The sequence below is a fragment of the Trachurus japonicus genome, chromosome 8 (assembly GCF_045865225.1).
Source record: "Trachurus japonicus isolate A0001 chromosome 8, Traja_1.0".
NCBI lineage: Eukaryota > Metazoa > Chordata > Actinopteri > Carangiformes > Carangidae > Trachurus > Trachurus japonicus.
This window is the reverse complement of record NC_140914.1, coordinates 18747760-18818587: the sequence shown is the minus strand read 5'-3', so window position 1 is coordinate 18818587 and position 70828 is coordinate 18747760. Positions and strand designations below refer to the sequence as shown.

General features: G+C 43.8%; 5 protein-coding genes across 5 annotated transcripts in view; 1 reads left to right on the top strand and 4 right to left on the bottom strand.

Annotated features, from left to right (window-relative positions):
* Positions 1-9320, bottom strand: part of LOC146983061 (sterile alpha motif domain-containing protein 9-like) — a 10606-nt gene extending 1286 nt beyond the window's left edge. Inside the window, exons 1-4 of the mRNA XM_085784412.1 lie at positions 9256-9320; positions 6954-7014; positions 6821-6859; positions 1-4686 (exon numbers count right to left, since the gene is read on the bottom strand). The exon at positions 1-4686 is cut by the window's left edge and continues 1286 nt beyond it. Of these exons, the coding sequence (XP_085640538.1) occupies positions 53-4686; positions 6821-6845 (4659 nt within the window). The 5' untranslated portion in view covers positions 6846-6859; positions 6954-7014; positions 9256-9320 and the 3' untranslated portion in view covers positions 1-52. The remainder of the gene's footprint in view (positions 4687-6820; positions 6860-6953; positions 7015-9255) is intronic.
* A 1188-nt stretch (positions 9321-10508) lies between these two features.
* On the bottom strand, positions 10509-12871 carry LOC146983060 (zona pellucida sperm-binding protein 3-like). The gene is made up of 8 exons (XM_085784411.1): positions 12347-12871; positions 12126-12241; positions 11900-12051; positions 11657-11834; positions 11388-11505; positions 11220-11302; positions 10871-10944; positions 10509-10766 (listed from the first exon to the last, which is right to left on the bottom strand). Exons 1-8 carry the CDS (start codon positions 12722-12724, stop codon positions 10708-10710), a joined length of 1158 nt encoding a protein of 385 aa, XP_085640537.1. The 5' UTR covers positions 12725-12871; the 3' UTR covers positions 10509-10707.
* A 934-nt stretch (positions 12872-13805) lies between these two features.
* Positions 13806-16665, bottom strand: LOC146983059 (zona pellucida sperm-binding protein 3-like). The gene is made up of 10 exons (XM_085784410.1): positions 16190-16665; positions 15986-16101; positions 15795-15898; positions 15545-15719; positions 15101-15218; positions 14939-15021; positions 14699-14868; positions 14366-14527; positions 14128-14181; positions 13806-14034 (listed from the first exon to the last, which is right to left on the bottom strand). The coding sequence occupies exons 1-10, from the start codon at positions 16586-16588 to the stop codon at positions 13826-13828; spliced, it is 1590 nt and encodes a 529-aa protein (XP_085640536.1). The 5' UTR covers positions 16589-16665; the 3' UTR covers positions 13806-13825.
* Positions 16666-17755: 1090 nt separating this feature from the next.
* Positions 17756-21114, top strand: LOC146983058 (uncharacterized). The gene is made up of 4 exons (XM_085784409.1): positions 17756-17886; positions 18977-19330; positions 19413-19519; positions 20876-21114. The coding sequence occupies exons 1-4, from the start codon at positions 17844-17846 to the stop codon at positions 21083-21085; spliced, it is 714 nt and encodes a 237-aa protein (XP_085640535.1). The 5' UTR covers positions 17756-17843; the 3' UTR covers positions 21086-21114.
* Positions 21115-23865: 2751 nt separating this feature from the next.
* LOC146983057 (trinucleotide repeat-containing gene 6C protein-like) lies at positions 23866-70050 on the bottom strand. The gene is given in 23 exon segments (XM_085785600.1): positions 23866-29124; positions 29580-29719; positions 29802-29875; positions 30985-31203; positions 31742-31852; positions 32215-32364; positions 32651-32827; positions 33043-33207; positions 33311-33551; positions 33673-33756; positions 34042-34161; positions 34416-34565; positions 35026-35244; positions 35382-35459; positions 35591-35775; positions 36383-36592; positions 38200-40764; positions 49057-49410; positions 62089-62110; positions 62940-63042; positions 69796-69868; positions 69871-69900; positions 69903-70050. Coding segments are annotated over 23 exon segments (6006 nt in total). The 3' UTR covers positions 23866-28736.
* Between the last annotated feature and the right edge of the window lie 778 nt (positions 70051-70828).

Here is a 70828-nt window from a genome sequence, read left to right as displayed (position 1 = left end):
GTTATTAAGCACTGATATTTACAGATGTTGAGAGGTTTGTGAGTGTTGAAAATTACTCAGTTCTTTGGATGTCAAAGGCAACAATTCCATCAAATGAAAATCCCAAGTAGAAGGTAACATTTTCATTTCCATTTGGCAGGGAGGCAGAATATCGGGGAAAGACCCTAATCTTGCTGTCTCTTGTTCCACCTTTGATGAATAAGTTTCCATTTTCTGTCCATCCTTCGACACGTTTGAGTAATTGCACAGCCTCCATTGTTTTCCATACCTCCCCTCCAAGCCATTTCAGTTTTCTCTCACTTAGGGTGCCTTTAACCTGTTTTTCAATAGCACTTCTGTGGACAATCTTATTAAGACCCTTCGCTTTTCCCAGGAAGAAGTGGGTTGCAATTCTGCTTTTCCTTGGAGACACATGTTGGATTTTTTGCTCATAGAGTCTCTGAAGTGCATCAATGGATGATAAAAGAATCTGACTGCCAGCAGAGCTGAGTTCATCACTTGTCTCAGGCCAAAACAGGAGGGAGAGAAGGAAGAGAGCACTTGCTGATGACATGTTTTTCCCTTTTGTAATGAATCTTTTGCTAAGATCTTGAAGCCTTTGGAGGGACAGGAGCATTGAGGATCCAGGTAGAATACAGTTAAGAGCTATCTGGCAAAAGATGAAGTTTGCAAGCTCTGTCTGGTCAAGGTCGTTCCATTTCAGGTTCTGTGGATACATGATAATTATTGTCTGAAGTTTTTTTCCTGCTCTCTGTGGGTCACTGTCATAAAGTAATGAAAGGATGGTCGTGAGAGTTCCTCCTCCAAGCTTGTACATTCTCATCTGTCTTTGGAATGGAGAAAGTTTTTCAGCTGTACCTGCCAAATCAGTACTGTTACTTTCAGCTGCTTGGTCACTCTCGTTCGGAATAACACAAAAAAACCCAGCATAAACAGCACTCTTTCTTGTCAGCCATTCTCTCGGCTTGTGTACCTGTTCTGGATCTCTTGCATCAAGCTCTTCATCCACTTCGCTTGTGTCAGTTTGAAAGTAGCTGAGGTCTTCAGAGATGCATTCAAGTGCTTGACTCAAACATTTTTGTAATCCTTTCAACTGCTGATGAAATTTCTGCCAGGATGTTTTGACCTCTGCTGGTATGTAGGCTGTTAACAAGTACTGCATCAACTCTGATTTACCAGTATAATTTGCAAAAACATCTACTCCTGACAGGAATTTTAGCAGTCTACAGCCAACATCTACTTCTCCGTAGAATGAGCTGTTAAGACTGACAGTCTCCTTCTTTGGTGTTTTCTCAGAGGCCCGGAAGGCAGTAATCCCTTTAAGCGCAGTGTTGATGATTTCAATTGCCTTTTCAGGGGATGGTTCTTTTTCTTCACAAGTGTCACACAAGTGGTAAAACCACTTTTTGTAAACTTGTCCCAGTGTGTCAAGGACAAATGTATCATGTGGAACAAGAGATTTTGCTTCCTCTGCCCATTCAACAGCCTCTTGAAATCTCAAATTTGTGTATAGCAGTCGGGCAAGCTGCTGTGCCACATATGCTTCTTTTCCCAATGCCAGGAAGGCTGCTTTCATGAGGTCAACAGCTTTCTGAACACCACCCTCCTTGATGACATGTTCAATAAGGGGAGAAAAAGCTGTGTCTTTAGGATCCCCTCTGCTCTTTTTATGTCGTCTGATGAAAAGCGCTTTGATGAATTTCAGGAACTCATCCCTGTCAAATTTATGCTTGATGAGTACCTTGTCATTGATGAGATTCATGGCAATATCACTCTGAGGCAGTTTTGCACACAGCTGACTCAGAACTTCCTTTGCCACTAGTGGATGAATAATCCGTATTGATGAGATGTATGTTGGATCTTCTTTGAGGTGGATGAAAATAAGCTTTGCTTCATCACTGAGATGATTCACAAATGCATGATACTGGACTTTATGTGCTATGCCATGTTCTTCAAGTAGCACATTGGTAGATATGCCAAGTAATGCTTCACAGTGGGAGACAGACATGTATGACTCTTTAACATAGCAATTCAAGAGAGCCACAAACCTGATGAGGCGAGTGATGAGTGATGAATGATCAATTTTATGTAGAATGTGTTTCACAAAGCCCTGAATGTAACTTTGTTCGAACCCTTCAGTCATCAGAACAAATGTTAGGATGAAGTTTGGTTGGAACTGCTGTTTAAGTTCCTCAAGCTTTTTTGAAAACAGAGGCTTCTCTGAGCTTGACAGCTTATGTGTGACTGCTGCTGTTTGAGATGGTGATTCTTTGCGCATTTTTTGTGGATCATTTGACCTGTTGCAGATGAGCAGGATAAAGCACAACACAGAGGTACTTATTTTTTTGGTTGTGATGACATTTACAAGCTCCCGTCTGAGATCATCTATGTAATCTGCCTTTTGGTCCTCCAAAAGCAGGAGCACCGGCAGACAGTTGTTTTTGTCTTTCTCATCATATTCCCTCAGTTTCACTACATGCTCACACACAGTTGTAATTTCCTTACACTGTCTAACTACTGCACATCTCACTTTTTTTCTCCAACTCCAGAGGATCTGTCGTGCCACTGTACTTCCACCACTACCAGGTTCATGGTATATGTTTAAACTCTCAATAGGACGTATAACATCAGTGTGATGGGGTATCTTGTCCAGGATTGTGCTTATTTCTTCGTAGGCATCCCTCTTTATGATAAACCCACACTTGTGTTTGTCAGCAAGCCACAAGTTCTTCCAGCCTAACTTTCCACCTCGATAGAAGTAACTATCAGTTTGTTGGATTTCATCCTCACTCATGAGCTCCAGGTCTGTGTCATCACACTGGTCAATCTTGATGATTTCTAAAGAATCAAGCTCAGACTCCTCAACTGACTTCAAATAGCACACTGTTCCCTTTGAGGCTGGTAATGTCCCCATGGGTTTATTCTTTGAGAGCTGAATACCTTGAACTATTGTGTCAACACGGCTTAGAGGTATTTCAGCAATGCTGATTTCCTTGAGTGTAGACATGTCGCATGACACCTGAGCAAGATTTGACCACTTTTTGTAGTTTTCTTTTGACTCTGATATGACAACCAAATAATCATGTCCATTCATCTCTGCAAAGAACTCATGGAACGTTTCAACAATTGGCTGCTCAACATCAGACATGAGCAGGAAGACAACCACAAATGATTTACTGGGAAGGATGTCATTGCAGATTAAGGACACTGCCATTTTCAGTTTCTTTTTTCTTGTTTTGATCCATTTTTTTTCATCACAGCTTTGTTTGTCACCATGGAAATCATTTCTTCCATTGCAAAAAATCCAGCTTATTCTCTCAAAAAGCTGCAATTTTTTTATATCACTTGAATAGTCATCAAGAAAGTGAAGGTTCACAGCTTTCTGTATTTTATATTTACCACATAAGCCAGATGTCTTTGAATCAGGGTCAAAATCAAACACACAGAATAGCTTCATGTTAACCAAGAACCCTATATTGTCAAGATGCTCTGGTTGAAATTTGTTTGTCACAATGATGTAATGCAAAGAGTCATCCATGAGTGTTTTTCCACATGTTAGCAGGATTGAGAGTTTCCTCTTTTGATCCTCTCTCGTGTCCATAGTTGTTTGATTGCTTGAAGCTTCTGCCTCTTCTCTCTCTTGGTCTTTCTCTCTCAGACCTTGAATGAAACGCACAAGTTCATCATCAAGTATACGTTTTGTGTTGGCTCCTACTCTGTGGTAGGGAACTTTCTCTTCACATCTGATTTTGTTTTCCTTCTCAAAGAATTTTGGGACACCTACAGAATACAGCTTATCTTTTACAATGCGTGCTTTTGGGACAATATCATACTCAATGACCCATGTTTTCTCAGTAGTTTCCTTGTCCACCACCTCATTGAATCGAGGGTTCTTTATGCAACTCCTAGCATCACATTGTTGATTTGAGTCTTTGAAGCATCTTTCAATGTAGTCTAGTGCATCAACAAAGTCTTCCCGATTTTTGAGAGGTATCCCAATGATTTCCCCATGCTTGTGAGTACCGCTGACTTTATCCATTATACCAAAATGAATTGTCCCATTGGCTCTCATATTCATGCATGCACATGCAAATCTTAAAACCTCAGCTGCTACTTTTGTTTTCAACCTCGCTGAGTCTAGTTTGTGTGCGTTCTCCAGGGACTTATATTCATGACATGGAACAATCATGTCTTCAATTCCTGTCTCTGGGGGGAGGACATGGTGCTTTACATAACTGCAGTCCTTTTCATGCTGATCAAATTTCCTAAATTCACCGAAAGATAATGGCGCTTCTGTAGAGGTTGTGTTTTCACTGCAGGTCATAGGAATATTCCTCATCTCCTCTCTGTCCAGAGGTTCTTGTGAAGAAAGTTTGGATTCTTGACCTAAAACTAACTCATTTTCTTTTTTGTCACCTCGACCTTCATCACACAAACCAGGTTTATTTTCTACTTTGTGCCCTTCTGGTTTTAGAACCTCGTCTCTTTTCCTCAAAAGAAGCTCAATCTGTCCACTTTTCATTCCAATAGTGTTGCTGAGGAATTCCTTCTGTAGAGTAGTGAGAACTGGTCCAGTCACCTCCTCCTCCTCTAGTTTTTTAATGTAAATTTCTTTAATTCCAATGTTTCTCAGCCAGGAACTCACGTGAGATTCCGTCCACCTGTCACAGGACAAGTCACGCCACTCTGTGGAATAAAATGATGAAATTAAATGGCATTAATGCATTGACATAATGCATCTTTTTATCCAAGATGTTGACTGTATGACTGCTGGTACAACTAATGGGGAGCACACACTACATGATTCTTCAAACCTTCACAGATTAGGAGACCCCACACTTGATGATAACAAAAGATAGATCGCATAAGATCTCTCTCTTCTGATCTGTAGTGCACTACGGAGCACACCACACACTAACTGATTCTTCAGCAGCGTTTCAGGTTCAGACTTCAATATAAACAAACAGGAAGATGCAATGGTGGTTGTTCTTGGCCTATTACTGGCTGAAAAAAACGACTATGGAAAAAGTAATGGAGACATCGGGAATGTGGGCTGTATGCGTTACAGCGTGAGTCACAAGTATTACAGATAGCTTGGAGAACAGCGCTGTGCGCTCTGGCCCTGATACCCAAGTCACCATGGCAACAGGTAAATAAAAGGCAGTCAGCTGACTCAGCTCGCGTCTTGATTGGCTGTTGGTCCGATACAAGTGACATTACACACTGTGCATGCTCTGCTCCCCTCGGAACACCCCACACACACTACAGGATTTCTACAGTAGTTGCAAATAATATGTTCATTAGGCTACTTATGATCTCTCCTTCCGGCGCCTTCCGAGCAGATTGGGCCGGACAAAATCACTCTTAACACACCCCACACCACAGGAAAATCGGACACGATGTTGTTTGCAAACATCAGATAATCAGGCCTTTGCTGGCTTTGATTGTAAGGGGACCATTGGGACAAAAATCGGCCCGATTATCCTGTAGTGTGTACCCCCCTTAAACCAACATATTTTCAGAGCACCACCACACTGTGTAGTTCTGTGTCATTGAGCATCTGTGGTCATGTGTATAGTCATAATGCAGCAAATTTTGGGATACCTAAATTAGTCACATAAATTTAAAGCAGAAGTAAGCGGAATGTTTGTGTTAATATAAGTCTTAAACCAACACTAGGGAACTTTTCAACCTTCATATAATATTTTCATAACTTTTGTGATGGTACATCGACTTACAACAGGTTGAATGACCCCTCTGTCATGGTCTGAGGGGGTCTGTATCGCCTTCACTGGCACTAAGCAGCTTTGAGTAGGATTGTGTACTGTATGTGTGTTTACTGTGAAATGATCCGCTGGTAACAGAAACTTAGTTTGGACGTCTTCTGTTAATTTCCATGCACCGGGAGATCAGGATGTTTACGGCGCTACGCCGTGGTGCTCATGGGAAATGGAGTCTTCCTTCAGGCAAAACACTACCGCTTTGGGCCACTGGCACCGCCAGACTCAACCAAAATTGAAAGTTCTTAACTACTGCTTTAAATAGTTATATCTTCCGACAACAATTACTTATATAGAGTGTTTGGTCCGAAACACGGGCCTGTCAGTCACTCTGCTCTGCTGTAAGCCAAGGAGAAAACTTTCCTTGTATCCTACAACCTTTATCCAATGAGGAGAGAGAACGGCATAAAGGGGCGGTCCTCTCTGTGTGTGCAGCCAAGGGATGCGCGTGCATCCGCTGACAGGCAGTTAGCCAAAACAACCGGATCGCTTACTTCTGTTTTAATTATGTCAAGTTTAAATAAAAACAAGTATACTGTTGAACAAGTTGTTTTGTTTTACAGTGTAGGTACAGTATTTGGAGTATCCACAAGTTTACGAACGTCATCTATGGTCAAAACCGGAAGCCGGTTTTGCCGGTTTGGTGGAATTGTACGTTTACGTTTCCATGGTTTTCAGTCGTTGTCATAGTTGCGGTAAACGCATGGATCTATTAACGCTGGCTTTTAACACGGATGTCAATTTGTGTGATATCCACTGTTAAAAGCTGGTGTGATGATCCATGCGTTTTACAGATTTTAATTGAGAAGAAAAAAAAAAGAAATCCATGCATTTACCGCGACTACCGAAACCATGGAAACGTAAACATAAAATTCCACCGGAAATGCAAAACCGGCAAAACAGGCTTACGTTTTTGACGTTCGGAAAAAGGTGGATAGACTGACTTGGAAGTAGAATTTTATTTTCTGTAACTCTGTAACTTTTACTACTCCTTCATTTTTACTACATTGTGGTGATGTAGTGCAACATCTCATACTTACCCATCTCTGAGGATGTGTTGTCCATCTGAATGGATATTCCTATGGGCAATAAAAAACAGAGCTTTAAGATTTCTAACATTACAACTTTGTTTTGTGTATAACTGCACATACGGACTGGTCAAACCACACTTACTGTGTGCAGCTCAAGATGAGAGCATTTCTATTGTTGATTGTGTATCAGCCTTTCTGTGTCTCTGTTGGTTACAAAGCAGCATTAGTAAATAAGTAGGCTACTACATTTTATTTATATTTTCAAAAGCAAAGTTACAATGTGTTGTACAGAAATAAGAGTAAAAGTAATAAAAGCACACTCAGTTAAAGAATAAAAACTACAGAGGAAAAACAAAAACAAAGATTAGAGACATTAGAATTTGACCTAGTTAAAATGCTTGCAACAAAACTACCAACAGACTCTGTATTTCTAATAACTTCTGGAAGGGTGCGGGAGCCACGACTGATCATTTTGGACCGGCTGGAGCTGAGGCATAGAGGAGCAATTTAAAGTTGTGACTAACAAATTACAATATTTCAGGCAAGGAAGTGCATATTATTATTATATACAGTAAATCTTGGAGGGCTAAAATATTTTCATTTTTAGCAAAGTTTCTTAATTGATAAAAACAAGACTGAACCACTTGATGTGGGCCTCAAAATCATGTGTTGGTCGACACCTAGGTTTTCAGTGGCTGGTTTCCAGCTAAAGGACCAAGACACTGATTGATTTTGTGGGATGGATGATATGCACTCGGGGTCTGTAATGAGGCCCTCAATTTTATCCTGGTTGAGTTGGGGTAAATTGCCAGACATCCAGACTTTGATAGCAAGCAAGCAGTCTTAAATGGTGGAAAGCTTACATAATTTGTTGGCAGGGGCAGAGTGGCCATCAGGACTACCAGGAGATTTGGCCGGCCAATAAGCTCAAGTGAACCGGCCCGCAAGCTGCCCTGCGTGGCCATGTGGCATTCAAACTACTGGAACTATTTCATGTTCCCATGAAAATCTCCAAGCTCTACTTCAACTATACATCACTTAAAGGCCCCATGCTGTGCACTTTTCTCTGGGTTTATTTACCTGCTGATATCCCTAACAAGATGTATCATTGGTTTTGAGTACCTGTGATCTGCTTAATATCGTCTATATTGCCCCTTTCTGTTGCCTCTTTCTGGAGCTCTAGCAGCCACAGGTCATTTGGCCAATCAGAAGAGAGAATGAGAACCTCTCCTCTGATTGGCTGACTGTTTTAGAGTGGCATGTGGTCGGGCCAATCACAGGCAAGTAACTGAAACCTAAGCTGCATTCATAGAAATTGAAAAATAACAACTGGTCACGGTGGGCGGAGTTACCTTGTGTGTGACATCACAGAAAGGAGGAAGTGCTATCTGCTCGTCTTAAAGAGACAGTTCCTACAAATGGGCGGTGTGTGTTTCTCCGTTTATGACCAGTTTGATGCATGGGACAGTATATACGTGGTCCAGAGACCTCCCCAAGCACGAAAAAATAACCAAAATCACATTTTTCATGCCATGGGGCCTTTAAAGGGATAGTTAAACATTTTGGCAAATTGGCCCATTGCCATAATCGCTATAGTCATGTTTATTTGTCTGTGCAAGCTATTTTTAGAACGGCCAAGTGCAGCCACGAGCTGCTCAGAGCTACGCTACAGAGGCTAATGGGATTTCTTGGTTTCCCTCATACTCATCGAATACACAATCCAAAAACTCCAAAACGCTCTTGTGGACAAGTTGTGACCTGCACATTCACCGCGCTATGAGATAATAATGGAACGTTACGAGACAGAGTTGTTAGGTAAATACAGTACTAGTACTGAGGGCAAGTGAGTGAGGGTGACTCAACCCGCTATTGGAATGTAGCCGTGGCGTACACCGTGTACTGGTTTGTAGCTGTTCCTTTCAGCCAAACAACTGGGTGTGTCTCTTCCTGAATAACCAGTTTCTTTGTGCTCATTTGCAGTTATTAGATTCTTGATAAATATCTACTGCTAAAATAAAAAACAAAGAACTGTGCAGTCGTCTCATACTTTTCACCTGGTTATATCTCTTCCTTATAGAAAGGGTTTGTCTGGTTTCACATGAAAGTCCCAGTGTGACAGAGGTTTGATACTGTCTTTAATAATACATTTAAACCAAAGGCTAAGTCATGTTTTCCAGTTCCACACAAACAATCTCCCTGTAAGTCCAGTTTAAAATGAAAAACTGTTTTGGAATTTTTGTCTGATTTATTACTTTTCCACTCAAACAGTTCCCTTCTAGTTCTTTTATGAAGGCTATTTCATGATTTTTCTGTCTGGGAACAGTTTGGTCTAGTAGTTTATACATCTACAGGAATGTAACACTGCACTTTGCTTAGGATTAGCAGTAAATTCACGAAAAATAGTTATTTAAGATTTCATTGCTTAGATAAATTAGTGCACTTACTCTAATCTTGTAGACAGACAACACCCAAATTCCTGGACTTGTCGACACTGCGAGTAGCTAAGTAGGCTACAACAGGCTACTCTTGCTCTGTATTGTTGGCCCCACCCACAGTATCTCTCTCTCTCTCTCGGCATGAAGTGTGTGTGCGCGCGCATGCATTTTTCTGTGTATGATTGGGGCCAGGCAATTTTTTATAGACAATATTAGGCAATTTTAAAGTGATAGTTGCAAAGCTGTAGCACATATGGTTGATCTGTTGTGAATTTATTTTCAAGTTTTGACATTTAGATGCGTACTGTAACACCACCATCGGGACTGTCTTGAACCAATTTCCTTTGACACTAAAAAAGTTTTTGAGATAAAATTCAGATATTTGCCAAACTTCATCAACCACGACTCCAAAATATTGTCTTTTTTTTCAGGAAGATTGAAAATGTATTTAGAAAGAATTGGATGGTATATGTTCACAGTACTGTTTACAGTCAAACATGTTCATGCTCTGTAGCAAGTTTGGTGTCAATTGAGCAAAAATTGTGGGAGGAAATAGGTTTAATAAGTTTTACAGTTTTTGAAAAAATGTGATGGACTTCATAATTTTTTATGAGTTTAATTGGACAAAAGTTTGAGCAGTAATGGGGCTGATACATTTTTGATGAGTTTGCCAGATTTTGTAACCACTGTTATGACTACTTCACAAAAGAGTTATACTGTGAAAGTAGTTCAAAATGATTCAAATTCAATATTATGTAAAACAATAACAGCAAAAAATAGGTTTCAAAGCTTGTGTTTTCATAATCTGGGCACTTTACATTCACCGCACAGTATTTTATTTGTCATGCAAATAAAAAGAGTCTACTGTATATGTAAATTTAGATTTGCCAGAACTTGAACCAGGAACTATGAATAAATACCCATGTGATTCCTTCCTTGTTAAGCGTATGTAACGGTGTCGTTCATCGTCATTCTCGCTGTGCTGGTGGTTGCCGATAACTGCTTGCAGGATTTCCTAATCAGAGACGATCCTTGTACAAGATTCTTTTTAATGATCCAATTTAATAACTGGAACGTCATTTTGTCTTCTCTCAAATAAACCAACACGCCTGACATCTCTCAGTGGAAATAAAAACTTAGCAAGAAGTCCCTTGTGTGCACAAAATGAAAAACGAACACAACAACAACAATAAAAACATCACTCTGCAGGATTTACTGTATGTGACTAGAAGCCAAAGACATAGAGAAGGGGGGAAATGTGATTAATTAAGTCAAAACAACCCTTTATTAAGTACACTTTGCAAGTAGAAATATTTTTGCTGCAGCTCATATCTTTAACCTTTTGACAATGAGTCAAATATTTCTTTTTGTGACAGATTCTCTTCTTTAACTCAGTGTCATAGTATCTTTTAGTCAAATCTGAATTATTCATCATCATGGTAAGTGAAAGAATGTGTTGTGTTACTTGCTGGGGAAAATCATCAAAGGGCCGAGAGTCACAGTGCCAGTGACCGTCATGTCTGAAACAGATAAAAACAAAAATCAACACATAAACCCAACAGGTCATCAAGGTAGGTTGTCATATTTCTAATGTAAGGCTTTGTTCTTAGAGAGCACAACTCACCTTGGACTGATCTTTGGTGACAGATGCTGTTGCAACACTGACACACCCCCACTCTCCCGTCCACACTTTCCCATCTGAAGAGAAAAACATTGGGTCTCACTGATAAAATGTGAGCAGAAGGACCAGAGATTTACATGCATTTCCGCATTCATCAATATCATATTAAATAATCAAATGGATTAAACCTATTCATCTATCTAGAAATCTGGCCTTGTGTTTTTTTTTAGAATGATTTGATGATGCATCTTTACATGGACTAAAATTCAGACAGAAAATTCTTACTACACATGTGAAATGCCAAGGTAAAGGAGCTGTTAGTGTTTCCTCCATTGCATTACAAAGAAATCACCTTGAATGTTTGTAATTGCAGGCCTTGTTGATGGGGCTGCTCTTCCATATTGAGGCAGCTTTCAGTTGGCAAGTGATAAATATCTAAAAAGAAAGAGATCATTGAAATGTCAAATCGATGAAGCATTTTCAAACCTAAACTGTGAAGGGTAAACAATAAATGCCTCACTGTGTTCCTTGGATCATGGTGAAACAGGATGGCATCAAGCTGCAGTCGGAGTGAATTGGCCCTCTTTCTGGGTTTGAACAGTGCATTTGATCCTTTCTCTTTGGCGTCAGTGACACACCTGGCAGAGCAGAGAAAGACAAAGGCCTGTGGTTCACTTCCAGGTATGTGTGCCAGAAATACAGGGCCACACATGTATTATATACACATGCATTATATAGATCGATATTTTATACTTTCACATCCATGAAAGTACACTGTGCTGCTGTTACCCATGGTTTTCAATGAAGTAGTATGTGGGGTCAGATGTTGGGTCAGGGGTCAGAGTGGCCACACAACTGTCGACGAAGAGTCGTCTTTGTCTCGCATCAGGACTGGTGTAAGAAGCCTCAATGTGCAGGAGGTCGCCAAAGTAGAAGACATGAGTGAGCTTCTCACTTGTCCAGTCATCTGCTTAGAGACAACATCATCATTATATGGATTCATCACAACAAACCACAAGGGTCTACACGTACCAGTCATCAGCTTTAAGGAGAAAGCAGACTGTTGGGTTGAATACTGAGCAGAGGTGGAGAGGGTTGGAGACTGCTGCTGCTGTTGCTGATGCTGCTGCTGCTTTGGCTTCTGTTGCTGCTGCTGGTGCTGGTGACTGCTCACAAGGTGGGCCCTGCTCCAAAAGATTAAGAAGTCACACATGATAAACAATAAAATATGTCCTCACCCCCCACAATTAAATATTACCTTTTATAATGACAGGAGACAGGGATTTCAGCATGGGCCGTCCTTGTGATGCCATAGTAACTGGCTGCCGGAGAGATAATCAGCTTGTTTGTGTAGATCACAGAGTCTTCAGACACCTATAGATGAATGTTTTTAAAGAAGTAAAGTGTATAGCATAAAATCTAAATTTCCACCAAAGCAGCCACAGACAAGTATGTTCCCAACAAGCATGAACAACTTACAGTTAATGTGGAGCCACAGTTTTGCAGTTTAGCTTCAATGACGTATTCAGTGTCAGTAAGTTCAACAGCTCGACACTCTCTGCTCCCTGAGTGCTCGGTCCCTCCCAGGAAAAGGTCTCCAGCAGAAACACGACGTCCCTTTCCATACAGGTCAGCATTTACCACAATGATCATGGACACCTCTGTGCATTGTATGTGAACAGTGGAGCCGCCACCGGACTGTGGTCTGTTGATGTTTTCTGCATCAGTTCTCACAGCAGCAGTTTTATATTCCCTCCCCTCAGCATCAACCATGGCTCCATCTTTTAAAACTCGAATGGCTTCTGTGAGACCAGCAGCGAATGACAACAGCAGCACCAAGTGACTTAAAATCACCATTGTGTTTTTTTTCTCATAACAGCAGGAGACTTTTTGGAAATTGTGTATAAACACGTTTCTGCTCCAAACCTCTCAGGAAGACAAGTAATAATAAAAAGATGCAGAAGATTAAAAAGCTCCACATGATCCTCCCAGTTCAGCCCAATCAGGTCACCTGGAGAGCTCAGCTGGAAGCAGTTACTCATTAGCTGGTGAGTGACTGACACACCAGCTAATGCTCATTTGTTACTGACTGCTCTGTCATTGTCTGCTATCAGAGTTTTACCTCAAAGATTTTTTTTTTTTTAATGGTTTGTGTACAGCAGCAAGGAACACTTTATATTATTTACTGTTACAGGTACAAGAATTAAGAATTAAATAAGTAAAAATATACTGTACCATACTTGCAGGATGCTATGATCTCTGAGCCAATATTTACCCAAACCTTGATGTCTTTTTAATTCAATTAATGTAATTCTGTAGCACCTTTTGGTGTATTTGTCAATATCATCTCTGTCCCATAAACATCAGTGTTCCTGATTCAAACCAACTACTCTGGACTGTATATGATACATGACATCAGAAAGTTTGATTTGCATCTTCAGTTCATGTTTTTTAAAGAACATATGGAAATGTCACAAAATGAGCACTGTGTGGCCATGGATTCAATCATTTAGTGCATGTAGATTTTGGTATAATACATCTAAAGCAACTGAAAGCTGTTGCTCCATCAGTGTTTTACTACCCTTTAAGTCTCTGATGATTTTCTGCCCATTTCCATTAAATAAATGATTATAAAAAAAAAAGTCTCACAAGTGAATGAGTAGTTAGGTTTGTTTTGGTTCCATTTTAGCAGTTAATAAACCAGGAAATGTTAAAGTACTGGTGATGTCAGGTGTTTAAGTGCAACTTTGATCAGCAATAAAAGTTATCGTTTGGAAAACTCCTTTTGAGTTTATTTGGACCTTTACCCACCATACAGGTTGTGTAAAGACTTTATCCAAGCACCCTGTCCTGACCATACAGATGGTCTAGTAACTTCACCTGCCAGAGAAGCAACAAGTTGATGCAACACTGCTGTTCAGTCAAGTCAAACACAAGTTTAGTTTTTAGATCATTTTATTATCTCTTTGGGCTATTTTCTTCCGAAAAGTCATATTCTGCAGCTGTTACATTTGACTGTAAAGTCTTGTCCAGCTCCACGTGAGCAGCGTAGCCAACATCATAGGGAGCTGTGGCGTTTCTGTCGTCCAGTTCTGCAGACTTTAATCTCAGTGTGGCTTCAAGAGAAACCTTTTCTAGAGGTGCAGCCACTGCCTCTGTATCTCCCTCTGTAAATAAGAAAACACATCAACATCAGATTTTTTTTTTTTTACCTCGGGATGTCTCAAGTCTTTATACACAACCTTCTAGATCCATCTTACCTTGATCCTCCTCCAGGTAAGGTGTAGATGGCTCATGAAGCAGACTCTTCTCATCTAGGAGATAAGAAAGTCATCTTGGTTAAAAACTGTAGGGTGGATAATGGCTCGAAAATAGTGGGTTGGTTTCCTGTCACACTCTCAACTGTCCTATCTAATAAAGGCATGAAAAGCCAAAAAATATACTTTAAAAAAAAAAAAGAAAATAGTGGGTTGGTTTTATAATTTTTAAGTTCTTTACCGAGTCTCGGGTTATTCACTCCACTTCTCCACTGGCTGCCGTACAGGGAAGGTCTGCTGATTTTGTTGAGGACAGCTGGGAGATCTTCCACAGGCAGAGGCCCACTCTTCTGTTTACCTGGCAGGACCAGCATTGGACCCACACTTGCCTCCTGTTCCCACACTAACAAGAGGACAGATACATCATTACAGTTACTGGGAGGCCAAAGCCTTAAAGTAAAGTCTGACATCTAGTGGTGAAAATCTGCACAGAGCTGCTCTTCTGAAACTGGCAGATGTGTTTCAAGATGCAGTCAGGACATCTGGGATTGATATGACAAATCACCAGTCTCACCTGTATCCCTGAGTCCACTCCTCCATAAGGCCTCAGGTTCACTTGGCTTTCCAAACCCACGAGGTGCAAACTTGGCAGGGCTGCTGGGCTGCTTGGTGTGGGTTGACCCAATTTCATTTTGGCTTTGACAGTATCCACACATGTAGTCGTTACCATCAGCTGACCGCCACCTGAAATGCATGGGCATCGTTCAGCATTTGTGCTGTAGTATAATTAGACACATCAGTGGAAAGCAATTACCTTCCACTTATGTGAGTGCAGGCTTTATTTGGCGCCTCGGCATCATTTAATGGTACAGCATTCAGGTGGCAGGTGATGTAGAGCTACAGTAAAAATAAAATAAGTTAAGCGAAAAGCCCAAAAGCTGCAGTTATGACTTAAGCCAATTTTAATCAATCTCACCTCTCCTCTGTCCTCATTATGAAACCTAAAGGCATCAATGACCAACTGGAGCTTGTCATCCTGTGTCCTGGGTAAGAAGTGGGATTTTGAATCAGGAAGTTGGGAGTCAACCAAGCACCTATGAAACACAGGAAAAGGGAACGAAAAAAAAACTTCACATAGAAGACAAGATGTGCAATGCATTTTACCCCAAAATACTGTCTACCATCACCCACAACTGCCAATATCTCAGGATTGAGATATGCTTTTTATGCAACAATTTTAACCAAATATGAAACCGATTTCATCAATGCCCCCATGCAATGAATATACATTTTAATGCTCCAATGTCCAAGTAACCCATTTAAAATGTAATTTTGACAAACACCAAATTAGTTCATGGGGAGGGCAGTAGATACGTGTTCCTTCATTTAACATGACGATGCAGCTGTAAGTAGTGCTTACCCATCTTCAACAAAGACATATCTGGGCACAGAGTATATGTCCGGCTCAAGCGTAGCCACACAGCTGCTCACAAACACCCGGAGCGGCATGTGGTGTCCAACCCTGACAGAGGCCTCGATGCTGATGGGCTCCCCAAGGTGATAGACGTTAGAGCTTCTTTCATACAGCCAGTCATCTGCACAAAACCAAGTAGAGATAAATAATAAGGGAGGGGGGGCAATACATGACATATCAAGTGACTGAAACTCACTCGTCATGATTCTCAGGTTAAACTGCAAGGTCTCCACTGCAGCCTGAGTGGACATGAAGGGGATCCAGGTTGGTGTGAGTGAAGAACTGGACAAACTGTACCTCCTGACAGAAAAAAAAAGTTGTTTTTTTTAAACAGCAAGTAATTTCCAGCTGATCTGTAAAGATTAGTTTAAAAAAAGGCGGACTGACCTTTCGTAATAACACTCAATGGGAACCACAGCTTCGTCCATTCGGATCAGTCCATCAGGAGAGGCCACAGGAGAGTATATGAGCAGGTTTGTGTAGACCAGGGAGTCTTCAGTAATCTGCGGAGAGGTGGTTGTTGTTTTTAGAAGGAGAAACTGATGCACAGTCACAGTATTATCTGAAATGTATCAAAGCCATCATCATTACCCAGTGTTTGGTGCCACAGTCCACGAGTCCAACAATGATCCTGTACTCGTCTCCTGAAGACGCTGTAGCTCTGCAGTAATCATCGTGGTCGACCCCAAGGCGCAACTCGTCACTGTCGACAGGAGCTCCAACTTCAAACATGTCAGCTTTTATCACGATCTCCATGGAGTCCGGGTGGCAGGTCACCGCCACCGTGTTCACCTGCTGCGGCTCCTCGGCGGGGGTCTTCGGCTGCTCGGGGGCGGCGTGTTTGGAGGCCTCTGTGTGCGGGAGCTGAGGCCTTTCAAACGAAGCATGCTGCGTGTAATGTGCTGGAGGAAACGCAGAGGACGATCTGAGGCAGATTCCTGACAGAAAGAGTCCGACGAGGAGGTTGACCTCCAGACTAAAGGTCGCCATCAGTGACACTGAAAGCAGCAAACAGACTCAGGCTGCAGAAGCTCTTCTCCGACCCACAAGGCAGCAACACGCACTGTGAGCAGAGTGTGTGAGAGACTTTATGCGAACAAGCAGCTTCATTAGTGCAACACAGCACACCTGTGTCCACTTACCTGCCAATCAGCCAATCAGCTCACACCTGCGCCCAGAGCCTCCGTCATCTAGTGAATGTAGACAAAGGAGATTTCAGAATATTATTGATACCTTTATTTAACTCGTTTAACTACAGTGGCAGTCATATTCCCTGTGTTGATTGGGACTATTATGACTTTTATAATTCACCTGTGTCATGTTTCTTCCCTCCTTCCTGTGAGTCTCTACTGTTTGGTAAAGCACTTGGTAAACTCTTCTATGTAGAGGTGCTATATCAGTGAGGTTTATAATTTGATTTATTTAATGGCGATACATATATATAATTTAAAACCTACATGTCATGCTGCATCAATATGTGTTCAAAATACACAAGAATCCACATACTTAATATAAAAGCATTAAAACAAAACAAACCATTTCACTATAGTAAATTAAGCAGCAAAACCCACAGTTTATCACCTAAATCAAAAATACACCTACAACACAATGACTTTATGTAATATTTTGCAGTTGAAAAAGTATGTGTCTCAATTTATCTTAATTAGAAAAGTCATAATTCTTTATCTTCTATTCTTTATTCTTCAGAATTATTCTACTGTATCAATTTGTGAATATAATTTCAGATTTTCAGTGCTCATCTTGTAAACGCTGCATGTAGCCTACCTAAGGTTCACTAAGAGACAATGACACAATACACAACAGTCTGCTGGTGTCCACCTGACTGTCTGTGAGACATCCGGTGACACACAATGAAAGTATTATGCTTCTATTCTTAGTCATAATAAAATCATAACCTGGCTGCTTGGCTTGGTCATGGCTGTGCAACAAAGCCCTCGATAGTCTATGATGAAGATGTAGCACCGTGTTTTCAGCGACTGAGGGATTTTCATTCTGAAGCTCCACATCCTGACTCCAAGAGAAGTTGAGTGTGTGCAGGATCGACCACAGTAGTTGTTGAACTGTAGCTTTGAGGTTGTCTTCCTGCTTTGAGGTGAAGAACAATAGGTTGAGCGAGGCTGCCCCCACAAAGTCTCACAAGAAGCTGAAGGAAACAGGAGGACGTTATGACTTCGCAGTGCTGCGTCTCACTGTAACTGACGGGAAAAAAAGAAAGAAATCTGAGATGAATTTAGCAAACATCTTCGTTTTCATTCAGATCTTGGGAGGTAAGAGAAATTTACATCTTATATATATATATATATTCACATCTTATATATAACACAATAGGTTTATCTACTGCAAGATGATCACCAGACCATGGTTGTGTAAGTTTGGTTACAGCCCAGTGATCAGTGTGAAGCTGCGTAGTTGTAAACCTTCCTGCACTGATACTAAGTTCAGATGCTGGGGTTTATCTTTAAGATACAAAGATAAATCAGAGTATTGAACAAAAATCCTGAGCTGATGATAGCGCTACAGTTAGGTCAACAACAGAAATATTATGATTCATCCTTTTGGGACCATGAAGGTTTTTACTTAAAGCAGAAGTAAGCGATATTTTTGTGTTAATCTAAGTCTTAAATAGTTGTATCTTCCGACAGCAATCACTTCTATAGAGTGTTTGGTCCGAAACACGGGTCTGTCAGTCACTCTGCTCTGCTCTGAGCCGAGGAGAAAACTTTCCTTGTATCCTACAACCTTTATCCAATGAGGAGAGAGAACGGCATAAAGGGGCAGTCCTCTCTGTGTGTGCAGCCAAGGGATGCGCCTGAATGTGGTGACGTAGGGACGAGGACCAATAGATCCATGACGAGGGCGGGGGCTGCTAACTCCATCGGCTGACAAGACGTTATGGTGCGTTCAAGGCAACTCGTAACTCGTGTTTTTCCGACCTGTGAAGTCGTACCAGTTCCATCTGGTACGAGTTCACGGGTCGGAAGTTACGAGTGGCCGTTATAGTGACTTTCACAGGTAAAACAGGTCGGAGAAACACGAGTGGGTTGCCTGGAACGCTACAAAGTCGTAAATTGTGACTTGAAGCTGTAATTTACGGTTTCAAAAGCCTGCCTGGAACGCAGAATTAGCCAAAACCACCGGATCGCTTACTTCTGCTTTAATTTTGTGTCAATCCATCAAGTTGCTGAGGAGGAGTGGAAAGTTTAACCTACGTACTGACCTCCATCTATCGATGGGCTATCTAACAACGCTTGTCTGACGGCCAACACTGTCAAACTGTCTCACTAGAGAGTTTAAAGTGGAGGCAGTGGATCAACAAAGGAGGATTTTTACTTCACACTATTTTTTCCTCTCCTGCAGCCCAGGCAGACTTGATATTCAGACATCTGATGAAGGACCAGTCACTGGAGCTCTCCTGCTCCCTCCAGCAGAGCCTCGGCTGCCTGACGGGCCTCCACCTGTACCACGGCAGCGCCCGCGGCCAGACCACCCTGCTGTCCATGGCAGAGGGCGGCGTGCTCAGGGTGGACCCCGAGCACAGGGGGCGTCTGCAGCTCAGTGGAGGACTGGACTCGCCGCAGGTCAACGTGACCTTGTCCCAGCTGGAGCTCAGTGACACGGGCCTGTACATGTGGGAGCTGAGCTACAGGGAGGAACGCAGCTCCGGCCTCGTCCTCGGTGCTCAAAAGGTTTTCCTGCTGGTCGACGGAGCAGGTGTGTAGTAGCTGAGAGTTAATGTGATGTAACGACGGCTGTGCAGTCTCTGAACCCGTATTGGTGTGTGTTTGTGGTGCAGGGAGGCCATGCCGGTGCTCCTCCAGTTACCCCCCTCTGCTCTTTAGCGTCTTTGCAGCAGCAGGACTTGCTGTGCTCACGCTCAGCTGGCTGGCTGCCAAGAAATGTGTGAGTATTTACGCTTCATTTCACTGAGTTTAGTGAGGCACACTTTTCCTGTGTTCAGCCATAAGACATCTGTTCAGTGTATAGTGTTGTTTATGTTCACATTTCATAGTTTATGCTCACAGAGGTGTTTCAATTTAGTTTCAACTTGCTGAAAATGTATTTTTTTCATTTTGATTTTACACTAGCATGATGATGTTTAGCAGGGCTGCTCATTTGAAGAATAAAAACAGTTTCTCTGTTGCACATTTAACATCCAGCAATTGTGCAACTCATACTGACATCAAAATGTTGATGTCAGGTCGACCTGCCTTAATATAAAAAAATAATTTATTTATTTTTTCATATTAAGGCAAAGGTTTCTTCTTCATTAGAAATAACATCTCAAGTAGCATCAATTAAAGCAGAAGTAAGTGATATATTTGTGTTATATAAGTCTTAAATAGTTATATCTTCCGACAGCAATCACTTACATAGAGTGTTTGGACTGAAACACGGGTCTGTCAGTCACTCTGCTCTGCTCTGAGCCGAAGAGAAAACATTTATCGTATCCTACAGTTTTTATCCAATGAGGAGAGAGAACGGCATGCAGGGCTGTGCGTGCAGCCAAGGGACGCCGTGAATGTGGCGACGTAGGGACGAGGACTGTTATGGTGCGTTCAAGGAAACTCGTATTTTTCCGACCGTGAAGTGGTACCAGTTTGATCTGGTACGAGTTCACGGGTCAGAAGTTACGAGTGGCCGTTATAGTGACTTTCACCGGTAAAACAGGTCGGAAAAACACGAGTGGGTTGCCTGAAACGCTACAAAGTCGTAAGTTGTGACTTGAAGCTGTAATTTACGATTTCAAAAGCCTGCCTGGAACGCAGCATTAGCGAAAACGACCGGACCACTTACTTCTGCTTTAAATGTAATAATTGTATTATTATATAATAATAATTTTGTAATAATTTGGATTATCAATTCAACAATTTTAAAAAGGAAAATCTTTGGTTCCAGTCACATAAATTGTAAATATGTGCTGATATTCTTACTTTGCAATAAAACTGAATACCTTGTGGTTGAAGAGAAATCAAGTAAGACAAATATGTGATATATGTGATGGCCATTTTTCACAATTTTCAGCACTATATAGACCAAAAAATGGCTGCGTAGATTAACTGATACTTGAAACTATTCTTAAAAGCAGCTATTATTTTTTTCTGATTAATTTCCAAATCAGCACATCAAAAATATATGTACACTAAAGCTCAGACAAGTTGAGTTTAAAGCTCAGACAAATATTAAATGCTGATGTAATAGTTCACACAGAACAGAAATAACTGAAGATGTCTGAAAAGATCACGTAATGTGTTGTAGGTGAGTGTGAGGCCTCTTCAAAGACCACAAACTTCTGCTCCTATCTACGAGGAAATGACCAGGAAGCAGCAGAGCGTCGGAATAACCCAAAATAACCATGAGGCCCCTTCACACCTGGAGGAAGACTTCCCTGTGTATGCTAACCCCAACATCCGACAACCACAGGACAACTACTACGCCTGTCCCAGGCAGCTCGCCCTCAGGGCCTGACGTGACTTTTGGCATCGAACTAATGGTGCGGGGAAACACACACAGGAAGTGACACGGGCTCTGCTGCAAAAAATACTGTATGATCAGAGAGCTGCAGAGAGCAGCGCACACGCTGCACTGACGGTGAACATTTGTCCAGGAAACAAAACAGATCTGAAGAGCGGTGGAGCGAGAGAGACGAGTAGCAAATGATCAAAGGGCACATTTTTAACAGCCAAGAAAAAAAATGCTATTTTATTAATATTTGAAAGAAGCTCCATAGTTCATGAAAACATTTGTTTCGGTGCATGTCATTTAACAATCACATTCTATGAGGAGAAAGAGATATACAGAGAGAAAAAAATAAAACATTACAAGCCACTGACTTCTCATTAAATCTCAGTACAGACATTTTTAATTAATATTTCAAAAACAAAAAAGGCAAAAAAAAAAAAAAAATCCCTAATCCCATTCCCCCACCCCACCCTCCAAAGATAAACATTAACAACTGAGAAAAAAAACCCTTGAGGGTGATAGGCTAGAATCCCACAGTGCTAAAGAGTGAGACGCTCATTGGTTTTAGGAATACACAGCATGGCGATGTAGCGCTAGGTCAATCTGAATCAGGGGAAGGAAGCTGGAGGCAGAGGGCTCGACGTCTCTCATCTCTCCACCCCCTCAAAAAAACAAAACAAAACAAAAAAAGAAACACATTGGATCCCAAAAACCCCTGCAATAGATCAGCCGCTTGAGAAGAAGTAGGCCATAAAAAAGTCCCCATCTTCCACCCCCCCCCCAAACCCACAACACTTGTGCATAGTTTCATGATCCTTTACAACCAGCTCATGTTTTACAAACATCCTCCAAAATGTGAAAAGTTCCACAAAAAGTCTGATTTATCTAATCTTAATAATAATAATAATAATAGTAATAATAATACCCGCTGTGGGAGAATGAAAGGGAGAGAGAGAGAGAGAGAGAGAGAGAGAGAGAGAGAGAGAGAGAGAGAGAGAGAAAGATAGAGAGAGAGAAAGAGGAAAGAAAGATTAATGCACAATGTTCCTGATTCAGTCAGGACGGGACCTCATTAAGAAAACACAATAAAGATTCAAACATACAGCATTTTGCATGTTATTCACCGTCTTTCTTTTTTTAACAATCAAAATCATTGACCTTTTTTTGTTTTTAAATGTAAAGCAATTTTTATATATAGATTTATATATAAAGCACTCCATTTTCATTTAAAGTCCATTATTTGGTTATTATGTAACTGCTACGGATTTAGAAACAAAAGGTATTTGCTCTTCTTCTGAAATCCATAACTCTCAGTGCTTAAAATTGTTTCTTTTAAATCATCCTTTTCTTTTTACTCGTCATAAAAATGTACATTAAAATGGCGTGGAGTTGGTACTCTGGAACCCTGGCCTTCCTGAGACAAGATCCACTTTTTCGTGTGTGCAAGATAGTGAGCAATTATGTCTTTTTTTCTTTTCTTTTCTTTTCTATAAAGGAAAAAAATATATATAATCAACATAAAACTTAACATACAGGCTTGAGATAGTCCATGAAATCAACATTAACACAGAACAAAGAAGGTTAAACAGAACAAGACAACACTGTTCAATCCCAGAGTTCTGAAAGTAGCACAATAAATCTTCATTCTGTGTTGCACTTTTTTTGTCTTTTACAAAAATGGAAGCATGTGTCCTTTTTTCTGTTTTTTCCAACATTCCCATGATTAAATTCCTTTTTGTTGCAGATATCTTTTTTTTTTTTTGAACTCCAGAAAGAAACAAAGTGTTTGTAAACTGTCAGTGGCCTTGCAGGAAAACAAAATGACAACATGAGTGAAATGAACATAAGTGAAAACAGAACGAAAGCTAACAAACCAAAAAGGTAGGCACCTCTGAAGTGAGCCCTAGAAGCCAAGGCTCAGTCTGATGTCTTGTCCTTCACTCTCTCCGTTGCTCAGATTCAGGAGAGCTGAAGTCCGTCTACCCCCAATCTATGGCCACAGGTCTGCAAAATACTTTTTTTGCTGCATTTTTTTTTATACATATGTGATTTTTTTTTCAGTTTTCTTTTTTTTTTTTTTTTTTTAGGTTTATAGTCCGAAAAAATGGTGCAATACTCAATTATGATCCATACTTTCTTGGATTATTCCACAATGAAAGCCACTAAGGTAGATAAACATTACATTTTAAAAACACACTTATTTTAGTCCTTGAGTAAACATTTACACATGAACTGTCCCCGTCTCCCCTCAGTACTTGTATCATGTTGTTCATTTAGCTGGATGAGGGGTGAGGCCGACACTCAGTGCAACGCTAGAGGCTAGTAACAATTAACATCAGAATATATTTTTGACAAGCAAAAAGAAAAAAAAACAAAACAAAACAAAATAAAATCAACAACATAAGTATACTGAATTGAAAAGAAACACGAGGCGGAAATTCCTCCGCTGTAATCACGAGCTCTCATTCATATTTTTCACCTCACGCACTAAAACATTCATACAACATACAGTACAAGCAGCCTTGTGCAAACACTCAAATACAACAGATGTAAAATTTTGCCTTTATATCGATCTTTGTTTTCAACAACACTCGTATTTCAAATTTAATTCACTCTGAACCGATGTTATCAAAAATCTCTGAAGTGTATGAATGAGACAAAAAAAGAAAAAAAAAAAAAAACCACTACAAAAAGTGTTCACATTACATTATTGGCGCTTCTTTTGATTCAAGTATTTGTTTTCATTATTTTGTATTACTCTGATATGTTTATGATCTTGTTTTCTGGGAAAATACAATGTTGAGGAGGATACACAGGGTGAGGGCTGAAGCCAGGGCAGGGGAGGGGGACGGGCTTGGGCTAAGTGGAAAACAGAGAAATCTAGCCATATCCACACATACACCCATTATATACTCTTGGTTGTATGTCGTATATGAACTAGCATGTGCATATTCAACCCAGGCCTTTGTTTTTTTGTCTTTTTTTGTTTTGTTTTTAAAGAGATTTTCTAATTCAAACCTTTTCGAGGCCCCTGCCCCAGAACCCCTTCGTCTGATCCAAGACTGAGAAGCAAAACTTTTGCTCGAGCTCCAGTTGCCTTTGAGTTTTTTCTTTTTTTTCAGATTTTCCTTTTTTTTTCTTTTAGTAAAAAGGGAGAGCATCCGATTTCCAACACTAGACAGGTAGATGAGGGTGCAGGCGGTGGGCGTGGGAGGGGGCGGGACTCTCAGTGCTGGTGCTGCGCCAAGAAATCCAGGGCACATCTGAGACTCGACCTCCATCCCAGTCACCCATCCCCCTCCCCCGTCCCAGTCGACTCCCCACTTCAAACGGCAGTTCCTTGATTCAAGTCCAGTGTGGAGTAAATGCAGGTTTTCAGGAACAAACAAACAAACAAACGAACAAACACACAAACAACACAGGCAATAGTGATTGTTTTGTTGAATGACATGAGTCTTAAGCAACTCTGGAAGAGGGCGAATCCCCTGCGTTTTTAAGACTTGGTACCGAACTTGAGGTGTGTCCCTGTTTTTCTGCTGATACGTTGGGTTCCTGCTTGGACCCCGACCCCCCTCCCCTCCCCCAAAAAAGCCAGATGTGCAGAAAAAAAAGACCTGTTTTTATATATTTCGGCTCGCGCAACCTTCGGGTTGGAGGTCCAACAGCGACCTCCTGGATACAGCTTCCCCACGTGCGGGCCCAGAGAACGAGGCCCGACGGGGTGAGAAGGCGGCAGCTCGCAGAGACACAGAACACAGACATGTCAGCCTCAAAGTGCACAGCTGAAACAGACCTTTTTTTTGTAGTTTCTAGTTTTTGCGAAAAACAAAAAACAAAAAAAAACAAACCTTGATGATAAAGAAAAAGATAATGTTTTTGGTTTTTAAAGAGATGTACCCGATGTGACCCATAAACAGTGCACAGACACTTACAGGGACCACCCCACCCCCCCTTCCTCCTCCTCCTCCTCCTCCTCCTGCAGCCTGGTTCTCCACTACATCTCCTGTCTCCTGTTTGAGAAAGACCAGCAGCACCGTTCATCCGTCCTGCCCTTCTACTCCTCAAGCCTCGTAACAGCTAGAGCTTGTGGTGTACGCCCCTGCAGCAATAAAAAAGGAGCTGAAGTCTCGTCACACTAAAGATTAATCAGGATATGGCAAAGCAGAAGTAGATATTGGAAAGATCAGTTGGCACAAGACTGAAGAAATGACTCTGTTTGCCAACGACTAGTGCCTCCAGCAGGTCATTTAGTGTCATCTAGTAGCTCTGTCCACACAGTGGGAGACCAAACCCTTGAAAGAAAAAAAAAAGACTTTTCTCTGTCCCCTTCATTTTATCAAAGGGGAGGGTTTCAAGGGAAGCTGCCTGGTAGTAAAGGTTGAGAGATAAGTGAAGATTGGCAGATGTGGGCGATGGCTGTGATTTTTTCTAGATGGCTGTGAACGAACACCTCCTTTGTCTTTGCATAGAAATGGAAGGCTGTCTGCAGTTGAGGTGGTTTCTAAGCGTTAACTGAGTGCTCCCAGAGTTAAACATAAAGCACCAGTGTGAGTGAGGCGCATCAACATCATTAGAAAGTGTGTGTTATTACGAGACAACAACGTAGAGCAAGAGGTTTTGGTGCCCCAGGATGGACGGAGAGAGAAAGTCGGCTCACCATCCTGGAGAGAACCTTTTTGACTGAACGCCCTTTTCCCACTTGATTGGACTCTTCGAACTTCCCTGTCTGACTTCCATTGTAAAAGACCGCACCATCCACCGACCTTCCTTTTTTTTTTTCCTTTTTTCTACTGAGTATTTTGTATGGCCTTGCTGCGCGGCTGAGGCGTACCTCTAAACTACACACTGGTCCTGCCTCTAAGGCAGCGGGAGGGGCAGGAGAGAAGCTGAACACTGCATAAAGACCAATGTTAAAAAGCCATGAAATCATCGTCATCGTCAGAAAACAATCATCAACTATATCATCAATGATAAACAGCAACAATATCAGCAAACTTCTTACAATAATAAAATAAAAATGCACACTGGCAATTCCATAAATGAAACCAAGAAAAAAACAAACAAACAAACACATTAAATGCCTCCATCTCTGGCTAAAGTGATCCTTGCAGGAGAGAGACAGAGAGAGACTGGAAGTGGAGGTTGCTGAGGACAGACTCTGGCGCAGCAGTAGTAGTAAATTTAATACATGTGGGCCAGTTCTGAAAGAGCTGCTCATGGCCTGGAGGCCCGGTAGGGGGGTGGGGGTGAGGGCTAGGGGGGGCGGGTTGGGTTAGAGGAGTAAGGGGGGAAGCCAGTCTGTAGGGATCCGCAGGGAGGCAGCTAGTGAGGGGAGAGAGAGGGGAGGGGGAGGGGGGAAGGGGTGAGGGCTGCGCAGAGCGTGGCGCTCCGCAGCAGGCAGGCACTCAGTGGCCACACTATCACACAGGTTGGCAGGGCCTCCAATAGATAGAAAGAAGACGAAGAGAAAAACAAAAAAAACAGGATGAAAGAGATGGTGATCCTCCCTGCTGGACCCAGTAGAACATAAACACGTCGAGCGTTTTCGAGGACACCAAGGCTAAAGAATTTCAAAGTATGCAATGTAACAGTGATATTTACTTAGATAAAGAGGGTGAGTGCTTTGGGGTCTTTTTTTCCCTGCTGCACCCATCATCAGTTGAGTTAGTTCTTTCTTTGTATTTCCCTTCACTTTGCTACCATGTTTGACATCCTTCTTGGTCCCGTCGACTTGAGGGAAGAAGGACTGCAAAAAAAGAAAAGAAAAAAAATCTTCACATCCATGTTCAGTTAAAAATAAGTATACAGAGAAGCCACTAAGCAGATTGCTTTTTTGTCTTTTTTTTCAGTTTTTATTTGCCAGTGTTGCTTCTCCATTCTTCTATTCGTTGGCATTGAGGGTACGACGAGCTGCGATGCTCTTGCTAAGTGCTATGATAGACCACCTATTCACAAAAAAAAAAACTTTGCTTCATTCTCTTCTACCGATGCAAATTTGGGCCAAAAGGGTCATCTGGTCTTCTGGGGAGAAAAGAAAAGGGGGAAACAGGCTCCTCTCATTTTGGTTTGATGCCTTCTCATCAAGCACTCGCACACACACACGCACGCACACACACAGATACACACACACCTGTCCTTCCCTCCCCCTAAAACTAGTCACTGGCATAAGTGTGGAGAGTGAGCTGGCTGAAGAAGTGCTTTGTATCTATGTCCTTGAAGGTGGTTGAAGAAGACCAGCTTTCTACTCTCTTAAGCTCACACACTCTTGAGGGGGAGTGGGTTGAAGGGTAGTAGTGGCAGTTTGGGGGTGAAGGGAGGGGGTTACGGGGGGCAGATACAGTTTTTGCAGTTCAATCATTCCTTATAAGTCCTTTCTCTTTCTGAGAGAGGCCATGGTCGGGTGCTTGGACGGTAGAGTCTGTGGCTTATATTGCACGTCACTTGAAATGGTGTTTTGCGGGTGGAGTGGGTGGGTGGGTGGGGGTAAGGGTGGTGGTGGTGGTGGGGGGTCGGGGGAGTCGCTGAATACACACGGTTAGGAAACATTTACGACTTGAGGTTTTCCACTACATCAGTGAGAGGGTCAGAGACTGAGACCAAACTGCGAGTCGCCCCGCAGATGAGTTGAGGTGCATTGAAGTGTTTGTCTTTACAGTTCCATAGTAATAGCAGTGGTTCATTTTGTCGTCTGTCGCGTCCGTAACTGTGCACGCGACGACCCCCCCATCCCGCCCCGCCCCGCCCCGAAAAAGTATCCTCGCCACCAGTTAAGATTGACAGACACATTTGAATAATTTCATTTCTTAGCTTTGTTTGCAATGGTTCGAGAAGAAAAAAAAAAAAAAAGAAAAAAATAACCAACACTACAAAAATAAATGGCTTGAACAAGGCGAACAGAGTTGCATCATTCCCTTTGAGCGAACTGAGGAACTCAATCTGCTTGCAAAAAAATGCACTGAAGTTGTGAGCTGTGGTTGCTTGTGTCAAGCAGCAGCAGCATGTACTCTCCACTCAGGTTTCACTGGCTCAGAAATAAGGGTGTGCAAGTGTCCGTATGCTTCTTCACCAAGTACAGAGTGAGTGAGGATAGCAGGGCAGGAAAGAGGTTAAGGCTAATATTAGTGCTGAGAGAAACAAATGTCGCATCTGGACCAGCTGAAAGTTCGACAACCACTCTGATTGAAGGGTTTTTACTTTGGGAATGATGCCTTTTTTTCATGGATCTCTGAGGTGCAGTATGATTGCCTCAAAAGGCAAGAGAGGGATTACGCAAGTTTAAAGAAGAATGGCAGCTCGTCAATGTGTCAGTTTGACTAAAGTACATGTTTCACACGCCGAGTTCTCAAAACGTTCGTCTCTGTAAAAAGTTTCTCTTTCTTTTGTCGGATGAAAGACTTCTTCCTGTGTCTCCAAAAGAAAAAGCTGAACACTGTGACCAAAAAATCTCTCGCTGAGATTCACAAAAGAACTGCAACTGAAATGTCAATAAAAACAAAAAAAGGAGTAGAGGAGGCTGATGAGGGTGAGCAGCGAGGATGAAGCCTCGTCCTCCTCTCGTCTCTCCTTTTCACCGTCACGCCCAGGTTGATTATCTCCACATTGATTTGAAAAGGTTTTTGCTCCTGTTGCTGATGGTTTTTGCCTCGGCTCTTCGGTCCTACATGGACTCTCCGCTCAGCAGGTCCCCAGGCAGCAGTGTATTGATTGGAGTGGGACTCCCCATGACCCGCCCCTCCTCTCCGCTGGGGGGTCCCCACAGGCTAGAATACTGCTGCACGCCGCCCCAGAGCAACTCCCCGCCAGTCTTTGCTCCGCCTGATCCCAGGCCGCTGCTACTGCCGCTGCCGTTGTTGTTGTTCCAGTGGGGCGAGTGACCGATGGGGTGAGACGCTCCGGACCCGCTCCCGCCCATCCTCGACTGATTGGCGCCCGGAGTGGCCTGCCAGCTGGTCGTTGCGCCGAGCGACTGGCCCTGTGCAAAGAAGCGATTCACATCCTCCTCCCCGGCAAACTCTGCCAGGATGGTGGTGTTCCCGAGCACACACCTGGGTGGAGGATGGAGAACACGCAGATAAGCAGTGTTAGGCCACGTTACTTTCCCCCAAAACTAACTGAATAACTACATTGTAAAAGTAACTAATTGCCAGAAAAGTAACTATTGCGTTACTTTTTTATAAAATGCTCAAATATGTCAAATTACTTGGACTCGCCCCCTCTAACCCTCTAACCATAACCATAACCATAACCTCCCGTTCATCTGGAACTAACCAACTCACTCAGTATTCCTCCGCACAGGAAATACTGAGTGAGTTGGTTAGTTCCAGATAAACGGCTTTTTTCCAACTAGCTGATGGACTGAAAAAAATGTAACATACACCTTAATGGGTGTTTTATTTTGTGATGGGACTTCTTGAGTCAAGTAACGGCACCGTTATTCCCATCACTGTAGATGAGTAATGGTTAAAAAACTCCTAAACTACACTTCGATCAATACACGTACATGTGCAGGGACTTCTGAGCCTTGGCAGCTTCGTCCTTGGAGCTGTAGCGCACCACAGCGTTGCCCTGCGTCAGGTTGAGGTGGAATGTGATGAGGGGGCCGTGCTGCATGCACAGCGTACGCAGAGTTGAACCATCAATCTAAAGAAGAAAGAAAAGTGAACAGAGTGAGTGGAAAGAAACAGCAAAAAAACACTTAAAGGCTTAGAGAGTAAACGGTTACCTGTGGAGTGAGGTTCCTCAGGACCAGCCAGCTACTGGTTCTGGTGGAGCTGTCCGTGCTCCACGTGGTACCTGCTGCGTAAGACACAAAAAGGCAGCGATTTGTTAACACCTGCTCTGTGCTCGCTAAACTTGTTTCAACCCAAAATCAGTTACAAAGACTGAACGGGTGTTGTCGATTTCTACTGCAAGAAAAGGGGGAAAACCACCCAATGTCAGTTGACACTTCTTCAACCACAGTTGATCACACTAAGGTGTAGAGACAGTCCTGCCTGCACCAACTGGCTTGTGGTTGTGTGCCACATCAAAGTGTTACTGTACTATAGACGCCATAAACATACTCAGAGACTCATCATGTCTCCACCTATCTGAACTTCAGGCAGCTCACGTTTAACGGCACCATGAGAAACGTTTTAGCTATGCAACTAATTTTAGTTTCTAAACACTTACTCTCATGTCACATATTTCCACAAAAAAGGTCATGAATATTACTTTATATGTCTGGACGTGTCTTTGCTGCTGCCACATGGTCTGAAAAATTTCACAGTTGAAGGAGCGTTAAATCTCTTAACAGTTGTTGGGGAGCTCTGGTGGGCGAGAGGATAGAGCCCGTCTCATATCAGCATACTAAGTTGCTATGCAGGAGTTCACCGGTTGATCCCCCATTATCTCATCCCATTTCCTGTCTAGCTTCACTGCTTCTCTGAATAAAGACATAAAATGGGCAAAAAATAATTAAAAAGATCTGCTCACTCTCCCCTACAAAAACTATTGATTTATTTTAATCATTATGGGCACTCTACATTCAGAACACATGCCTCTTGTTGAAATTTCTTCTTACATTTCTCTTCTCACCTAGGGGTTTGAAGCTATTTCTTGCTACAACTATAAAATCAATCAATCTGGGATTTCAACAAAAACGGCAATTAACTTGATTGACTTGATTAACTTTTGGTATCTTCTTTATCTTCATACAAAAAGATTGTGAAAAGGTTTAAGTAGCTTTGAGGATGGAGCATAGATAGATTGTTCTGTCAATCCTATCATTTTTATCTGCATTTCTAAGATTAATAATGAGCCAGTTCTCATTATGAGCTCAGTCCCATCAGGCCACTGTTGCGAATACGAAGGGGAGCATAAAAATCTCAGTGCCTGGCTCTTAAAGATTTCACAACAAGACAAACCTGAGGTGTAAGAGCTGCTCCAGCCTTGGGCCAAACCCAGGGAGTTGCCTCCCCAGGTGGAGGAAGGCTTGGGGTTGGTGAGGCCAGGTGGGGGGCGGGAAGGAGCCGTGGAGCTGCTCCGGGGGCCCTGGGGGACTTTCCACAGCTCATGGGACAAAGAGGCCTGGCTGTGAGAAATGGGACCAGGAGACCAAGTAGATTTCATCTCTGACAGTTTACCTGGATGGAAAAGAGGGAAGGGAAGGTTGATCTGCAGATCTGAGTGACAGACACACAGCAGTCCTGAAGAACAAAGTGAGCACCTAAGTGCCTCAGTAGAAGAGTACAACGTTTTATCAAAGGATAACGATCATAAATAATCATTTGACTCCATAACTATGACAGTTTTTACTGTTCTTCAAACAGATAAAGTTCACTCTGTTCACTCTCTTTCCACCTGTCACAGTAAGTCCAGACAAAAACGAGCTACATCTTCTTCTACACCTCTCACACTCCCCATGCCACACACAAGAAAGAAGAAGAAATGGTAACACCACAGGGGAGATATGCACTGCATGAGAGGCTGAGCTGAAAGGGAGAGCGCTCAGATGAGGGTCATGTTTAATCAGGAACAGGGCAGAGGGAGAGAGTGGTTCTCCAGTGAATGGTTGACACTCTGGGTGTTAACGGTAACAGGAGGGACAGGATAATGTAAATTTGCAGTGATTGAGCCACTGCAATGTGGGGGTGGGGACGGGGTTATCGATAAACCATGTACCTGCATCGTCCGTCTCCGGGGACGACAGACTGAACGAGCTAGTGTAGGCACTGACTGGCCAATCAGTGGAGGGAGGCAGAGCCTCGTTCTGAGATGAAGTGGGAGAGGACCCTAAGCCGATGCCAGCAACACAAACAAATAGACAGACACAAACGAATAAGGAAAAATAGCAGAGAGAGAGAAAATGGAGTAAAGGAAAAATGCACAACAAATGATGATAGTAAGTCTATTAAGAAGAGAAGAGTATAATCTGGTAAATGACAGTGAACATAGAGGTAGTTAAAAGTAGGAAAAGCAAAAGAATAAGAAGCAGGTTCCTCTGGTGGCAGCAGATGCATGATACTCTCAGACAATTGGTCCACAGACGGACACAGTTTCAGTCTCTTTAAAACTGTGTGGGGAAGATATTTACTTTTGCTGTGTTTTGCTATACTGCTACTCATTCCTCTAAATTATTTACACCCTATCCTCACCTCCACTCCTGTCCCGCAGCAGGTAGCGGTTGACATCTTGGATGTTGGTGTTGATGGTGGGCCCACTGGGGACGCTGCCGGGGGTCATGTTGGGGTCCGTCTCCGGGTCGATATTCTGGAGGCCTTTCCAGGGCACACCAGGGCAGAACTCTGGGAGTCAAAATCAAAACGTTGGCAAATGTTTTTTGATTACTGTGAGGACATAATTACGTGCAATATATCCCATTTTTAGGGATTGATGATGATAGCGAATAGTTTCACAGCTGACTTTGACTTGATTGATTTTAACTTTCTGACAAATCAAATCAACAACAACTGTCAACTTCTCTAAACCCTGGTGTAACATTTAGAGTAATGAACATAGCAGAAGAAATGACTGCACAAGTATCAGCCAACATTTCTCACTAGAAAAACACAAGGTTGACAGTGATCTAACCTGGTGGCCAGTTGATATTGGTCCCATTGGCCATCTTTTCATTGGTGCTCTTGCCCTGTCCCCAGCTGTCTGGGGGGACCAGGGGGCTAGTGGGAGACTCTGAGCTGGACATCAGGTTGTAGGGACTGTAAGAGTCCTCCAGCTGAGGGGGCTTACCAGGGGGACCCAAACTGGAACCTGAAGACAAAAAAAGACAAACACACACAAAAATGTCACAGGATAATATGAGGAAAATGTGGGATATGTTTTGGATTTTTTTCTCCATTTGAATAAGCTGACAGTAAAGATCAATTTGGGAAAACCACTGTGTTATTTTGGTTTATTAGGTAAGATATTTCCATAGATAAAAACGTGTAATCTGTAATTACCCATGATTCCCTTTCTTTTCTCACCATGCTTGCCCAGGCTGGGCTCTAGAGGAGAGGAGCTCCCAGAGAGGCTTTCGATGGAGTTTGGGTGCGTCCACTGTGACAGACGTGATTGGGGCTGTGGAGGTTCCTTCATAGACAGACCCCCCACCTCCATGCAGTTTACATTCATGTTTGGATTCAGTCCAGCTGAAATGAACGACACAAGAGTGAGATGTTTCTGAACAGGACTACAACTATTAGTGCAGCATTACTTGTTCGCGGTTCCAAGAGCAAGGTTGGTGCTACTTACAGAGAGAGTAGGGGCTGTAGGCGTTGGGAGATGACTGCGGCTCTTTGGTCTGCAGGTCAGGGAGGCCTGGAGCCTGGGGGTGACCTGGAAACGAATCCAGGCTGGATTTGGCCCCACCAGGATGCAGGCCAGAGTGGGAGGGAGGTGGCTGCTGTTGCTGCTGCTTCATCAGCAGGGCCTGGGCCAGCTGACGCTGGTGCTGTTGGATCTGCTGCTGCATGTTATTGATTGTACGTGCAACCTGGGGTGACATCACAAAGGAGACACATTTAGAATCTGTACTGTGCAGGTGTTGCTTCAAAAAAACTGAAATAAACCATTGGACAATTGTTCACTCACTGAAGGTTAAGAGGAAAACTTACTTGCTGCTCTTGTTGTCGAATGGGGCCAGAAACGTTGCGCTGCGCCTGCAACATCTGCTGCTGAATTTGTAAACGCTGGTATGCCTGTGTGTCAGGTAGAAGCACAGTTTCAGTGTCAAGAGATGTGCGTCTGTACTCCAGCATGTATATTTCAACAGTAATCAAAATAATGATAATTAAGACAGAGTGTGTAATAAAACGGCTTACTCTAAATATAGTAAAAACATTACATGCATGTTCTTAATGCATTCGGGATATTTTGTGGGTTTGAGATCAAAGATATTTACCATGTGCACTCCACTCCCAGAAATAATTACAGATCTATATAATGAATAAAACCTAGAACAGATCAGACTGAGTGAGGCTCACCAGTTGCAGCTGGTAAAGTTGATTCAGAAGGGTCATATGTTGAGGGTTTATTGGTGAGGTTAAAAGTGCAGGATTCAGACCAATGTTTTTTGCTGCAAACTGTAAGAGCTGTGCTTGAACCTGTGGACCAGATTAAAAGCACCATGTTTGAACAAACTTCAAATGTAAAGGTAGACATGTTTGTGTTTGGTGTAAATTTAATGAGACCTATACTGATACATAATACATGCGAAACTTGTACCAGAGATGTCTTTTTTTCTACTGTTGCCTGGTAAAAGATTCATCACTGCATACATTAAAACACTTTGCCTGCTTATCTGTTTGCACGTGAAGTAAGAATTGAGGCCACGTGTGCATCTGTCATGCGTGTATACCTGAGGGGAGAGAAACTGAGGCACTTGAGCACGTAGACTAGGCTGAGAGGAGCTGAGAGGCGGCACTGGCGGCTGAGGAGGTGGCTGCGGCTGCTGCATGGTTCGGGCTTGTGCTGCTCCACCTCCACCAAACATTCCACTCTGCATCTGCTGGACAAAGGAAGAGTGAAAAGAAACAGGCCGTCAGCTGCTGCTTCTGTAAAACACACAGGCTCCTTCGTGTCCTGCAAATGTCTCACCATCAATTATCTACATTCATGGCGTAGAAAGGTATTTGAAACATATTCATGTAAAACTGCTACAAACTACTTCTGATGATGGTGTTTCAAAATAAGTGTGTTAAGTGATGCAATTGATAGACATGAAAAAAAGAGGTGGGATAAAGGTTTAAATGTGTTGCATCTTTCCGTGCACAAAAAGCATGCACTCCCGTCCCAGACAATGTCTCTTCAGACTGGGCATCTATCTTAGAGTCACTATTTATCAAATAATGGACCCAGTGAGGCATTACTATATTTCATACACAGCATATAGTGCATTCCTGCATCAAAATCCAAAACTATTTCATTCATGGTACATTTTTATGTCAATTGATAAGCGAGTGGTTCACCTTATCCATGAAGGGCAAGCGGGGGTCTGCTGAGGGGTCTTTGGAAAGAAGCGGAGGCCGAGGGCAGCTCATGGGCTTGTTGATGAGCCCGTTGTTGTAGTCGTGGCCGGCTATCCCCATCCCCCGCTTGTCCAGCTCCGTCTTCTTCTCCAGCAGGGCACTCATGGCCTGGTCCAGGTTCATGTTGTTGCTCTTCAGAGCCTCCTCTGCTGGATCCCTCTGGAGAACGAACCAAAAAGGTTTGGAGATGAGAAGCCGATGGCAGAGTGTAGTGTCACACATTCAAACCTTTAAACGAGTAATGTTACAACGACAGCAGCGCAGCAGTTTAGCAGTGTAGTGTAAATTAAACTCACAGGGAAGCCCATGTCTGTCAGCTGTTTGATGAGACGATTCATGATCCAGGCATCTTCCTGCTTCCCTGGAACCTTAACCTGGGGGAGACGATGATGGAAAATTATTGCTACCATAATAACTCACTCAGATTATAATGAAAATGTAGTATGGAATTGTCTGCAGAGGAAAGAGGGAACATTAAATGTGTAATTTGCCCAGCTTCACACACCTTCTGGGGGCACTTTTTAGATGCATTGCCCCAAGAGTTACAGGAAGAGTTGCTCTCCTGGGAGGCAGTGTTGTTCCACATGTCTCCCTCCTCAGCATCCCACTGGCTCCCCGACAGGCTCAACTCCTCACCTCCACCTCCACCTCCACCTCCACCTCCCCATCCGTCTTGCATAGGTTTGGGGGCTGAGAAACACACAAGAGATGTTGAATGCCAAACAGTGTCAAAGACAATACATACATAGGTTTACTTCTGTTCTGGCACGTGTTTCTATGATTATTATGATGTTGGAATAAACTTTTAAAGTACACATGCTACTGATAAACTCATGCTATATAGCAACAATAAAACCTCAACTGCATGACTTTTGAATATTGCACTCTTAAACTGAATTCAATTGAAATGTGTCTGTCGTTTTGCATCCACGTGGCTCGAGTTCAAGTAAGTTATCAAGCAGGTGGTTGTCCTCCTGTCTCATGTTTCAAAATAAGAAAAGACCTCCCCCTTACAACATAATACTGAAAAAAGAAAATGAAAGTGACAAAAATGTGTCTTATATGAGACAGCCACTAGGGGTCAGTGTGGATTTCTGTGTGAAATCTCACACACTCCTAGTCCTTGTGCCATATTGATGTCCTTGACTTGACTCACCGGAGACAATCTTTTAACTTTTTTTTAAATCAGTGGAGCACCCATGTGTTGTCATTACTCCTCAAAAGGTATACACACTTAGTAAAGAGTAACGGATAAAAAAAATATATATATAAAAAAGCATGAGGTTAAGCTATTTACCAGGTTTGCAGGGTGCAGTCGTCATTGTTGGGTTGCCTCTGCCATAGCTGTCTGGGTTATTGTCTCCCCAGCCTCCACAGCTCCCAGTTGGTTTGCCCCAGGCAGATGTCCCGTTATCTACACTGACCGGAGCGGGTGCAGGTTCCCCCCAAGAGCTCTCTGGGTTCCCCCCAAGAGGTTTTGTGTGGGAGTTGGGTATATCTCCCCAACCTTGAGGAGGACAGGAATAACGTTCTGTCAAAAAATACCATAAACCAATATCTTACATATACCTCATGATCTCAATGCTGTGTGGATACAATCAAGTTAATATGATTCATGGCATGGTGTTTCATTTAACTAATCTTCTCATTAGATACCAGAAAGCAATATTATGAGAGAAAATCTGGACATTTTGTTTGATGACATTGACTAGAAATATCAGGAAAAATTAACATTGACTTTTACCATTTCAAAGTATAATGTTATGCTGCTTTCTAAGTTGTGTGATGAATTAACTAGCCATTCAAATCTAAATGGCAAAGAATGAATCAATGGGTCACACTGTTTGAGCTGGCTCAGCAAACTTAACAGTGTGTTCTGCTAAAGCTCACTTCAAAATTTATTTCACAAAGACAGAGTCTTTATTTGTTTTTGTTTCATTTCTTGCTAAATAACTCCCAGAATTACAGACACTTTGGCTATTTGATATCTGATTAGTTGTTTCCTATTTGTTGATGTAAACTTCAGGTCTGTCTGTGCCTCTGGTAATCACCGTCACCAGGTTTATCCTTCTCTTTTGGAGTGTGAAATGCCAGTCGTGCAGGGACACAGAGGCCTGGGCTTGGCTTAGCAGGATGGCTGACAGAGGGAGGAGATGCCCATTTAAGAATTGGCACAGCCTGGTCTCTTTTGGCATGAGAGACACGGTGCTGTCTCCGAGCTTGTTGCAGTGCCAGGCTCAGCTTAGCTCTCGCTCCAGGGAGAGGTCAAGTCCTAAAGGCTGCTCCAAAATTATATCATAAAATTCAACCTTATTGTATGACAGGGCTAAGTAGTGATCTAAACATGGACTACTGGAACAAACAAAAAAAACTGTCTTTTCCTGCCATTTCTTACCCTTAGTAATAAATAGCATCTGTTTTTAACCCACTACTGCACAACAGCCAGCAAAGGCTTATGTAGAGTCAGCATGCAGGGTCAGAAGAGGGACAGCAGGGGGCGTCTGAACCCTCTCACTTCTTAGGGGCTTGCTCCACCTCCTCCCTTCAACTACTGACAGATGGTGGCTCCCATATAATCACACATTTCCGATCCTTCTCAAACTGCTTGTGGTGAATCGCTATTTTCACAAGGCACTTTGTAAACAGCATTCTTGTGCTTCCTTTGGGCATGTGAGGTTTCCAGGGTGACCCACCACAGACGTGCCCCGGTGTTGTGAAATGTGAGGAGCCTCATGGAGGGACAGGCCTGGCACTGCTCAACTCATTTGGATAATTGATTAGATGTAAATCCAAAGGGGCAAACTAGGTCAAGATTTTACCTTTAAGTGGATCAACAGCTTGAAGCTTAACAGTGCAATGTGCTAACAACCTCACCAGCTCTCATATTTGACACCTTTACTTTGAACAGTGGAAAAGGAACAATTAAAAATGTAAGTAATATATTTTACAATAGGTTATATTTCAATAAAAAGTAACTGATATCATATTTAAAACACGAGTATGTCATTTGTATGTATACTATAAATTGAATGCACTTACTCCTGCTCTATTACACATTACAATATCAGAACATTACATATGTTCATATTATTTGGTTTGTTTACGTTATCTTACCTTGAGCAATGAGGGGAGCCCTGTTGTGAGGCGGCCCTGGCTGGTGTTGCACCACAGGCTCCATGGGCCCACTGGTGGGACCTGGGTTTTGGGAGTTTTGGCTGTGGTTCTGTAAAGGTGCTGGCGGCCCATGATAGGGGTGATTGTGAGAGTGGGGATGGTTGTTGTTGTTGTTGTTGGGGCCTGGGGGATTACTGCCTCCAGTGGTAACTTTAGCCTGGGACATGCCTGGATTGTTCCTGTCCCACAGGTTGACCGTCTTATTGTAGGTGCCGGGGTCGCCCCAAGCTGAGGTCCCATCGTCTATCTCCATTTTACGTCGGATCGAAGGCGGGGAGGGCTCTTCCCAGCCTGTGGGCTCAGCAGAGGACTCCTTCTTTCTGCCACTCCAACTTGCACCTTGCCTCACTGAGCCTGAGCCGCCCCAGGAGCCCATGTCCCCTGCTCCACCACTACAACTGGGCCCCTCCTGGGGTTGGGGCTTGCCACCCCAACCTTGAGGAGGGCCACTGGGACGCTGGGACACCTGGGGCTCTGACCAGCCACCGTTTCCTCCTCCAGCTCCAGATTTCCCCGATCCTGCAGGAGGCATTCCCCAGCCTCGAGGGTTTTCCTTCCAGCCTCCTCCTCCTCCTCCTCCTCCTCCTCCTTCTCGTACTCCTCCTCCTTCTCCCTCCCAGGCAGGGTTGGAGGGACTCTTCTTCGTCTCCTCTGGTTCTCTCCACTCTCCTGTGTTATTGCTCCCTCCACTATTGCCCCAGCTGTGGGATGCTTTGGGTTGCTCTCCCCAGCCCTGGGATGATGTCTTGTTGACATGAGAATCATCCCAACCGCTCGACTTCTCCTCTCCCCAGGACTGACCACCGTTCTTGGGTACGCTGGTGGTGGGGCCTGCTGTTGGATGGTTCCCCCATCCAGCGGGGCCACTTGGGGGCTTTATGTTGTTGGGTGGCTCTCCCCAACCAGAGCTGGGCTGGTTGGTAGCTGCTATGCTTCCACCCCAACCTGAAGCTCCCTGAGAACCAGGCACATCATTTTTACTCCCAGAGTCAGTCTGTCTCTGAGGGGGGCCCATGTTAGTGTTGGAGGGCCCCTGGGCATCACTTGGTGTGGACGGGCCAGAGCCCCATGATTCATTGCCTGCACCATTCTTACGTTTAGCATCCTCCATATCCCAGGAGGTGTGCTGGCGAACGGGGGTCTGTCCCCAGCCAGTGTTACACAGCACCCTGGGGTCCAGATCCTGGGCGGGCAGCAGAGGGGCTGCATTATTATCTCTGGATGGGCGATCTCTGTGTGGGTGTCCCTCCATGCTGTCGCTGCTGCCTTCACTGGCACCAGCTGTGCTCACAGCTCTGCCCCAAGGACTAGCCTGTGGGTCCTGGGGAGGGGAGCTCGGGGCGTCCCAGCCTCCCGGGGCTTCTTCAGTGTGCTGTTTGCCCCAGTCTCCACCAGACTGGTCGCCCCAACCTCCAGAGTTTCCTGCTCCGCCTCCTCCTTTGCTCCAGCCAGAGTCCCAGCCGGATGCTTCCTTTGATGAAGGTGGCTTTGAGTCTCCACTGTTACCCCACACTGAGCTGCTGTCCTCTCCATTGACCTGTGGGACCCCTGGTGGGGGCTGCCCCATGGAGCCCAAGCCTACAGATGCGTTGCCCCAACTGGGCAAGCTGCGGATGGGACTGGGGGGTTCCTGCTTATTAGTGTGATTTGGTCCATCAGTTTTAAGGTTCTGAGGTTCTGAACTGAAAGACACATTCGTGGACGGGGAGGGGTGCGCCTCTGACGTGTCAGAAGTCATTATACTACCCCAGGCGCTGCCAATCCCCGAGGAGTTGCTGTTAGTGTTGGCTCCAGTACAGGTGCTGGTCTGGGCTGATTGGGGGCCAGGCGGATTACAGAGGTTGGGTGTAGTTTGAGGAGGTGAAATGGTGTTGGCTCCCCCTGAGCTGCCTCCCCCTGTGCCACCCCCATCGTGCCCCAGCATGGGCCAAGCAGATGGGTTGGCATTAGGGTTTAGGTTCAAGTTAAAGTTGGTGGTTGAGGATGATGAAGAGGAGCCCCAGCCCCGGCTGCCTGCTCCTCCCACTGGACTGTCACTTTTCCCTTCATTCCCCACTGAGGACTGAGGGGGGCAATGGGAGGGTCCAGGCCCAGAGCCCCAGCTGCGATTGGCTGCAACCTGGCTAGAGAGCATGTTGGTTCCAGTATGATTGGCAGGGCTGGGCCCACTGTTGGCCTTGCTGCTAAGGTGATTGGCAGGAAAGTGGCCTGTCTGGCTGTTGGCCCCCGTGGCCATACTCACTGTACTGCAACTACTACTAGTACTGGTGCTGCTGCTGGTCAAGCGACCAGGGTCAGTATCCAAAGGGCATCCTCCTGGAGGGGCCTGGCTCTGGCTGAGGGTGATAGAGGGCCAAGCCTCTGTATCCTTCTCGTCAATGATCAGTTGATCCCAACCACTGAGACTGGTGGAAGATGCAGCACTTGTGGTACTCCTGTTGGCTGGCAGGTGTCCCCAGAGGGGATTATCATACTTGGCTCCCTGGCCGCTTTGTGGGGGCAGTTCTGTGTGAGAAACAGATAGAATAGGATATGAGCATGAGCAAGAGGATGAGTGAGGAGAGGTATAAGTCATGTACGTCATCATCACTCCCACATATGCTTAGTAAGGTTGAAATACCATGGCAACACGTAAGGTGTCTACTTATTTGTACAGAGACTTCACAAGATGCTTTCTTAATGAAAATAAACCACCCACGCTGAAAGTGCAAACACGGATGAGAATGACTAATACGATAAAAGAGGGAGCTTTAATTAGAAAATAAATACAATATTTATGCACTTTATTCCAAAACTGCTTTCACACATGCGCTGCATCTCTAAGCATATCTAGGCGTTATTTGAAGGAAATGTATTTGTTAATGCAAACAGCATGACCAGAAACTAGACTGTCTTTACCCTATCAACTCCCTGGTACAAAGTCTGTGTGATGTCGGAGTGAACAGAGCCGGCCATCATGAGACAAGCACAAAACTATCAGAACACAAACATCAATGAGTGAAGAGGAAGGGCCATTAACACAAATGTCGATAAAAATGTGTGACTAGAGAAACAGGATTATGATTATTAAGTGCTACTCGAACACCACCGCTTGTTCAGAGGTCACCAGAATTTCAAAGATACGATGACTTAAAACCAATGCTCTCCACTTACTTAAAATAGGAAGAAATGCACAAGACAGACGACAATACAATGGAAAGCATATGTACCAGCAAAATAAGGAAGTCGTAGAGTGAGCTACAGAGGACAGTGCCCCCTCTTTGTTTTGTTATTTGTGATGCCTGTAATCTCAAAACAATTATTGCTAAAACTGAAACTGCATCTCTGTTTAAATGTTCATTTCACACATCCATAAAGCTATTTTAAGGTCATCACAGCAGATATTACTCAAACTAAAACTTCTTGTGCTGTTCTATTTCTGTCTGCAAATATAACAAATGAAACTTGAACACTAAAATCGAAAACAGAATATTGATATTTCAGTTCATGCAAAACCCGAGATAATAGTAAATGTTTTTTTTTCTGAATTGAATGTTTAGTAAATGGAGTTCAAATTAACCACATGCAAAATCTAGTTATCACTAAACAATGCTTTTTAAATGAAAGGCCCAAATGAGATCAGCGCTGCATCCTCCTAATAGATTATCCCAAGAATCCCCATATATGGCAACCACATTAGAGGATGTAATCAGTGATAAAGACAACGTTTACCACTGAGTCATCCTTGATGTCTGACCTCCTAACCACTATAGTTATGACCTCTGCTTGACATCAAGCAAAAATACTCTGCACTAGCCCTGGGCAACCCGTCTTCTCTCCGACACGTCAGCCTCCATCTGCCTGTGCAACTGCTCTGACGACTCAAAGAAATGCTTTGAGTTTCTCGTGAGCTCCCTGCTGTTCCTGTGTGCATGTGCATAGTTTTCATATAGCGTTGAGCCCAGTTGCAGATCACGACTGCTGCACTGATCAACCTGGCACCACCACATTGCCCATTTCTGCCATCACTCCTGCTGCAGCTGCTGTTGTTGTTGTTGTTTAGGGTTTCTTCACATGCACGCTTGTGTAGTCTGCATGCACCGACTCTGCCTGCATCACAACTACATGAAGAAAGTGACAGCGTTTGCGTACCTCCCCATTTTCAAGCTTAGTTCACTGCTTGCAACTAAAGCAGAGAGAGAGAGAGAGAGAGAGAGGAGGCAGTCAGAAAGCAAGGGGGGTGGGGGGGGCACTGTGTTTCTGACACACAGCGCTGTCGTTCTGTAGTCACTCTACTGAGAAGTGCAGGACCGCCATTTTCTCAGTCCTGAACTAGAGCCAAAAAGGCTCTGAGCTACCGTCTGAATCTCCACAATCACTGCTTTAATAGCAAGCATGTCTCACCGACGATAATAAACACAACACGCAACAACTCCACACTTGCATGCTTGCATTGCACTGTTGCTGCAGCTTTAATGTTTTTAAAGTGCTCGTCCGCACGGTGTGTAAATACAAGCCGCCAAAACAAAACAGAAGAGGCAGACAAGAGAGAAAAACAGGGAGATTGAAGAAGAAAGCAGGGTGTGAAATACCTGTGGAGAGGTGCCTCCCAACCATCCTGTAAAGAGCTAGGTTTTGTGCGACGCAGCGACCATCCTTGTCTCAATATGTCTGCTCGGCTCGCCAAGCTTCTGAGGCTCATTTCTGAAATGCTGCCAAGAAGTTGCACAGCTCTTGCGCGGCATGAGACAACCCCCCCCTCCCTTCCTTCCTCACCCCTCATGCTCTGTCCCTCCCACCAACATTGCTTTGGCTGGGTTTCTCCTCTTCTATCTATTGCCTCCCTCTGGCTTTATTTATATCATGCTCTATTCCTATCCTGACGAAGGATATTCTCTCTCTCTCGCTCTCTTTGGAAAAGCACTGAAAGAGGGCTAGTTGGGGGAGGGGAGAGGATGAGGAGGGCTTGGTTAACAGCTGAGCGATAATGTGTAGAGACTTTCATTATGCACTCATGAGGTAAAACAAAACAAAAGCGGGGCTCTTCAAACCCCTCCCTCCATCCTAACATTTCAACCTTTCAAAACTGTCACTAAATATTTAGCCAAGACCACTCCATCCGCAATTAGTACTGCCGCCCACAATGGAAAGCCTCATGAATAGCTGTGGCAGGCGAGAGAGAGAGAGAGCAAAACCTCACAAAAGCTTGCTGCACCCCCCTCCGGTGCTGGAATGGCAATTTTTTCAGACATGCACGTGTTCATGTATGAACAGTCGAATCATCGGATCACGCATGATGACAAAAGCCTGTTTTTTGTCTAAACTACAGGCTGGGGAAAGCAGTGATGATCGAAAGCTGTAGCACCAAGTTTTGGACACACAGCTGTATCCTTATGGGTGATTATTGGGCACAGTGTCAGGGCAAGCTCATATGGATCTGATCACAGTGAATGATTAGGGTTCCGGTCTGAAACCTGGCACTGACGCTACAAGGAAAAGACTTTCAATTTGAGAGATAACAGAGGGAGAGGGGCATTAGGCCTAATAGAAGGTAAAGAGGGAGGAGGATAGAGGGCAGCTTGGCAGCAAAAGAAAAAAAAGGGCAGCAGTTGCCTGGATCAAGGCTGGTATTGTTTACAAATGATCCCAGTGCCCACCCAACAACACAATAAGTCAATGTTTGGTGGAGAACAGAGTCCCTTTATGGCTGACGCTCAGCCCCCCGTGCCTCTCCACTGTGAGGAACTAACACGCGGTGAGGTCATGCCATGCTGCTAGATGTCCACTTGCTCCTTCGTGTGTTGAAACACACACAGTGTCAACACTGCACTCATGCAAACAAGGAACACACTACGACTTTTCTGAATGCTCAAATCAGCTGGCAAACGTTTTTCGTTTATATAGCAGGTAGAAATGCATGCATGCCATGCACTACATGTAGGGTGGGTGTGGGTGTTGGGTTGACTGGGAGGTCGGGGCGGTGGGGGCTGTAAGGTGAGCAGCAATGAAAGTACAAAGAAAGTCAGGAGAGGAAATGAAGAATGGAGATGGAGGCTGATGGATGGAAGGAGAAGTAATGTAGGAGAGCTGTGTGGGCCTCAGCTGGACGGATCCTGGCTTAATGAAGTCCCAGAGGGGCAGAGAGACTGGATGGTACAGAGCTGACAATGCACGCTGCCAGGCAGATGAACGAGCTCCCTGATGGGCACGCACACACACACGGACATGAAATACACCTATCAGCAATGCGCTTCCTCTGTATTTAATGTTTGCACATTCCCATTGTTTTTTGTATTTGGTGCACCTAACAGCACATACGTACATACCGTACGAGGATAACATCAGCCAAAGCTCCATATACCATGCATCCATTTTTGAAAAATTAATTTTCTGTTATGACTGAACATGGTTAATCTTTTGTCCTACTAATTTACTAGTAATAATAGCGGAGTGCAATCCACTTTCAGATATATTAACTATGTCATGAATAAGTTCAGAACTGACACAAAAGGTGTCCTAATTGATTAATCATTTTAGTAATCTTTCAAGTAAATATGTGTGCATTTAATGCTTCCCTTAATAATAAACTGAAAATTAGATAGTTGAAAACAATCATAAATCACATCAACAACAATGGATCAGCTAGTTGAGAAAATTATCACCACTAATAATAATAATAATCTTCTAATAACTCAGCACTAGCAATAATAATCAAAGTATTTTTGTGATATTTTATTATAGAGTGAGTGTTAACAATGTTTTCAATGTTGAATAGAGGGTCTAAGGACAGAGGATGTTGTTACGATGCCATGTAAAGCCCTTTGAGACAAACTGTTTGTAAAAACGGGCTATACAAATAAAATTGCCTTGCCTTGCCTTGCCTTGCCTTGAATAATGAGTCTATCTTCAGTAATATCAAACCTCTATTAAAAAAAAAAGTCTGAAGATGTATTCCAACTGGTAAATAAACAGGTTACTAACACAGGCATCTATTTACATTAACAATAATACAAGTAGGTACTAGTTAAAATTCCTGTAGTCTCTATGAAATTTCACTAGATCTATTTTCTGCTCTGTGTGCTTGAGTTCAAGTCCACATAACCGACTCATTTTTGCGTCACAGCGATTTAAGGTCTGGATGAGGCAGGGTCAGGGCAGCCCCACTTCCTGACATGACAAAGTGCAACAGGAGACGGTGCCAGCTGCCATCAACCACATGCAGGACCAGGGGAGTTTTTGTAGGCCAAGCACACAACTAACACTCAGTAGCTTTTTGTAACTGCTACTGCTGGGAATATGCCGGAGTGGCACGGCTAAGTTTGGTGGACCGTATTCATTTGGGAAACAAAACGGGAATGAAACGGACAGTACATATGCACGAAATCGTGTTCCACATGGATGGTGTCTTTGCAGCTGCCTACCTATTCATGCAGCGTTATTATCACAGCACTATCTCAAGGGGAAAAGACTAAGAGAGGGACAAAACACAGTTTTAAAAAAAAAAGAAAAAGAAGAGAGGTGCACATCTAAGACATCTGGCCATCATGTTTGCCTGTGAGTATCCTCTTTCTCCTCCTCCTCTAAAGGATAAACCAGGTCAAGGGCTTTCTCCAGCATGCCAGTCTTAAAATAGCTAGCTCTCTCACGCCTCCTCCACATGAAAGGGCCTTGGGATATGGATTGTTAGCCAAGCAAAAGCCAACACTGGGAGAGGGCTATAATAATGGGGAGATTGACACACATGCATATAGTATGTGCGGGCTGACTAATCTCGGCCGCCCTGGGGCCAATGAGGGTGTCTGTTAGCTGTGGTGTTGGTACAGCGGAGGTGGAGGAGGTGAACACACGTGCATCCGAGAACAACAAGCATAGCAGAGAAAGTTGGTGCAGCAGATGCACAGAGCAAGCAGGGCGAGATAGGAAAAAAAAAAAAAGTGCGAGCGCTGAACACTTGTGGTTAACAGAGAGCTGATGTTTAATCACATCACAAGACGTCCCAGTCCTCTTTGAGGGGATTCCCAAGGCTCTTTTACAGCATCAGCAGCAGACTTAAAGAGCACATCAAGTCTAGCCAGCGTACTCCATCTCTCTCTGTGTTCTCCACCAGACAACCTATTAGCACATTAGCTGCACTGTTCTTCCACTTGATGAGACCTGCTTGCATTAAGATGCTTTTTTGTTGGTGTCGGCTTCTGTTGTGTTTAGCAAGTACAGCCATTGCTGCTATAAAAAAAAAAAAAAAACTTGACTATTCATTTATGGGCTGCAACAGGGTAGTGTTAAATGCTAAAAAGAGTAGCTATAAATATTGCGTTATATCACCAACAATTACAGGACTACAAAGTAATTGATCATTTTACAATCAAACTAAACAGATTGCTGAGTTTGTTATTTACACACAAAATCCAATAAATGTACTTAATTTGAGAAAACACCTGTGCTCTCAAAACTGGATTTCCCTATGTCTTTTTGTACGTCTCACACCCCCAGTGGTTTTACAGCAGAGTGACACTGTGCATGTCAAGCTGACCGGTGACACATGTAGCTAAGACTGCAGAGGAAGAGTGTGTTTGTGTTTACATAATTACACATGCATACATATTGCATGCATATGGACACACAGGCCACATTTAACGGCCCCATTTTTCAAGAGAGCCGACATGTGACCGAGTAATGAGAGACGGGGTGAGACGAGGTGGAGAGAGAGAGAGAGAGAGAGCGGATGGAGAGAAGAGGGAGAGTGGAGCAAATGAATGCAGCTAGTGTGCTCCTACCGTTAGCTATGGTCACGAAATGAAAGCAGGCACGGGGACGATTGTATCAGCAGACCAGGCTGCACGGAGAGAGCGGTGGGGTTGGGATTACCTGTGGTTGGATGAAACTAAGATGTAAGCTTTTTAAACTGAGAGATGACACGGTTAAAGAGTCACAGGAAGAATTTAAAAAGAGGAGGTTCCCGGGTTTCCGTTAATGTCTTTTTCTTTTATTGTTAGAGGTTTTTTTTTGTCTGTATAGGTATCCTATGAAACCTTCCCCCTGGACTTGTATCTGACTTTGTCTGGAAGGTCCTGCTGTCTGTTTGTCTTAATGTAATCAGTAAGTTCAAAGACGCACAGAAAGCAAAGCCAAGCAGAGCGGGCCTGCCAAAGAGGGGCGGAGAGAAGCAGCAGCTTTTACCGTAAGCCATGAGTCACTTCAGCCCACAGTACTGGATCGCTGCCATGCTCGCTCTCTCTCCTCCCTTCGTTCTTTCCTTCTCACTCTCTTTCTTTCCTTCTCACTCTCTTTCTATCAGTTCCAGGTCAGGCCCAGTGAGGTGCCCAGCCAACGAGCTCGCTCCATATCGCCCCTCCTCCGAAAAACAGGAAATACTGGAGGGCTGGTCTGCAAAGCTTTAGGAGGTGGTGATGATGGTGATGATGATGATGAGAGGAAGAGGAGGAGATAAAGACAGGATAAACATCTCATCTCTATGGAGATAGAGCTGCATTCAAACAGCATCACAAAGGTTGGACGATGCTCAGACATAAACGTCTGGTCAAATTTGTTCTCCCTCCTAGACTACGGCAAGCGCCAAGTGCCTTAAAAAGAATTTTAATCATCATCATCATCAAAGAGCAAATGGTACTTTATTATGAGACAACAGACCTTTGCCACGTAGAAATATATGAGAACCTGGTTTATTGTGACACGCAGAGCTCCAGGAAGGAAAACACACACACACACACACACATACAGAGATAGCCAGCTGTGTTTACTCTGCATCCTCTACCCCTGTTCTCCTCTATCCCCACTTCGAATTCCCAGCCAGGCAGAGGCAGAATGAAAATAAACAACAGTCAGCTCAGCAGCACCGGTGATGCAAGTGCCTTTGCGCCACTCTACAGGTGCAACACACAGTTACCACCACAGTGGCAGGAACACAAAAAAAACAAGAGTATACATAGCCAGTGGTACTCCAGAAGGCCAGTGCCAATATGTACAACCACTCCTGGAATAAATCAAACAGCTGTGTGTATTCAAAAATAGTATTTGCAAATACTATTCTCACATTTTCTTTGAATTGAGCTGCCTGATGCCAATGCAGACATTACAGGATGCCCCTCATTCATTTTACAATTGGACTGGATTTCTGCAGGTTGACTGAGGTGGGTTTTAAAGAGGATCTGATACCTGAAGGATCGAGGATCTGGCATCAGGTAACTGGTCTAGATTTCTGGCATGGCAGAAATGTTGGTCTTGCAGGCTGAACAGTTGCATAGTCTGATGATAAGCTGTACTTAGCTGGTGCTACCATTACCAGAGAAGTATTTTGCATGTGACTGAAACTGTAGATGTGTGAGACTGCTGTGATGGAAATCAAAATTCACTGCAAAACTGTCTGCATCACAAAGTAACTTCCTTCCTCTGTTTTTGTCAACATTGCTGAGGTCATGTTGTCTTGTTTGAACTAAAACTCTATTGCAATTGTCACTCGAAAAAACCGACTGGGTCTCCCCCATCTTTATTTCCAGTGCGAGCAGCGTGTGTCAAACAGCTGACCTCTACAGTCAAAACATTAAAGGTGTAGTTGCTTCTGCAAAGAAAGCCTGACAACACACAAGATTAATAAGAGTGCACAATGTTCACCCTTTGCTATTGTCTTCCGTTCTCCAATCCGTTTTAATCAATATAAGTAATCCACAATAACTTCAACTCTCCTGGAGCGACCCCCCACTGCCACATCTACCACCTAGCGTTGTCTACCAACACCTTTTGCAGAAAGAAAGAAACAGGGAATACGAGACAGTGACTCTGCAACAGTGTGTCGAGGCTGACCTGTGGAGGAAGAGGAGCAGGAGGGAGAGGAGTGTATCGCTACAGCTGCTGCTGCTGCTGCTGCAGGTTCAGTAGAGCAGGGACGTCCTGTGGCGGCGAGAGGCAGGGTCCCAGAGGGCAGAGGCTGGCCCCTCTTCAACAGCTGCTTGTGCTCCTGCTGGCGGAAGCGAGGGGGCACCTCTCTGGGCGGGTAGCGCTGCTGGAGCAGAGTCGGGGGCTGCTGTGCTGCTGTCTGTGGCTGACCTCCGGAGGGGGCGCGCTTGCCATTGCCACTGCTTGGGAGCACAGACGGGACGGTGCTGGGGTTGATGGGGGGAAGAGGAGGGGTGGGGTCGAGCTTGGCAGAGTCTGGCACTGTGAAAGGGGGAGGATAGGTGGGGGGGGGCAAGTAATAGGGAAGCAGAAATTAAGGGATGGAGGGTGGGGGAGGGGGTACAGGAGCATTAGGCAAAAGCAGAGTTGTTGAGCGCACATTGATGCCAAAACAATTGCCCAACTAGCTAATGACTGACTGGTAAAAGTCATTAAGGCACTTGGCACAAAAAATAAATCAAAGGCCCTAGAGCTGTGCGATATTACGATATATATCGTAGTACGATATAAAAACGTCTACCGTACGAAAGAGCCGTCTATCGTTTAAATCGTAATTTTAACTACATTAATCAGAGAGGGCTCTAATTGCAGCACCTCGCCACTACTTTGCGGCGGCATTTACGTCACCCGCGACTTTACGGCACTGGCACTGCAGCATGCACAGGAGGAGAGATGGATGCAAACAACAACATGGAGGGGGCGGTGAGTTCGGAGGAAAGTTTGGAGGACAGACCTGTTGAGAATGCAGGGGGAAACGAGCCAGAGGAGGAACTGATACCAAAAAAAGGGAACCGAAGTTCTGTCGCTTGGCTTTGGTTTGGATTTAAAAAGAATGACACCGACCAGAGCACGGTAATTTGTAAAATATGCCGCCAGCAAGTGATTACGAGGGACTCGAACACTACAAACCTCTTCTATCATTTAAAAACACGGCATGAAAAACAGTACAACGACAGCTTGAAAGTCCGACCTAACCCAGAACCGCGCAGTGAAAAAGAAAAGAAAAAAGACAACCAAACAGGCCTGAAAGAGGCATTCGCCAAAGGCACCCCCTATACAAAGCAGTCCGAAGGCACTGCGAAATCACAGAGGCAATCTCTAAATTCTTATGTCTTGACATGGCCCCTGTGTACACTGTGGAAAAGAAGGGCTTCCGAGCAATGGTCAAAACCCTTGACCCCAGGTATAATATGCCGGATCGTAAACACTTCAGTCATGTCGAGTTGCCCCGCTTGTATGAAGAATGCCGTGCTAAAGTTCAAGAGGAACTTAAACATGTAGAATATTATGCATTGACGACCGACCTGTGGACGAGCAGAGTCACACAGCCGTATATGAGCCTTACGGTTCATTACATCAACAGTGAGTGGGTACTAAGTAGCAGGTGCCTACAGACGAGCTATTTCCCCGAAGACCACACGGGAGTGATGATAGCCACAGCCCTAAGAGAAGCACTTGAGTCCTGGGAGCTCCATGAAGATAGGCTCATCTGTGTGACCACAGATAATGCAACCAATAACATCAGTGCACTGCAGCTGAACGAGTGGAACAGACTACAGTGCTTTGGGCACCGCCTGCAGCTGGCCATAGGTGAGTGGAGTTCAATATCATTCAGTTAATATTATATGCTTTGAAATGTTTGTGTAATTACCTGCTCGACTGTCGACTGTTAAAACATGTTTATATATATATATATATATATATATATATATATATATATATATATATATATATATATATATATATATATATATATATATATACTTTTTTTTTTTTTTTTTAATTTAATTTTTTTTTTTTTTATTACAATATAAAAACATTTTAGTTAACTGAAATAAAAATAAAAACTAGACTTTAAATAACTTGAAAACTAACTGGAACAATATTGTGTACTCACAAAACTAAACCAAACTAAAAACTAAATTTAAAAAGCAGATAATTCATTAAGTTTAGAGTAAAATGTTGCCTTCAAACTGTTTTTGTTGAAAAATACCAAAGTATAGTTACGCTGATCTATACATTTTATATGAAATAGCTATATTAGAATTATCTGCTGCTGTCCAAACATGTTTTAATTTTAACTATTTACAAAGTTTGCACCTTCTTCTGTATCCTCTCTCTGTAACAGAGAACAGCCTGAAAACACCTCCTCCTCAAACCCAAGCGGCTGTGAAACGTGCAGTTGGGATCTGCAAGCAGGTGACCGGTGCCATCTCCAACTCTTTTAAGAGAAGACGTGACCTGGCGAAGGCTCAACTTGACCTTGGCCTGCCCACCCACCAGCTCAAGAGTGAGACCCCCACCAGATGGGGCTCACGGCAACAGATGATCAGCAGGTTCATCGAGCAGGAGAAAGCTCTTGCACAGGTATTTAAAAAATATATTATATTTCATAAGCATGCATGTGTGCTCTGTTATGTAGCTAATTGTTTTCTGTGAAGCACTCTGAGTGTGAACTATATAAATAACATTTGAATGAATTTGCCAGGTCCTCCGCCAAGACAAGAAGGTGAGACATCTGATCCCTTCCTGGCAAGACATGGAAATTCTGGAGTCCATGGATAAGGCATTGAGTCCTCTCATGGAATTTACAGACGCCTTGTCAGGAGAAAATTATGTTAGTGTGTCTTATGTTAAACCTGTACTGCACATCTTCAAGCACGAAAATCCTCAAGTCTCAGGAAGATGACTCCCCTCTCACTAAAACCATCAAAGAGGGCATCATAAAATACCTCAGTGAGAAATATGATGACGACACCACTGAGAAGCTGCTCGACATGGCCACGCTCCTTGACCCGCGCTTTAAAATGGCCTACACAAAAGAAGAGAGAATCGACTTCATGAAAACAAGTGCGGCTGCAGAAATGGAGCACCTGGTGGCTGGAGGTGAAATAACAGCATCAGCAGTCTCTACTCCAGCATCTGCTGTCCCTGCTGCTGCTGTGGGGGAAACCGTGCTTCCTGCAGCCAAGAAGGTGAAGAAGAGTTTGTCGAGCTACTTCAAAAAACCAGCAGCAGCCACAGACCAAAGCACCTCGAGGCCAAGCAGAGCATCCATTGAACTGGAGCTCAGCATGTATCTCCAGTCAGCTGACCTGGATGCAGAGGAAGATCCTCTTGTATGGTGGAGGCAGCATGAGGCCAACTTCCCATCAGTAGCTAAGCTTGCAAAAAAATATCTATGTATCCCGGCAACCAGCTCTCCGTCAGAGCGGGTCTTCAGTGCGAGTGGGAACATTGTTACATGTAAGAGAACTTGTCTCAAGCCTGAAAAAGTTGACCAGCTTGTGTTCTTAGCTCTCAACTTGTGAAAAATGTGAAACAAAACATTTAAAAAAAAATGCCATGTCATTTTAAGAGGTTTCACAAAGTTGTGTTCCTACTAAACCTCTCAAACAGTTTACACTTAATTAGCACTTTTAGTTGTTACTTGAAAGGCATACCTGAATGTTACTTGAAGCAACATTGTTTACATCATTTCTTTGCACTTTATACTTGATACTACATACTTGAAACTGATTATTATGTGGACCATTTGTCCACTGGATATTTGTGTTTTATATTATTTTTTTAATGTATTTTTTACTGTATGGAATTAAATGTGTTTGGTAAATAAAAGGAGAAAAGATAAGAGAAATTGCCATTCATTTCATATATAATGTTAAGACAAAATAATATATCGGGATATATATCGTTATCGGGATATAAAATTGTCTATATCGGGATATAAAAAAAAATCCATATCGCACAGCTCTAAAAGGCCCTTTTGATGCTTTTTTTGGTTGCATTGGTTTGAACTATTTTATTATTTGAATTATACTTATGTGAGAAAACATTCACCAGCACAACTCAAGTCTTTTCCTGGAAATCTACTGTGGCTGAGCATTTCCTCCGCTGTTTCTTTTCAAAGCCATGGTAACTTTTGGATGAGAACCACGATGTTAAATTCAGAAAGGCAAATGAGGAGATATAAATGCACAAGATTCGCCGTCTCCGCCGCCTGCCCCGGGCCTGGTTCTAGGGCAGTGGTCAGTCTAAACACATGGCTGCTCTTTGGAGAACCAGAGGACTGTAATAATCTCAGGGTGGTACTGTAGTAAACCTTCGGCCTTTAGGGACGGCCAAGACACACAGTTCCCACAGACTGCCGTAGTGCCTGGTCACAGAAATGATGAAATGGTCAAGTAGCAGATAATGGACTCGGACCAGGCTGCTGCGTTATTGTAGGCTATTGTTTCCAGCAGGACGGTGCTGTAAAGAGCGCTCTGCAACATAAGCTATTCAGGATTTGTGGCAGGTTATGGCCCTTGAATTGATCACCTCTCAGTGCTCGACCATCGCTGGTAGATACGTATTAACTGCTGGTGCAGTTGCTGAAGCCAAGTGCTCGTGTCCCACTAGCTTTAGTTACCCATGGCAACAGAGTATGAGTGTTCCTCGCTCCCTCCCGCTCGCTCGCTCGCACGCACACACACACACACCTTCGCTCAGATCATCCATTAAACATAGTGTGTGTTTGGCAGGGTTTGTGTGAGTTATCTTTTAGCAACGTTTCAGCCAAGATTAAGCGAGAGGCAGTCGTAGTCGATACAGTTTTCTTTCCCGAATCCATGGGACAGATTGATGAGAAGTTAACAACATTTTTAGGCTCAAGTTCAATACTCATATCTTTCTCTTTAGCAGCAGCCCTTTGTTCACTAGCTAGCTGTGTCAGTCTGATGAAAGTGAACCAAACCTGTAAAGTTAAACAGGGAGTTGAAACTGAGGAAAGCCGCAAATAACTCCATTACTTAATCATCAAAAATCAATTAATTAAAAATAAATAAAAATAAATGATAATGATGATCTTTGCAGTGCTTAATTGATTATAATTACCATTCAAATAATAATGGTAACAACATGCTCCACATTGAAAATTTGGGCACTTTGAACATGAAATGTCACCATTTCCTTGGTAAACAAAAAGAGGCCGAGCTGTGAGGCGTGAACTCCTCAGGAGGCTAATATACTGTGGCTGAATGTGGAAGTGCAAGGTCAGGGGTCAGCGCTAAGTCAAACAGGATGATCAGCTCGGGGTCACGGAGCTGCTGCTGGCTGAGATGCATTATGGGACACAAAGCACACTGGATAATCGCCTCAGTACATTTCATTACATAATAGAATAAGCTGGTAAACTAGAAAGTGAGCAGAATGTAAAAAAAATAAAAATGCATTTGAAAACCTACACACTCAAACCCAAACAACATCAGCTGATCCAGCATAGTGCGCACTTAAGCCAAAATGGTATTTTGAGTTCTTGCTGGTAATAATACAAGGAGAGTCGGGAAAAGAGGAAGGGGAGGGGGGCGCAGCAACCAAAAGAAAAAGAAAATCTTTGTGTGGCCTAAATGAGTTATAAGGAGCAGTGCTTCGCCATTGGCTGCCATCCCCGAGTGTGTGCAGCAAAGCGCTGAATAACTCGCACACATGCGGCCGGCCCGACGCACACAAAAACAAAGAGTTATGTAATGTGGAGGCCCACACCGAGGGGAGAGGACATGCAGGACGGTGTCTTGGAGCATACGTTCGCAGAGCCTTGTAAATACTGACAAGACATGTTTGCTCACACGTTACATCCAGCTGCTTCTCTTCCTCCGTTTCCTACGCGTCTGTGTCTGTCATGCAAGTCGTCCTGTGTAATTTCTGCCCCCCCCTCTCCAGTCCTGCAGCCCCTCTGGACTTCAACCACTGCCTGCACAGTCTGATCCAGTTTCACTCATATCTGTCTCTGTGTCTCCCTCTCCCTGCAGGAATCGGGGGGGCTCTAAAGCTGCTCCATTTCCTCTCCTTTCTCCCACCCCACCGCCACCACCGCCACCTTTGCGCGCTCCCCTTCGTCTTTCTTTCCTCGTTCACTGTCATCTACTATTATCCCCTCGTCATTAGCGCTCCATTAGGGGAAGCAGATGGACACATTCATTCCCGTCCAATTCTCCCCACTGATTTTTTAAGAGGTGATTTCCTCTTAAAAATCAGAGGACTTTGTGGTTGTGCCACAGTGTATAATAATAGTTATGGAGGCGATCGTTATACAGTTGGGACTCTCTGATGTGTGACGTAGATTCTTCTGGAAGCTGGGGGGAAGGGGGAAGCTGGCTGGCTGGCTGGCTGGCTAGCTGCTCTGTCGGCCAATCAGAGGGAAGAGACGAGGAGGGAGAGAGCAGGGAGAGAGAGAGAGAGAGCTCGACGTACCGGAGGAGAGGAAGGAGGTAGAGCAGGGAGGGTGATGAAGAGAATGGTGTGTGTGTGTGTGTGTGTGTGTGTAAGACAGTCTCCACCCCCTTATGTGCTCCACTGTGGGATCGAGTCTCACAGCCTGAAACCAGCCTGGCTCTAAATCCGCTTACAATCAGACTACTACTTGCCTATAGTATTCCCCGCTACTATGAATTCTTCTTTTAAAAAGAGCAATGAGAGCCCTGCACGTGCAGCAGTGACATCAATCTATCAAGCGTAAAGTAAAATGATCAAATATCTGGACTCAGTAGAGCACATACCTCTGCCAAATGATCCGCAACATGTTTGTTACATCTGGATTTGCACCAAATTGTGCAAAGTCAGAGATTTTCACATCATAAATCTGAGATTTTACATCCAGATTCAAACATTATTTCCTGAGAACTTGCTGAAAATGTGAACAGCTGTTTAAGACAGCGATAGTGATTCCTATATTTGCCTCTTTTACTGGATTGGCAGCTAAATTTATTGGGTCCCTCCCTGACCCGGCCCGTGCTCCATCCCTCCACCTTGTTTGTTGTAAATTGGTTCACTACATTTATATGTAACCCTGCTGACAGACAAACACTCCGACACATTAAAACAGATCCGGGTGAAAACACAACCTCCTTGTTGGAAGTGATTATGTTGATGATGAAAATAATTGATTAATTCTAGGCTAGGAAGAGGATTAGGAGACAAAAACAAACAACAGAATACCTCCGGCACTGGGAAGGTGTGGCTTATTAAACCCTTTTAAGTCTCGCAAGGCAGTGCTTTGAAGAAAAAAAAAAAAGTGAAATAGAGTTAAAAGAGATCAGAGTCACTCTCTCTGACAGCCTATTTGCAAAAACACAGTCCTCAGCTGTGCGGGGTGCACAGGAGAATTCCCACTTCATCAAAGATGCACATCAAACCATGGCCTTGGGGCTGTGTGTGCTTCACGCAGAGGAAGACATCCCATTTTCCACTTTAAAAGGGGTCTTAATTTTCTGAGAGAGAAGATGATAGCGCGCGTGCCTGACTGTTTAAGGACTAAAGGTTGGGGGGAGGTTGTCTGCGAAGATATCTAAGAGTTGAAGGTAGAAGAGAAGAATGAGGTGGAGAGCATTCGACAGTGCTCCACCTCTGTTTCCCTCAGAGGTAAAAACAGAAAAACAGGCCACGTGACCTTGACGGTGAGGGATCTTCTTCTGTAAGGTCTACGAGCACAGGTGCACAGATAACATCTAGTCAGGACCCACGGGAAAAACTTGAAAAATTAGCAAATGCTAAAACCTATTCAGTTATATCAGTACCATCCTGTATAGAATAAAAACATTCAATTACAAACTCTGAATTGGATATGGATGTTAAAATAATAAGAAGTGACAACTGGAGTGAAATCAAACTATAAATATGTGTATCTAAACAACACCGAACACTGCGCTGTGGCTTTTTCTAACACCAAAAGTGCTGCTCATACAAACGTTCAACACAATTTAATGGGAAGAGCAAGTGACTTATCACCAGTATTGATGCTGGCACGGCTTCAAATGTAGACCTGAGTAAAAGTACATGGGAGATGGATCACTGCCTATTCCAATACTATCACTGCATTTCTAGCTACAGGTTTAATAATAGCACCATGCTGACTCTGCTTTCCATTCATCAAAGTGGGTCGTCTTGCTCTCGGACTGTACAAAAATGTGCATGTAAAAAGTTCATTTTTTGAGTGGCTATAAACTTTCCAAAGCTGAGCCTTCAATAAACCAAAGTGAGGCCTGAATGAAGCTCTTATAAACCATGTACACAACATCACGTTGTTCTCAACAGAGTCACTGTTGCTCAGTCTCCGGTGGATACTTGCTTGGCCTCCAGTGCTGCCAAACCAACGCACATGGTTTCTGGCTTGATAGACGTGGTTTTATTGTGGAACAGAATGGGATCCCTGAAGATGAACTGAACACAAAGACGCAAACACTATGACACGATCAAGCTGAACAAAGAAATTAAATCTCGGGGGAATCTGGAAGTTTCAGATCAGGTTACACACACTGAATCCAAATCCATAAACCGACACAAAATGAATCTTTTTTTCTAAAGCAGTGAGGTGATAATAGCCCTTTCACCAACGTGTATCAAATGTTTTTAAATTCTCTAGGATGCAGGCCATCCCACTCCGTTTCAAGTGTATCACATAGCTTGAGTTGCTGCCAAACTGTCAGAGAACACGACTCCGGCTGAAATAAAAAACGGAAACGTGAAAATTACTAGATTCTTATCAGATGTCTGAGTGCCGACGTCTCGTGAGTAAGGAAGGGAAGCGTGTCTTCAGGGTTCTCCATCCCTTTCCTCCTGTGGGCTTTAAGATGTGAGCAGCACACCTCATAAGGGAAGATTAAAAGGCTTAATTAGAAGTGAAAAAAAAAACATGACTCCGTAGTTAAAAGGGAAAACCCTGCGTTGCGCCATCACATGCAACACTCAAAAATGCTATTTAAAACCACTTTGTACGTCAACATCCGTTATTCTCGCTGGCAACAATCACTCTTCCTCTAAAAAGTGTTTCCGAACAGAACTATTATCAACCTGGAGACATGTTGCAGTCAAAGCTGCTCTCAGAGGACAGACAGACGGACAGACGGAGGACACGGACAGCTTCCCTGGACTCATCGTGTCTCTGGCCTTTTGTGCCAACAGCTGCAGCCAGACCAGATTCCACTCTCTGTTATGATTTAGAGGAAGTGATGTGTGAAAGAGAGTGGGACGTCCTGTCCTCCTCACCTGTGCGGTGCCCGCTGGGCTGACACGGGTCGCTGAAAAAAGCTGCAAACCATAATAATAGCCTCAAACAGAGACGGGCTGCAGGGTTTTTTTTAAATGGGAGAAATAACACAAACATCTAATTTCATTGTACAAGATTCCTTAATGGGTTCAGATTTTTCTTTCAGTCAGACTTATCAGTTTCAAGGTTGCATTTTTCTGTAAGAAAATAATTCTTCTGACATGTTAACAACTCGACTTCTCCCTGCCATTACCAGCTCACACAGCAGAAACTCTACCCTGAAAAGACCAGGCCGGCAGTCTCAAGGATGATTTAAAATACTGAAGTGACAAATATTTACTGACAATAGGCTCATATGCATAATTTATAGTACAACACTCCACAACGGCACAATCGAGCCGTTACCGCTGTTGCTCTTTAAAATGTAGTTAATCACCGCGCTCCTTGGGATGAGACGTGTGAAGGAGGCGGTGACGACGACAAGAGCCGCACCGGTATAAAATTCCCCTCTGATCGCATCACAATTTATGACTCTCCAACACAAAGCGCTGGCCGTAATTAAGGCAATGTGAAACCGCAAATTAATCTGTTATGAAATTACTGCCTTGACACTACTTTATAATAATGTTATCTTTTATTGCACTATGTAAATGTGTGTCTCGCCGTGTATGTACGTTGCCCCCCCCCCCCCGTCTTTGATGGGGATAAAAATGCACAGCATTAACATAGCTCATTAACCCTTAGACATTAATTCGAGTACAATTTGTTGATGGCAGACGGCCTCGGCTGTGGCACAGTAGCTGTGAAGGGGCTGCTGCCTCATGCCTCTGTAATGTGGTACTTTCCTGAGGAGGGTTGGTCAGTGGCGCTACACAGGAACTGACTATTCAAGGCTGCAAAGTTACAACTTGTCCAACACACACAGATACAGGCTGTGATGTTGACTTGTACTGCAACATAGTGGTGACAGAGAGCATCTCCTCTACAACGAAGAATCATTAAAGTAGTGAAATTAGCTCAATGTCAGAATTGTTCAACACCAACATCCATAAACCATACAGTATATATTTCTACAAAATTGAATTCAGTTAAGTTAACTCCTGATAAGTCATGATTTATCCTGAATACAAGTCGCGTGGTTGCCCAAAGATTTGCATACCGTCACCTATGCATATAGTTTATGAAAAACTTCCCAAATAGTCCTTCATCTGCATTTTATTTAATAGCAGTGATTTAACGGTAGCTGAGGTTTTGAAATCACATCACTCTAAATCATATATCTACCACTATAAAATCCTGCGGCTGCTCCCTTTTGCTTTCAAACCACAAACGAACCGCACCAGAATTCACATGGAAGTCGGCTGAGACCCCTTCTTTTAAGGTGGTCTCGGTTCAGATGTTTGGTTTGCGCCAGAGTTCAATGTACGGCTTTGACAACAGCCCAAACAAACGGCACCACTAACACGCCATGGCTCGAGTATATAAAAACAGACTAGTTGTGAAAGCACTCTCATAGGTATTCTGGTATCCGGAGGTGAATGTGCTGCATTTGCTGATGAAATTCACAGCGCTGTCAGTGTCGGCGACTCGGCCAGTGGGGCAGAGGGCCCAGTGTCGTATTTGTGAGGAGTAAGGTAGAACTATATTTGTGTGTTTGTCGAGGCACGCGGTGTTCGTATGTTGCTGATGTTTGCCAGTCACATCAGGGGACTGGGAGAGTGTGTGAGAGAGAGAGTGAGTGAGTGAGAGTGTGTGTCACAGGAACGAGCCAGTAGAAATATCCTACAAAGGGCCCCCTCAGCTGTGCCGGCAAACAGGAAACTAGAGTGCATTCTCACAGTTTCACATGGCTCCGTCTGTTTCTTTTTGCTCTCACTTGCCTTTTTCTAGCTCTCTTAAAATCAACCTAAGTCACGCCATTTAAGCAGCCACCTTTGCACAAATGTAACCACAGCAGTTGATGCCCAACTCTTTTTCTCAAATAGCACCTTTTCCCTCTGCTCCTTCCTCCTGCTGGTCCCAGAGTGGGCCTCTCTGCTAGACCAGACAGGAGGTGGTGTAGCGTTACTATGGTGCTGGGGATCCTCCTGGAGATCTCCTGTGTATGGATGCCTGTTTATTCAGCCTCCATGATAGCCCTGTTCTCCTAATTAGTTCCCAGTGTACCCTACATTAGTATCACACACAATCTGTCTCTCTTAGTTGATAAGTCAATTAAACGCTAATTTTCCTAAAAAAAGAAAAAAAAAAGGAGGATTTTTTAATGGTCTTTTTTTTATGGCGATTGAATGAATAGTCTTTAGTCATTTGTGTGAAATAACCATCGCATATCACAGTAAAACATTAATACGATGCTCTATTAGAGATCCTCCTACCCTGTAGCAGGTTTTCAATTAAAATCAACATATTCACAAGTCAAAGAAATCCTGCAGCCCTAACCCTCCGCTATCAGTGTCTTTTGTTGAGGACAGACGGAACGGAGATCTGCACGCGCGGTCGGAGACGATGGATACGGGCACTGTGGAGTACACAGATATGTACAGTGTGCTCGAAAGTCAAATCTGACATTTAACGGGAGTGAAGATCACAGTAAATTGAGGTCATGGCACATCGCTCTTATGAGCAGCAGCCAAGAGAATAATTGCGCAAATCGCAGCCTGGTTTGAAGATGGGGGGGAAAAAAGCAAAGTATATAGGTCAATTTGCAGATGCAGCGAAACAACACAAAGTAGATATGAGACAAAGAGAATACTAACACAGCTAACCCAGATCACATTCATTAGTGCAGCAAACTGTGAAGGGCTGAGGGTGACTCAGACAAGAAGAGTAAGGGGTAGGAGGGGGCATCGCTGTGACAGTACAGTCTCATTAACTCTTCTTTCAGAGGGAGAGAGAGAGTGGGAGGTCAAGGCGTTGACCCTTGACGACGGAGTTCACACTTTTATGCAGCCGCACGAAGTCAACTTACTCCCTTTTTACTGATTATAGCAGAATTACTTAGGAAAATGACAAACACATTTGTCTGAGCACAGCTACGGGCGCAACGACAGAGATACTCATTTGTAATTAGGCGTCTGTTCGCTTGCTGCCATTATAATTGCAGTACGGCCAATCTGCCGGCATCTACCAGAAGCTCTAATCACAGTCTTCCCCCGTTTGTCGCTTGTAAGACGTGAAGTCTGTCTCCTGTCTGCCTGCTCTGTTCAAGGAGACCTGCTGCAGGGCTGACTTACTGTCCACCACTGCCTCTCTGGCTCTTAAGTGTACTGGCAAAGAGAGGAAGTCTGGAGTTTAAGCGCCCTCTTTCCTACAGAAGTCACCTTTTCCTCAGCCATATTCACCTCTCTCTCTCATGTTTGTTGGGTGGTTATTCAGCTGTTTTCTCCTCCTCACCTCGACCCTCCTAGGTATGCCTGAGGAGCCCACAGGGAGGCCCTAGGAGCAGCTGCAACATCCCCACGCTCCTTATTAGTCCTGTATGGGCACCTGGCCTCCATTTTGGCTCAGGTAGCACGGACCACCTGGCTGCTGCTAATGTTCTCAGTTAAGGATGTTTATATTCTTCATATACGAATTGCACAGCAGTAAGCAAGAGGCATGTTGAGTCTCAGTGGCAAACAAAAAAGATTCCTACATTAGCCTCCTGTTTTATCCATCTGATTTAGATGATACGCAAAATAACACACACATTAAAATCAGCCGCTCTTACATTGTGACACAAACTCATGACAAAGTTTGTAATCCCCAGCACATAAACCTTGTGTTATAGTATGTGCACAACACGTAGCCTATTAAACAATAGATGATTTACCCTTACAAGCTTGATTTAAAAAAAAAGACTGATCTAAACACCAATTTTATAGAAGTGTTACAACATACATTAAATGTAACAATGAATACAAGGAGCCACAACTCACCTTTGGTTATCTGTTCTGTGACCTGAAAAAGGAGAAAAAATAAATTAGCAATAGAATATTATTACATAAAGTGAAGAAAAATGCCATAACTTCCATATATAAGTGAAAACTGTGGGCCTCAATGTGAAGGCGTCTTCAATGTCTGAGTCGCATTAGCTGGCTCAGCACCTGCACAACCAGCCGGGGCGACTGGAACAAAATGTTCAGGGGCTGCTTTTGCTCATCTGTTGAATAAGGTTCATTTTCATTCCTACTGCTCACAGGGGTGAAAGGGTTCATCGGAGAGAGAGTAAAATAGATAATGCTAACTGCGCCTCTCATAACATACAATACATACTTCTGTCAGCGCTTGCAAAAAGGCTCAAGGTTACAGGCTACATACGTAGCACCGAGAGTGGCAGGTTAACCTGTTGAGTTAACACTGAAGACAGACACAGCAGTGCAGAGGAAGAGTTGAGCTGCAGCGTAGTGACGGGGACAACAACTACATGAAGTCCTTGTTAATGTCTCCTGTGGGAAACACACATGCGCTCAGTAGACATGTGATCAGTGTGATATAACTGTAGAGAAGACACCTGGGCGCACCGAGCGCCACGCTTGGTTGTGCACCACCTAACTTTTAAAATAGTGCAAAGAGTTCACACACAGCAGCCTGCTCTGTGATTGGCCAAGAAAAAAGGAAGTGGAAATTTTGCCTTGGTGGTGTTTCTCTTCATTGCTGGGGGATGTTGGCTAAATATGAATTAGCAGTGAAACGGAGCTCAAACTATCTTACCTGTCGGTTCAGTAAAACAGTAAAACAGCGAGAATACGTAATTAAAGCTGAAAGATTAGTGAGATTGTGCTATTACCTTTTTTTGTGCGGCTTCTTTCTTTTTCTTCTCTTCTTGCTTCTTCTTTTTCTTATCTTCCATCAAATGGTTCTCTTCTTGTGTGTTTGGCTTCTTCTCACAGCTGAAATACAGAGAGAGATGGACATGGTTGTAAAACCAAACAGCAGCTCATGAGTAAGAAACTTCACCTCAGCAGGTGAACACCTGCTGCCTATTTACATTCATTTAGTTGTAATTCTCCAAGGTAAAATCTGTGTTAGCCTACTACTGTAACACAGAATCACAAGCAGTAACAATACAAGCACCAGACAGGAGAATGTGGGTTTGTTTTGCACTTCACTCCTAAGCTGCATATTTCTTGACAAACTGTGATGTTTTAAACCATGTGTGTGTGTGTGTGCTTTCGTTTGGTGGTCTTAGTGGTAGGCTTGGCTCTGGAAACCATTAAGGAGGCCTTGCAGGTCTAGTATAGTGGGGACCAATGAGATGGGGCCCCCATTCTTTAGTCTTAGTCACACCCAGCCAGAGCAACAGACTTCAACACAACTTAGGTGGGGGCAGACCACAGACTAAAACATAGGCTACATGTTAGTATTCAGGGTGAGTTGTAGTTGCCTTTATGTCCACCTTTCATCTGTTGACACTCTCTCTAAAACCTACTGAACCTTCAGCACCCGGTTCACTCCAGAGAGGAAAGATGTTCACAGCTGACAAACACACACACACACACACTAAAGCTGAAAAACCACCCGACAAAGCTCCATTGTTTCATATGCAAGTGCATCCAGCTCAGAGCTCGTCTGTATCTATCCCAGTCCTCTACACAGAAAAACCAAACAAATAAATAAAAGATAGTGACTAGGTTTCTGAGGACTGACTGGGTTGGAAAAACACATAATGGAATCAATTTCTCTGAACCTTAAATGTGAGATTGTACATCAGCCATCAGCCTTTTAACTCCTGACGAGCCTGTGCTGCTGCAGGCGACAGCGGTGTGTGTGTGTGCCATTGCCTGGCAACAAGCGTTCCCTAAAGGCCCTGGCGAGCAGTCAGGTGGAGACAGACAGCGCCCTTAAGCAATGCGCTGAAATCAGTTCATTTGCGGAGGTTTGATAATGGAGGAGGAAAACGAACTTGGACAAGAGTCACAAGCTGAAGAACAAATCCCAGCTTCCAGTACGACAACGAAGCCAGTTCTTGGTCGGGCTCAAGAGAAGTCAACTGGAAAGAGTGTGTTGTTCGTCTTCCCTTTCCCGACCGCTTCGATGTGACATGGATGTTGAATGTCAACCAAAAGTGTGACGTAACATTCGTAAAAACTTAAAAACAAAACAAACAACAACAATGGTGATTAGATAATTCAGTTGAGCTAACACTTGATGTACGACTCAGGATTCTTATCATTATTGACAAATTTACAAAGCATTTTTGTGATGAATCAGTTAATTGTTAGGTCGATCAAAGGCCAGTCAAACACTATTAACATTTTCTCAGATTTTCCCAGTCGTCGTTGATATCGTCAAATGTCTTGTTTTGTTTTGTCTTGATACATGCATTTTAGCTAAAAATGACTGATGCAATTCAATAATTGGCCAACTGATCAACTGATTGCTGCGATTCGGGGGATTTTGAAATACCTTCATAACAAATAATAAGCACAAAACAAAGAAATTACTGAGTTACCATCTAAACACATCAAGGTCAATCATCTCATTTCAGTGAGTTATACAGTCCTTCTGAGCCGGTGCCACATGTCAATAAAAAGGTGGGGGTCTTGGATTATTTCAAGCATACAGCACGTCTGGAATATCTAGAAATCTTGACAAAAAGACAGCGTTTTCTATTGCACAAGGCATCTTTATCAACAATGTTAATCTGTGTGTGAGCTGTGAGTAATTCAAGATGATTAATACAAGTACATAGTTTCAAACTTGGATACAGTGAGTCACTCGTGTTTTCTTTATGACTGAAAACAGCGGGGCCGACTGTAGGTGATAAATTACAGAGTGCTGCTTTGACGGGTTTCACTTTTGAAAACATCGATTTTCCAATGTGATCATCTCAAAGTATGCAGCCATGCTTTGTAAAGTTGGCAACCACCATGACTGAGAAGTCACGGTGACCTCTGCTCTGACGCTGTGTGGCTAGAAAACAAGTGACACAGGGTGACCGTGGGGAAGCCTCCCGTTCTCCTCAAACATCAAACTGAAAAATATTTCTTTAAATCCGCTTTAACACAGCCATCCCATGTGGAGACTGCTACACAGTCCAGTAAGTGAGGAATCAAATTAGAGCTAGAGGACCAGCGTACAAAGCAGAGCAGGGCGAGTGTTGCCTTTCTGCAGAGGAAACCTGTGCCACTCTGTGCAAATAGGAGCAAATCCTGTTTCAGATTTATATATGGCTGTGCTGAATAAATTAAATCAAACAAACAAGTAAGAAAAAAACAAGATATGAGTGGGCTAATAATGTTGGTGTTAAATAAATCACTTCATGATTCATCTATTTTGACGTAAACTTGTTAGTGAGAATTAAAAGCATTTTAAGAATCAACAATAACAAATTAGGTGTATTATTTTTAGACAATCATTTACTTGCACACTCGCCCGCTGACTGGCTCAGCAGACGTCTTTAAAGGGGAACTAGGGAACAAGTCCAGTCGTTTTTTGGCTGTGTTGGTTGCTTTTCTCTCTACGGAGCTCCCTCTATGGTTTCGGAGTGCATATTTCATATCGTACTGTGTTTATGTCGTAGTGCCATCCATATTTCTCGCAAGACGAGAGCTGGGACACCAGGTTGGGGGTGCTGATAGTTTTCAGCCGAGAGACGCTCGGTGGAAGGCAGAGAGCCTCCATTCTCCCCGTAACAAGTCATTTAACCGTCACAATTACTGAGAAGCTGTTTAATTAAGGCAACAATCTTGCGTAGTTCCCCTCTAACGTTTGCAGGAGCTGTAAAGGGAACTAGGCCAATCTTGCAGCACTGGGTCAAAAGAGCAGGTATGAATAAGGGCTAATAGGCTGTAGTCCAAAATTGTGGTCTTGTGATTTGGCTGTTGGAATTTTCTTTGACACAAAAACATCCATCCAAATTCTCATCATAAACACTTATTTTCTACCTCTAACAGGCTGATCTGGAACCTGCTGCTGCAGCTGCCAGTCTAAATATAGCGGGTGCTGCTCCTTTCAAAGGAATCACTGGGTCTGTGTTATGAAGGATCAGAGGATAAGGGAGATGCTCCAGTTAATGTGAGCTGCTGTCGGCCTCCAACCCGGATGAGGACAGCGAGTGCCGAGCAAAGCGCCGTCAAAATGATTTCAGTTTAAGAAACATTTGCTCCCTGAGCAGGACAGAGGGAGTCTCTTTCAGTGAGAACTGCCGTTTCATTTCCAAACATCTGCCTGGCTTGGACAGATGTGTGTCCTTTGGACTGCGCACTGACTGATTGTGAGGATGCAGAAGTGGTGCCTCCTGCCAACTTGGATGCTGCTATACCTCCGGTGATATAATGGCAGAGCACACGGCTTTAATCCTCCATACATTACAGATGATGTTTTGAAATAAATCCACTTTCAAAGGCCTCTTCTTTCAAATGTAAATTAGTACATTAATAATGACAACACGGAGTCTATTCTATAAATAAATGAAATCACACCGAGCGGACTACCCCAATGCTTTTTTTCATTCAACGTTTACTTGTAGTTGGGGGCCGAGCTACATCGCGAGCAGCCGTTTGTAGCGGGGAAGCACGGTCGGTGAGTGTCGATACGAAGGACGCAGGCCAATGAGCTCAGCTGTGTTGTGGAATTACACCCTCCTGTCAGAACAACAGGATTAGAGCTCGGTGTCCCTCTTAAAACCAGACGCTCACTCTGCTGACAAAGGGGAAGGCAAAGAGAAAAAAGGAAAAACTGTCGGATTGCGGGGTGAGGGCGAGGACAGAATAATAAAAGCAGGTGTAAAGGTGGTTAAAAACGGAGCGGGGATGGAGAGGGAGGAGAAGACGAACCGCCACAGCCACTGTTACTGCTGTGGGCATATAAATGTACCCCACACTGTAGCACTGAAGATGAGGGGGCTACGATTGATGGGGTTGGTTTGTGTGTGCGTGTGAGCGAGAGAGAGAGAGAGAGAGAGAGAGAGAGAGAGAGAGAGAGAGAGAGAGAGAGAGAGAGAGAGATGGGGGAAGGGGTGCTAGACGGCAGTCGCTGGGCACAGAGCCAGGAATGCCATCGCTTCAAGCCAAACAAGAGCACGACGAGCCCTTGGGAGAACGTTTGCTTGCAACCACAGCAGCAGCCGCCACAGCTATGGCAGAATGTGCAGCCCCCCCCCCCCACCACACCACCACCTCTCGTCTGCGCAACTGCACCTCTGAGCAACACTGTTTTTATACGAGCTCTGAAAAATATCCGATACGATATACACCGATAAGCTGTGTTTGTTTTTTTAATGCACCACCGAAAACATGCAGCACAGATAAATAAACTACTTCAAAACAAAAGCAGAAGACCAGGCGGTCACCGCTACCTCTCGAATTGTATGAAGGTTTTAAAACTGCTGGGTAAGCACTGACAAAGTCCTTGTGCTCTGCAAAGAGGATTGCAGTCTCTTAAGTACTTGAAGCTATTCTCAGTGTCGTCATGTTAATGCTTTCTGACCCAGGCTAACGACAAGGAAAAAAAGAAACGTATGCTGCACTGCCGGTGCTCTGAACAGACCCTAAAATAACTTGTATGGCCATACTCCAATAGTGCTGCCGCTGCCTCCAGTCCCCAGCGTCAGCTGCCTGCCCCAAAAGTAATAGGAAGACTATAACAAGCCTGATTGACAATTTATTAGCCCATGAGATGAAACAACATCTCTCACAAATACCTTATTAAAATCCAATCGCATTGCTTTCTCACTATTTCCACATTTGTCTCCATAAAATGAGAAAAATCAAGCTTCTGTGGAGTAAATGCTGAGCGTACGACAGAGCTCACATTACGTTTCATTTCTATAAAAGGCAATCAAACAGTACTTTAAATAACTTTCTTAACTGAAACAAATACTATAGTCTCATAAGTCCTTGTAGAAAATATGCTCACTATTGAAAATGATACGCACGCCAACAGGTAATCTGTACAAAAATCTACCCACTTTTCATACAAAGAAATAAAATAACAGTAGCAGGATAAAGAGAGTTTGCAACTTTTTTTTTTTTTTTAACATTTAAACAAAAACTTATTTCATTGACAGAGATAAACTGTTTTTCAGAGAATGCAAGCTCATCATTTCCACTGAGGACTCCAGCTAAGCATCTGATCACTGACACCAAACAACCAACCGCCAAACCAAATGACACAATCTGGCAAAATGCCCCTCAGGCCTCTAGTCCAGCGCTAAGTAAAAGCCCATCGAGAGTTTTAAAGTGAAAAAAGGGGCTATGACCTAAGCTGTATAGTAATCACAGTATTTAGTGGCCTGTTTTTGTTATCAAGCCCCCTTTGGCGCCTCTCTGTGAATACACACTGCCTTTTTCAGAGGCTTTGGGTGCTGACTGGGGCCCCCTGACCCGGCAGGGACAGAAAAGACCCCCACCCCCCCTTCCCTATACCGCCACTTCATCCCTTGCCAGGCCCAGACCCAAATTAGGGACTCCAACACATCAGTAAAACCAGCGGGCCTCAAAGCTTACGTCAGCCTGCCCTCTACATGCATCAGGGTGCTGGCATTCCCCCGTCCACACACACACACACATACACACACTGCCCTCTCCATGAAGAGAGTGTGTGCGTGTGTGTGTGTGTGTGTGTGTGTGTGTGTGTGTGTGTGTGTGTGTGTGTGTGCGTGTGTGTGTGTGTCATTGCAGGATGTCAAGCTGCAGCAGCGGGAGCAGGAAAATCATGGCTGTCTCCGGGGTGGCACAGGAAGCTACAAATGATGCATTATATGTCAAGGTTTACACAGCTCCAGCCTTCCTGTGACAGGTTACATCTCCAGCAGCAGCTGATCAAATATTAAGCAGAGCACCTCCAGATTGTGTCAAGATAACAGTCTAATCAGCAGTATTTGTGCATGTCTGCATAAAATAAATCAGTTCCTTTGGGCCAACAGTTTTTCATAGTGCTAGTTTTTTTAATAGGTGATTGCATAAGAAGTGAATGGATGGATGGAGATGCATGGGCGACAAATGCATCTGTAAAAGCAGCTGTTTGCAGTGGCTAAACTCGGCTTGCTAATGCCTTTATAGCCAGTCAGGTGATTGCATGTTAGGTACGGCAGCTCTGCCTGTGCAGCAGCAGCAGCACGGAGCACAAACACACAAACACAAAGTGTGTGAGAGACTGAGCTGCAACAACATCCATGTAAACCAGTGCAACAGCAAAAAAGCGTCCAACCGAACCGACCTCTGTCTGCTAGACTCAACCAGCCGAGCAACCACGACAGCACAGCTCGGCTCGGCTCGGCTCGGCTCAGCACAGGGTGCCCTTGACTCGTCTAAACGGTGCAGCAGCAGCAGCCGGTTGGTTGGTTCCTACTACTAGTTCAACTTAGCACGGAAAAGCAAAGGACTGGGAGGAAAACCTACAAAATCCGCGCTAAGGTCAGGAGGAAACCAGCGGCACGAGCGAAAACAAATCGCGGTGAAGCTCTCTCTCTCTCTCTCTCCGGTAGCGAAGACAACACTGATGTCAAACAAATATTTTCCCTCCTCCCTCCCTCCCCCAGCTCGGCTCAGCTGCCACGGTTCAACTGTTAAACCTCGCATATTTTTCTCCCCCCCAACACTGTGAAGCCACACGGTGTAAACACGTCGGTGCTGCTGTGCGTGGAGAAGACCGACTAAAAATCAAAACCAAAACAAGCAGCATATGAATAAAAATCCTACCATGAAGCGTTCAGCGGGTTCTCGTCTGCGGCGGAGCCTCTGCAGCCATTTTGTAGTAACTGACCGGAGCAGCAGCAGCAGACGGTTGAATCGGTGGTAACGGGGGGAGGGGGGCGGAGCTTCACCTGGCCACGTGACCTTCAATAACAAAACAAACTGCCCTCCCCTCTTCTCTCCTCTCCTCCCTCCCCTCCTTCTCCTCCTTCTCTCTCTCTCTCTCTCTCTCTTCCAGTGCGCCAACCCCGGCGTTTCCATGACAACTGCAGCCCCTCCATCACTGCCTGGCTGTGCTGTGCCCTCTCTGCACTGATGCTCACCAGCTCGTGCCCCCCCCCCCCAAAAAAATAAAAAAATAAAAAAATTCATATGTATTTTTTTTTACAGTCTATGGTAGCGACAGAGGAATATAAGTAGCTACCGTACAAGTACAGTGGGTTGAGGGGAAGGTTCAACTGCGCATCGGCCTTAAACCTGTAGTGTGTTTTTTGCACCAACAGAGGGCACGGTTTCTAAAATGACAGGGTTTGTTGAAAAGTTTTTTTTTGTTTTTTTTTAGGAAACTTTAGTGAATCCAGTTCATCTCTGCATAGAAGAAAAATCACAACTTAGTAAATAGGAGTTCCCATTAGCAGTTATAATAGCCTACCTGTAAAATGTCTACTAACTAAAACTGGGATGGGATAGTGGGACATGGGACTGGATTGTGCAGGAGGATCATGCTAAACTGCTGATTGATTGAAGATTGATCAAAGTCAATATAAATCCATCAAAAATCTTCAATAAGCAGTGATTTATTTTTAAAATGTTTAAATACAATAATTTTTCATTAGCTACTTGATCCATTCGTCCAATGTCCATTCATTCTCTGCTGCTTATCTGGGTCCACCTGTTATTACAGTAATATAATGGAGGAATTATTATTTTGCCAGGAAGCGTTAAAAAAAGTGATATGATATAAACACTTCTTTTCAACCATACGTTCATTAGCTGGCCACTGTGACTGTGAAACAAGTGTTAAATCATTTTCTTGTGG

Coding starts and splice junctions, on each gene's coding strand:
- LOC146983060 (XM_085784411.1), bottom strand. CDS start 12,724: ATGGTGATTTTAAGTCACTTGGTGCTGCTGTTGTCATTCGCTGCTGGT. Junction 11,835..11,899: donor CTCCTTAAAGCTGATGACTG/GTACGTGTAGAC, acceptor GTCTCTAAGCAG/ATGACTGGACAAGTGAGAAG. Junction 10,767..10,870: donor TCACCAAAGATCAGTCCAAG/GTGAGTTGTGCT, acceptor TATCTGTTTCAG/ACATGACGGTCACTGGCACT.
- LOC146983059 (XM_085784410.1), bottom strand. CDS start 16,588: ATGGCGACCTTTAGTCTGGAGGTCAACCTCCTCGTCGGACTCTTTCTG. Junction 15,899..15,985: donor ATTGAGTGTTATTACGAAAG/GTCAGTCCGCCT, acceptor TTTTTCTGTCAG/GAGGTACAGTTTGTCCAGTT. Junction 15,022..15,100: donor ATAATGAGGACAGAGGAGAG/GTGAGATTGATT, acceptor TTTTTACTGTAG/CTCTACATCACCTGCCACCT.
- LOC146983058 (XM_085784409.1), top strand. CDS start 17,844: ATGAATTTAGCAAACATCTTCGTTTTCATTCAGATCTTGGGAG. Junction 17,887..18,976: donor TTTCATTCAGATCTTGGGAG/GTAAGAGAAATT, acceptor CCTCTCCTGCAG/CCCAGGCAGACTTGATATTC. Junction 19,331..19,412: donor CCTGCTGGTCGACGGAGCAG/GTGTGTAGTAGC, acceptor TTTGTGGTGCAG/GGAGGCCATGCCGGTGCTCC.